Raw genomic sequence first — 69,588 nt, forward strand, 5'->3', positions numbered from 1 at the left:
AAGCAACAGCGAGGCGTCTTCCTCCTCCACCTTCTCCACGTCCCGAGAAGCAAGGGCGCCGGCAGCGCCTCATGCCGTGGAGGGCGGGCTTCAGCGAAGACCCGGCCAGACTCCGGGTCAGACCCTCAGACGCCCTGCCCGGCCCGCACTTTAAAGCTCTCCTCACGACGTCACCGCCTGCCCGCCCGACCTCCGACAGCGCCGCTCCTTAGCGGGCTTCTCGCGGCGCCTGCGCAGTGCTAGCGGCCACGAGACTCGGCGCGCTCTGAGCATGCGCGCCCGTGCAGCCCCGGTCGGCAAAGGTGCCCGCGCAAGCGCACAGGCGGCCCGCTCGCCGTCCGACGCCCCTCCCCCACCCACCGAAGACTTGGCGAGAAGAGCTCTCGAGCAGCGATTAGCCTTCACGCCGCGCCGCCTCCGGGGCCGGAGGACTCCCCCGGCTGCGCCGTGCTCGCGGGGTCAACTCTGCCGCGCTGCCGCGTCACGGCATCGTGCGGATGCCCGCAGACGCCTCAGCTTCCAGCGCACAATCCTCGGGAACCACCACAACCCAGTCCGCCCCGTGACCGCCCCCTTTGGCGCTTCCACTTTCTTAATTGGACTGCCGGCCACGCGTTGGGCAAACACAGACTGGAGTTTCCAGAGTCGGTTGGTAAATCGTGCCTGTCAATCAGCCGGTCTCCTTGGCTACTGCGTCCATCACTTAATTAGCTTCGGGCAGAAGCTCGAGGACCCCTAAAGGGTGAATAGGTGGCTAAGTCAGTGCCTGACTGGAGTTCTCAGAGGAGGAAATCTCTGTGGACTCCCGTGAAGCTTCGGAAACAGTAGGAAAGTTTTCAGATTGAGGGCTGAAGCGCATCGGAGCCAAACTCCGGAGCAAGTCAGGACAGCAGCAGAAGCCGGAGGCACGCACTCGGGGCATCCCATACTCTAGCCCCCGCCGCCATCGCTCCCGGGAGCGGACGTTCCACAAGTCACGTCCCGGGACTGCCCGCCCTGCGCGCAGCCGCGGGCACGCGCGCATGGGCGTATCTTGTCTGCTGGGGGTGGATCTATGGGGCCCTGTTTTAAGGGGCGACAAAAGGGCTCACGTCTCACGGGTGCAGGTTTACCACGGGTTAGCTCAAATTGGATATTCGCTTCAAACATTTGAACAACGGTGTATGAAGTGCGCCTGCCATCCCAGCACTGTGGAGACAGAGGTTGGAGAATAGCTCACAAGTTGGAGCTCAACCTAGGCTGTATAGCGAAGCTCTGTCACAAAAACAACCACAACAAACCCAAGCAACAAGAAAGCCTGAAGCAGAGGGCAAGGGCTGAACAAAGGTGTGGCCATGCTGGAGGCCCCTCCAGCAAATAGGTTTCTGCGCCCGACCTTCCCAAGACGATATCCAGCCGCTTTGCTTGGTTCCCAATGCCCTTTCCACGCTGAGCTGCCCCCTCTCTGGTACTCCGTCAGATTTTCAGACACCCCTGTCCCTCCTGCCTTTGCCCATGCTGTCACCTGTAATGCCTGTCCATCTACCGTGCCTTTCCTTACGTTCACCTCTTGTCTGGTGTGTAAAACCAGAAACCAGTATTCAGCTCAAAAGGTGTTTGTGAGGATGAACTGGATCAGCCGAAGGATTGCTGATGGAGGGTCTGGACCTCAGTGTCCTAATCTGTATATGGAGGGTGACAGCAGTCTCCGTAGGAAAGAGGGGACAGTGTGGTAACTTGGTAAAGCCTGTGGGGTGGGAAGCCAGGACACTGGGGATCCAAGTCACCCTCCCTCCCAAGCAGCAGGCAAATAAAGGGAAATGGGACAGGCACACTGGGGATTCCTGTAACAGCCTCATGGACCCAAGTGATGAAATGAGGGTGGAAGGGCAGCTGCAGGTGGTAAGGAGTGAACTATGGGCCAAGGGCAGCTGACCTGGACTCTAGTGGAATCCCGCCTGGGTTGCACTTCGTGAACACCTGGTGGGTCTCCCACTTGAGCAATAGGCAGTTTGGCTGGGAGGTCCGAAGCTCTTTAGAAGTCCAGTTCTCTAAGCCTTTGATCTGCCTTTTACAGCTGCATGGTGGGAGCTCTTTACCCCACACCAGAACCTCCTAACAAGTGACCCTCCACGGGTGTGGTGGTGCACACCTTTAAACCCAGCAGGGGTGGTGGCACAGGGCAGATTTCTCGGAATTCAGGGCCAGCCAGGGTTACATCGTGAACTCTGCTTCAGAAAAAGAAGGGGGGAAAATGACTCTTCTATAGGTGAACTCTCCAGTTCCAGCTAACCATAGTGTTTCCTACTTGACTGTGCTCTTAAGTCAGGCTCAGGTCCTGTGGGGAGAAGCAGGACTGGGTTGAACACTGCCAACACTCCAACAGCACCGTCTCAATTCTACCGATTCTGGGGTTGAAGTCAGGTTTATCAACTGAACACTCCTGAAACTCCTAAAATTACCTTTTAAAACAATGTAGGGCAGGAGAGATGCTCAGTCAGTAAAATACCTGCCATGTAAAACAGGAAGACAGGTTCAGATTCCCCAGCAGCCATGTGAAAAGCTAGGTAGCACATGTCTGTAAGCCCAGCAGTGAGGCGTTGATGGGAGGTTTATGGAGACAGCCAACTCCCTGGAGTTCATTAGCCAGATAGCCTACTTGAATTGGTGAGCTCCAGGTTCACAACTTTAACGTGGAGAGTAATCCAGGAAGATATCAACCTACAGCCTCAGGCTTCTGGTGTCCACACACAGGCACCTGTTTTCACAAGTGCACACAGGAGTGCAAGGAACACACACAACAACAACAGATTCCAACCCTAACCTCCATTTGTGTCCTATGCTGGGAATATTGATGAACAATTAGAATATCTTTGTTCCAAGCAAAACTCAGAGGGCAAGCAACCAGCCAGTAAAGAAGTGGATCTGAGTGTGGACCTTCAACCACCCAGAGAGCATTCCCTTAAGAGTCCTGAGCAGAAGAGAGCTAGAGGCATGTGTCAGCCTGAAATTAGGGCAAGCCCAGTCCCTTGTTCCACAGGGGGAGGAGAGGCAGCAAAGAGGTCATTTTGGTTATTTCAGTGTCCTGAATTATGATGTGCACAGCTGTGCTTGCCTGAGCACCAAGCCTCCATGAGTTTATTACTTTGATCTTCCATGCTGCCCAGATATCCCTCCTCTATTGTCCCACATTAGGCTAAAACTTTCTGTCCTGGGCCTCACCACATCAGCCTGTGCACAGTCCTAGAACCCTGGCTAGGGGTGTTAAGGGAATGAAGAAAAGACAGGCACATATACACTAAAGCTCAGGTCAGGTGGGATTACGAAGGAATATTTTTGTAATGTTAGCAAGAGAAACTATCTGATCATAAGCCTTTTATAGTTTTAGGATGAACTGACATAATTGGACCATATCCTTGCTATCATTGTGGGTCCAACACTCAGGAGGTCGGTCCTAATGCCCAGTTATATCCATTCTCATTTTAAGGAACTGTTATCACACATATGTGCTGGTAATCAATGTAACATTAAATCTGCCTACATTGAATGCCTGTAGCCCACCCCAAATAGTTGAATGAATCTTCTGGACTCCAGGTGGTTAGAGCAGTAACCCTGAAAATGAAAGGAGTCAGGTTTGGGAGAATGTGGCCAAGCCACTGGATGGAAAGGTAGTGGCCTGGGGATATAAGTCCTGTGGCTTTTCCCCTGACAGGACTTATCTGCATGGATATGGTTCCCAGACATCTCGGAAATTTTACTCATAGTTTCAGGGTTCTGACAATCAGTCATGGCAGAGGAGTCATGGCAGCAGAAGCTCTAGGATTCTGGTCCCCCACCCCACCCCACAGGGTTTCCCATTAGCTATGGAGTCAGTCTTGGAACTCATTCTGTAGACCAGGCTGGCCTCGAACTCACAGAGATCCACCTGCCTCTGCCTCCTGAGTGCTGGGATTAAAGGCATGCACCACCACTGCCCGGCTAGCAAGTGACTTGTGTCAGGTGTTTTTCCACCAGTAACAAAAGAATTAACTACTACAGCCAGACACCAGGGCTAAGGAACCCCAAGCGAGCTACCCAGAGCCATGGTCCTTATGGTAGTGCTGATGTAACTATGCCTTGCATAGTTCCTGCCCTGCTTCTAGAGAAAGCCAGCCTCAGGCAGTAGCATGAAGTGTGAGCCTTAAGGTGAGTACATCAAAGTTCTTCCTTGACCCTCTGCAACATCCTGACTTATCAAGCCATAGTGTCCTGTTGCTTAGACATCCAAAATCTCCCCCAAACAGTCAATCCTCCATCCCCCGAGGTCATGCTGGAGTTTCACAGGCTGTAGACCAAAGACAGCCTTCCCTCAGGTCTCCCAGCTCCTTGCCCCCAGTTGTGAGGGTGGCAGATCCACTACTACTGGAAAGTTCTACCTGGCCCTTGGATGAAACTCTGTGAATTCCCAAGAAGCTGGGTCCAAGCTACCCTCAAAAGGTTTTCTAATACCAGGGTCACCTGCTACTAGTAACATCATTTTAGGCCCCCAGGAGTTGGGACCTGTTCTTATCAATTGGATGGTTCCACTCCTAGGATTGGTCCTGGTTCATAGTTATCCCATAAAGTAGTTCCCAGGGCCTGGCGAGGTACTGAATGGCTGAATGAGTCTCAGGCTCTTCCTCTGGTGTCATGGATGCTGATGCCAGGCTAGTCCCTGTTCCCAAGCCTCTGTGTCTTCTACCAGTCCCCCATCACCAGCATTTCCCATCCACACTCATTCATTGTATTTATTTTTAAATTTTATTTTATTTATTTATTTATTTATTTTTTGGTTTTTCAAGACAGGGTTTCTCTGTGGTTTTGGAGCCTGTCCTGGAACTAGCTCTTGTAGACCAGGCTGGCCTCGAACTCACAGAGATCCGCCTGCCTCTGCCTCCCGAGTGCTGGGATTAAAGGCGTGCGCCACCACTGCCCGGCTTAAATTTTATTTTTTATATGTATGTGTATTTTGTCTGTACACATGTCTGTACATCATAAATGTGCCTGGTACCATGGACAACAGACCTTGTGGAACTGGAGTTACAGATGGTTGGTTGCAAGTTACCATGTGGTGGGTGCTAGGAGTCGAGCCCAGGTCCTATGGAAGAGCAGCCAATGCTTTTAACCACTGAGGCATCTCCCCAGCATCTTTTTTTTTTCCCAGACAGGGTCTCGCTAAGTAGGGCTTGGTTGACCTTGAACTCAAAGTAATCCTCCTGACTCAGCCTCTGGAGTACTGAGATTACAGTTGTGTGCCATCATACCTAGCATTTTTTAAAATTTATCCTTTCATTTATATGGCAAGTATTTTCCAAGGGCCTACTCTACATTAGCCATCAATTTAGGCTAGACCCTCCTGCAAACCCAGCAGGGAACCATGGTTTCCTCTAGAACGTCACTCCTCTCCTTTCTGTCTCTTCTTAGCAAGCTTTACTCATTCAACCATAATGTACCAATCGGAGGCTTTTTCTCAGTCTTCCTAGCCCCCACCCCCTGAGCTGGAACTTCTCTACCGCCCCACTCTTGTGCCATGGGTGGTTCATCTTGTGATGGAAGCTGGGGCTGGGGCTACCAAAAGATTGTAGAGTGGAGGCCAAGGGTCCTTGGAGGGAGGGTGGGCAGCTGTGTCTGCCGGAAATGCTGTTCACAGCAGTGAGTCTGGCACGTCTGTGTCTACCTCCTCTCTCAGACTTGCTTGCCAGCCACTGAGTGATTCCACGGAGGACACGACTGCCAAGAATACCGCTTATTTGCAAAGAAATGGCCAAGGGTCACAGGTCCAGGTTGAGGGCACCTGATAAGGACACATGGAAGGCGGAGGTATGAAGCTGGAACAGATCTCAGTAACAAGCCCCAGAGAAACTAAAGGCGGACCCCAATACATCTAGATTTCCAGTATGGGGCTTTCCTGTCAAGGGTGGTAGTCAAGGCAGTGCCTGTCACCCTCTGGAGGTCCCGTTGTCCTGCTTTCCTCCTCACTGTCCGACAGGCCAGCTTTTAAAAGTTACTTCTGCTAACGAACCCTTGGCTGCATCAGTGATTCTGTCCCAGCTGCAGACAGGTCCTCTTGGGTTCCTGAGGTTTTTTCTCCTGTCTCCTTTGGTCTTCTCCAAGGTTCTGGCCCTTGTCTGGGGTCACTGGTCCAGAGAGGCCCAGCAACTACCCTCAGGCCACAGAGCAAATCTTCTAGCGGGAAGCAGCAAGAAGATAGGCCATGTCAGAGCAGGGTGATCTCGCTGGGGGGCAGTGTAAGCCGCTCTTCCCGGGCACTGAGCATGGTCTCCACGTGGACAGCCACCACACGACACAGCTCCAGACCCTGGGCGGGGGGGGGGGGCACAGAATAGTCTCTTAACCTCCATCTCCAAAACAGAAATGTAGTTGGAAAAAGAGCAGAGGTCACATGACCTACTTGAGGATCCTTGTCCCCAGCTCCCTCTGAAAGAGCTGGTGGGCCATAGGCTGGAAGGAACAGCAAGCAGGGGACAGTGCATTGGGCATAAGCTTTGTGGCTTGTGTTATGTGCCCTAAGGTCAGTTGCTATGCTTCCTTGAGACTCGGTGGCCTTATCTGAAGGGTTTGAGTTTACCAGACCCAGTTTAGCAGGCTTGTGGAGGGCTTAGATGGAATTTTGTTATTGTTGTTATTTTGAGACAGGGTTTCAGTGTGTAACCTTGACTCACAGAGATCCTCCTGCTTCTGCTTCTCCAGGGCTGGGATTACAGAGATTATAGGCATGCACCACCATGCCCAGCAAGATATATATATATATATTTTTTTTTTTTTTTTTGGACAGGTCTCATTGTGTAGCTTTGGCTGGCTTTTGAAACTTGTAGAGATCTACCTGTCTCCACCTCCCAGTTCTAGGATGAAAGGCATGCCACCATTCCTGGCCCAAGATTTTTTTTTCCCTCTGAATTGGGGTTTTTCTGTGTAGACCAGGTTGGTCTTAAACTTAGAGAACCACCTGCCTCTGCCTTCTGAGTGCTGGGATTAAAGGTGTGCACCCCTACTACCACTTCGAATAGTAAGATTCTAATTAAGTGCTTGTCACAGCACTGCAAGGCTGGCCAACATAGCTCCTTACAGTCAATCTTTGGCCTGTTCACAGCTTATGCCCATTTTAGCAGATAGGGAAACAGGCTTAAAGGCAGCAGGAACGCTTCATAGCGCCCTTGTACAGCCCGTCAGAGACAGCAATGGCACACTTGGAAACCACCTCCTCGTGGGAGTCATCCCTAGTTGCCTATTACATAGAGCTTTCCCAGTATGGATCAGGATTAGGTAGAGGATTTTTTGTTTTGTTTTGTTTTCAGATCTGAAATTGGAGCCAGGTGGTGATGACGCATGCCATTAACCCTAGCACTCGAGGCAGGTAGATCTGTGTGAGTTTGAGGCCAGCCTGGTCTACAAAGCAAGTTCCAGGACAGCCAGAGCTGTTACATAGAGACACCCTGTCTCAAACAAAACAAAACAAACAAAACAACACCAACAAAAACAGATTTAAAACTGGAGTTCTGTGAGAGCCAGTACAGCAGGGGGTTCAGCCACGTTTATTAAAGCATGCTGTACAAGATGCTCAATGGCTATGTGCTGAATGAAGGCATGAATAAAAGACTGTGGCCTTCTATGCATACAGGACAGAGGTGGTAGCTTCTTTACAGGAGGGGGCGGCAAGGAACTGGAGAAGCCAAAAAGGCCTTTATCCATCTGTAGACCATCTACTCACTCTCCCACCCTCCTATTCATATACTTATTAATGCAGCAAGCACACACAAGCATCTACTATGCCCGGCACTGTGCTGTCGACGTGGTTCATATAAGATGGATAAGGCCGCGTCCTCACGCAGCTGATGCTCTGGTGGGGAGGCAGGCAACAGGCGAACAAATGCATAAATGCTATGCAGGGTGTGCTGAGGGCCACAGAGGCAGAGCTGGCATGTCATTAGGGAGGAGGGACAAGGAAGGCTTTTGCAAAGAGGGGCTTTTATGATGAAACCTAAGTAAAGGGAGGGAGGAAGCCCTGTGAGGAATCCAGGAAGAGGGAATGTTTCAAGTTGAGAGAATAGCCAGGGCAAAGGACCTGGAGCAGGGAGGGGCAGATGACGTCAGCACAGGGGAGCTGGAAGAGGCTAGTAAAGTGGAGAGAGAGAGAGAGAGAGAGAGAGAGAGAGAGAGAGAGAGAGAGAGGAGGTTGCAGTCGTGACGAGAGAGCAGATGGACAGAAGGACAGCAGAGTCAAGGAGCCGCGGAGGGAGCCTAGGGCTTCGGCTAGAGCAGGAAAGGGAAGTATGACACGTGCACTGCCTATTTTATGTCAGCTGGGCACGAGTCAGAGTTATATGAAAGGAGGGAACCTCAGTTGAGACAATGACTCCATAGATCCAGCTGGAAGGCATTGTCTTATTTGTGACTGAGGCCTCGGGGAGGGCCCAGCCCATTGTGGGTGGTACCATCCCTGGACTGGTGGTCCTGGGTTCTATAGAAAGCAGGCTGAGCAAACCATGAAAAGCAAGCAAGTAGGCAGCACCCCTCCATGGCCTCCGCATCAGCTCCTGCCTCCAGGTTCCTGCCCTGTTTGAGCTCCTGTCCTGACTTCCTTCAATGATGGACTACAATGTGGAAGCGTAAGCCAAATGAACCCTTTCTTCCCCAACCGCTTTTGGTCATGGTGTTTTATCATAGCAACAGAAACCCTAACCTCCATTGCAGAGATCATTTTGAAAGCCCTGGGGGCAGAGAGGTTGCAGGGAAAGAAATCATGGCTGCCAGAGGAAGCAGAATGGGGGAGGCAGGGCAAAGGGTGTGGCAGAAGGCCATCCAGAAACCTGGTCTTGCAGTACAGGTTCTCTAGGGCTCTTGCTGGTACAGCCAAAGGCCCAGTCTCACAGGGGAGGTGGTGGGCTAGAAAGGTAAAATGAGGTCATCCCAAACCCTGCCTCTGTTTCTGTCCTGATGCTAGGGACCATAAGATTTAGCCAGGAGTCTAGTTCCTAGTCTAGATGTCAGCTAGGCTAGAAGACACAAGGAAACTTATTGTACCTTGATTCCAATCCCAGGTCCCCACAATCCAGTTACTGTGTCTCAGGCCAGGACAACCTCCTTAGATTTCCTGTGCCTAACTGTCCACTCACCAACCTTCTGTTGCTCCCTAGTGACCTCAGAAAGCTTCTGATTAGTATTATTTTTTCTCCTCCTCCTCCTTCTCCTCTTCTTCTTCCTCTTCTTCTTCTTTCTTTTCTAGGCAGGGTCTCTAACCTAGGCTGGCCTTTGTAGGTAAGGATGACCTTGAACTCAGGATCCTCCTGTCTCTACCTTCTGAGGTTGCTGGGATTACAGGTATGTACCATGTATCACCATGTCCAGTTTTTGTGCAGCACCAGCAATCAAACCTATGGCCCCATACATGTTACACAAGTACTCTAGCTACTGAATTAGACCCCCATCTCGCAGAGTTCTATTTTAACATTCAAAGAGCTCTGAGGCCTCTATTTCCCTGGTGAATCTTCCTAAGTACCCTGCCAAATACATCGCTTTTCTGCAAACAACCTGGGTCTTCTCCACAGTGCCTCTTGAACTGTTTCCTGGGAAGGCCTGCATGATAACCACAGCTCTGTTGCCTGAACTGGGCTGTATGCTTCCTGGGGCATAGCCCAGACCAAAGTAGAATGAGAGGGCCAGAGCTTTAGGACAGGGTCTGGCTGGTGGGACTGGACTTACCTGCTCCAGCTGGAGCTGCATGGTACGCTGGGCTGCCACATCCCCCAGCGAGATCTCCACATAAGGGTAGCTGGAATTGGCCGTGGGCTGCTGAGTCCACGTGGACTGGATCTCCTTCAGAGGGATCTTCACAATTAGCTCCTGGGGATGAGGACAGAGGAGCCAGATGGCATGAAGGGTGAGGACAGTCTCTACTACACCAAACCTTCCCCCAAAAGTCACATCAAAAAGCAGAAGGCCCAGCCCTAGTTCCTCAGACACTCATTGACTTTGTGACTTGGAGCAGTTCACCTGACCATTCTGGATCTCAGTTTCCTCTCCAGGGGAACTGATTCAACAAATACTGATGCTTCATGCCTGAGATACAAGGGGCAGTGGGTGCTGGGGGTACTTCTGGGAACACCTGTATCCCTTTATCAAAGAGCTTGATTTCTGGTACCCATGTAGAGAAAGGCCGAGTGATGGACAGTTAGTACCTAAAGAAGATGCCTTCAATGACTGACCAATGGGGATGCAGAGTGAGGAGTCAAGGCAGCTCCTTACCCCAGGAGAAAAAAACCACACCTTAACAGGTGTGTTCTGTGTTGTCTCTCAGTGTCTCCAACCTGTACACCTGCGCCTTTCCCACCCCACTTACTTCTTCCAATGTCTCCTAGCCTCACCTCTAAGCACGCTCCTGTCCCCAAACTCACAACCCATGTTTGGTTTTAAAGAGCAGGTACTAAGAAAAGGGTGGCAAGTCCAATTCTTTAATGCTATGGAAGCTCTAATCCCCTGGAACCTGACTATATTTGGAGGTAGCACCTGTAAAGAGGGGGTTAAAGGACCAAGGATAGAATGTTTGCCCAGTATGGGGGTCCCTGGTTCTATTCTCAGTATCACAAAGTAGAAAGATACAAGGTAGGTATATGGTATATGTCTGTAATCCCATTGTTGGAAAACTGAGTCTGGAGAATCATTTAAGGCTAGCTAGGCCACAAATTTATACAGCTCCCCTGCCCAAAAGAGGTAAATCAGTTAAAATGAGGCCACTTAGGTTTGGCTCCATTCCAGCAAGACTAGTGTCTTTATAAGAAGAGGAAAGTTTGCCAAGTGGTTGTGACACAGGCCTTTAATTCCAGCACAGGGCAGAGGCAGACAAATCTCTGTAAGTTCGAGGCCAGCCTGGTCTACAGAGCAAGTTCCAGGACAGTCAAGGCAACAGAGAGAAACCTGTCTTGGAAAACAAAAACAAACAAAGAAACAAAAAGTTTACTGTCTACAAGCCAAGGAGAAACCAAAGCTCCCAAGCTGCAGAAATCTTGGAATTTCAACTTCCAAAAAAATGAAACTGACCCTTCGTTTCATAAGGCTCCCAACCTGGGATGTGCAGCTCTGACAGCAAGACAAACACTCACATGCTCTTCGTGTATTTTCATACATGTCCCCTTCACATAGCCCCAAGGGGGGCAAAATTCTATTATTCCCTTTTTCCAAATGAAGGCTCTATAGGAGAAGGGACTGGCTACAGACCATGGATGGAGGTAAATGCCAAGCTGGCAATCTTTGTCCCTAAAAGTAGGTGGGGATACCAAAGGATAGAAGGGCCAGGGCACAGGTGGGCAGGGCCTGGCAGAAGCCACTCACATGGGTCTTGGTGCTGAGAAAGTTGAGGCCATTATGGTTGACGGCGAGGATACAGGGGGCTGGTACTGTGATGTTGCTGCAGCTCTGGATGAAGAAGAAGGAGGAGCCGAACAAGGGAAAGGCACTGAGGAGGCCTGCAGTGTGGAGAGCCTGTTATCAGGAGACCTGGGCCAGGACAACGGGACAGCCACTGCTCTGAGCTGCCAGCTGCCTCAGAAGCTGCTTTCTGCTCAGGTCGGCCCAGACCTCTCTTCCTCCCCTCCTGGCCTCTCCCTGTACTACACCCCCTAGTTCCTTCGCCTTTGGCCCTATGCCCAGCATCATTTCCAGCCCAGGTGATACTTTTAGGAAAGTGGTAACAAGTCTTTTCAAAAACTGCTTTTGTGCAAAGAGAATAGCATCTCCTTGGGGCTGAAGAAATGGCTCAGTTGTTTAGGACCCAGGTTCAATTACCAGCACCCACATGGCAGCTCACAACTGTCTGCAACTCCAGGATCCAACACCCTCACACAGACATACATACAGGCAGAACACCAATAAAATAAACACAAATAAATTGAAAAAAGAAAACAGTATCTCCAACCTCCCTCTAGCCACCCTCAGTTCAGCTCCCCCGAGGTCTCCTTCCTCCCAGCTCTCACCCAGGAACTGAGCACGGGCCTGGTGGGGGCTGAGTGCCTGAGTCTGCTGCCGGTGTTGGCTAACCAGGTTGAGCCAGGTGTCACTGGTTGTGGTGTGGTAGAGCTGGCCTGGGATGTACTCTTGGACTTCACGCCTGTGTGCAGAGGGTACAGGTTTCTGAGCACCCACCCCCCTATTGATCCCCACTGTGAAGCAGGTGTGATACCAAGCAGACGTGACTGCCATACTTCCCTGGGATACTAACTGAAGGGAGAACATGGGAAGGAAATATGGGGTCCTTACTCACAACTGGGGGAGTTGAGGCTCTGAGAGGTTCACCAAGGGGTCCAAGGTCATACAGTGACAGAGAAGCAGTGTAAACAGGGTAAGGTGTGAACCCACACTGGGTTTCGTAGTTCCTGGACCCAAAGAGCTCAAGGCAAAGGGGTGAAAAGCACAAAGGCAGGGAGACTTCCAGGTGTGCAAAGCAAGAACCTGCGGGTGGAGTCCCCAGGGCCTTCATGCCCATGTCCCGGTTCCTGCTCTCACCCTCCTGTTGACATGTGCAGGCTCTCTCTGGACAGACGTCCTGCCTCTCCGGCAGGTAGAAAATAGCACTAGCAGCCCTGGTCCATCCCACCTGCCCTGGCTGCAGTTGGGGAAAGGGCTAGGAGAAGTTGAGGCAGCCCCTTCCCCTCCCAGAGTTCCCTGCCCTGATGGGGTAGGAAGTCAGAGGTAAATGTTGGGTGCCTTCCTCAACTGTTTTTCAAACTATTATTATTGTTATTATTGATGTGCATTTGATTGTTGGTTTGGAGAAAAGGTATCACTATGTAACTCACTACGTAGACCAATCTGACCTCAAACCCAGAGATTTGCTTGCCTCTGTTTCCTGAGTGCTGGGATTAAAGACATGCACCATCACACCTGGCTTCAATTCTTTTTTGAGAAAGGTCTCTCACTGAACCTGGTGTTCACTGATTAGCTAGACTGACTAGCCAGCAAGCCCCAGGGATCCTTCTGTCTTTACTTGCTGAGCAATGGGATTGCAGGCACATGCTGCCATGTGTGGCATTCTCTGTGGGTGGTGGGACTCGAACTCTGTTTCTCGTGCTGGTGCGGCAACACTTTATGGAACGAGCCATCTCCCAGCTTCTGGAATTACACATTTAAGGGTTTCTTCTTGTTTACAATCATTCCATGAAAAGTGCTTTGAGAATTTGGTGTGTTGGTTCAGGCCTGGAAATCTTAGCACTCGGGAGGTGGAGGCAGTTCAATGCTATCCCCAGCTACATACTGAGGCCAGCTTAGACTACACCAAAAAAAAAAAAAAAAAAAAAAAAGGAAAAGCACTCTCGACATGTGGTCTTGGGCAGTAGAGGCATGAGATACACATGGTAAAGTATCTTGCTGTTGTTCGCACAGAGCTTCTCAAAGTGCGGTCCAAGGGCTAGGAGGTCACAACCACTGCCACAGTGACACCAACAGCCATTTGCCTTTCCCCACTCTCATCCTCTTACAAGTGAACTGTGAAGCTTCTCAGATGCCACCGTGAGATGGTGGCAGACTGAAGTCCGATGAACAGTGGTGGTGTCCTCGCTCAGGTACCATGGTGAGTTTTCATTACATTCTACATGCGTTAACATGGAACAGCTGTGTTAGTACTGCAAATGAGTAGGCAAACTCTGTTTTGATCTGTGTTTTGAGATGAGGTTCTCACTATGTTGCTCAGTCTAGCTTTGAGTTCCTGGGTCTAGGAACTCAAATCTTTGATCCTTCTGTTTGAGCATCTCCAGGGCTGGGACTAGAGGCATAAGCCACCATACCTAGCTCAGTGAGTGTTTATGTGGCTACATCCTCATGGCTGTGTATAGTTCTGCCCTACAGGGTATGTGTGTCTTGAAAGTTTCATTAATTCTTAAATTTGTTCCAAGCTATTAACAGTATGTCGCAGGAGAAGAAAAGAGCTTCAAGGCCAGGAAAGCATCTTCCAGTCTAGTTGGTACAGAGGGGCAACTGGGGCTTGGCAGTTGTGAGAAAAGAGGGGATGGGTGGTCTGCCCCCTCCCATTGAGACAAGGGGATAGGTGCTCACACACTGGGCAGGTAGAAGTGGTCCTTGGCGCGGTGCTGCAGGGAAGCCAGCTTGGACACCTGCTGCATTTGTTGCTCACTGGGCTGGCTGGCTGGCACACTGCTGAAGAGGCCCTTCAGGTAGTCAGGCAGAACCTACAGGAAGCATTGGCATGAGGGGCTGCCAGACAGGGGCGCACTCATTCACTGTCCAGGCTGCTGGGTCAGGCAATAGCATTGACTTCAATCCTTCCCACTTCTAGGAGTTTATGGCTCATCACTTTCCTGGTTTATGGGGAATGAGGATAGATGCAGCTGGGCTCTGAGTCATGAACACTATGAGGGCATTTCCATGGTAACATGGAGAGAGTGGGCTAGGTAAAACAAAACATAAATAGTAGAGTGTGCAAGTGTTCACTAGATACATGTTTTTCAAAATTGAGACACAAGGCAGACAGCGTGTCAAGCCAGACTTCAGAGCTGCATCTAGAGTTTCTGATCCTGTATATCTGGGGCAGAATGTTAGTATCAGGCGTCTGCAGGTCCTTGAGTAGCACACTACCAGTCTATCAGAGGTAGGTCTCAACACTGTGTGACCCCAAAATGAAGTGGTTGTGGGTTTGAGAAAAGGTCTCTCTATGTAACCCCAGCTGGCTTGGAGCATGCGCTGTAGACTAGGCTGGCCTCGAACTCCCAGAGATCCGCCTGTCTCTGCCTCCTGAGCACTAGGATTAAAAGCATGCACCACCACATCTAACAACGTGGCCGTGTTTTGTATGTGGAATTGCTACAGCTTTGGCACAAGTTCCACAAAAATCTGGGTTGTGGCATGTATGTTTGTGACGTGACAAACCTCCCATCCCCACCGCCATTTTATAGGGTTCAGAACAACAACAGAGGGGTTGCATCTTTCACCTGATTGTAGTGCATGGTCACATACAGCTCATTCTCGAACTTCAGTGGCTGATCCCAAAGTACCCGCCGGAACCAGAGTGTGTAGCCACCTTCCACCTGCTCCATTTCTGAGGCCACGTCCAGGATGTAGGCCCGGCTGCTCAGTGGACACACGTGCTGGCCTACAGGGAGAAAGAGGCATGGCTGGGAGAAGCGCATCTGTGGTACGGTCGTGCATGGTACCAACCTGCCAGCTAAGAGAACTGTCACCAGCAAGGATGCACCTTTCCTTATCAAGAGAATAAGCATACAGGATGTCTGCGCACCAGCGAAGTACTGGTCATTGCAGGGGGATTTGCTCCAATCTGGAAAAACGAGTGACATTTCATTTCTCCTCAGGAATGTTCTAGAGTGTCTGCCAGGCTCTGGAAAGATCCTCAGGTTCTACAACGAGCAATCCCAGCTCCTTTCCGGAGAGGCTGGGACTATAGAGAAGCACAGTAAGTACCTCAGCCATGAGCCTTTCTGCAGGCTTCCTTCAGGAAAGCCCCCTTGCTGGACGTCTGTGGTGGGTAAGGTCGAAGGCCTGAACTTTAAGCTGGGACAGAGGTGCATACATATGCTTCTCCCTCGTACTGATGTTGCTGCTACCTTCACCCTTCTTGAGTAAAACTGCACTACAAAGGGCCGCTTGGTGTGATGAGAAAAGAGGTCCAGAATCCTAAGGCCAGATTGCCTGGGTTCTGACCTCCACTTTGCAACCTTGATTTGTGGTGTCTGAAAACAGTCCCTCTGGAGAAAGCAATGTCCTAATGCGGAGAACTTGTGACTATGTCCCCTTTATGGCAAAAGGGACATTGCCGAAGTGTTAAGGGTCTTAGATTACCGGATAGGACAAATGCAAGCACGGAAGATCCTAAAAGGGAGGCAAGAGGCTCAAGTCAGAGACGGGGTGGGGGGGCTGCGGTAGGAGAAAGACATCTGAAGGCTACACTCTCGACTTCAGAGACAGGGAAGGAGTCCCAAGTCAAGAACTGTGGGCAGCCCGGAGAAGCTGGAAAGGGCAGAAATGGCACTGCCCTTGAAGCTTCCAGAGGAAAGCGATCGCGACCATGTTTCTAGTTTAGTGTCTCTGACTCTCAGAACTGTGAGACAATTTATGTTATTGTAGTCACCGGGCTTGTGGTCATCGTTACAACAGCCACAGGAAACTAACAGAGTTTCTCTGGGCCTTGGTTTCCCCAGCTGTAAATAGCAAAGAGGAGAATCTATGCTATAGAGTTAAAAACTTTATAGCACCATGTGGTGTGGCACACGCCTTTAATCCCAGCACTCGGGAGGCAGAGACAGGCAGATCTCTGTGAGTTTGAGGCCAGTCTGGTCTACCAAGTGAGTTTCAGGACAGCCGGAACTGTTTCATAGAGAGACCCTGTTTCGAAAAACCATAAAAATGTTATAACATTAGTGTCTGGGGTGGGGGCATTTCTCAGTCATAGACAACTTGCATGAGACTCTGGGGTTGATTCCCAGTTTATCCCCCTCAAAAAACAAACAAACAACCACGGGTGTTTATACCATTAGATGCTTTGAATCATGTCTAATATATGCTCAATAAATGTTTGCTGTTCCTTGCCATCCCCTCCCCTCTGTCCTAGCTGGACCTGGGGTAGGAAGGCTGAGGCACTCATCAAGGGATAACTGGAGATGGTTGTGACTCCCAGTTGGTGGAAGGCAAAACTAACCTAAAGTGGGCACGTAGCAAACTGGAGGGGTTTGGGGTTGTATGAGGTTCCCTGTGTACCCAGAGGCCCCTGAAAGACTTTAGGAGACCTTAGGAGGGGCTTACACACTACTCGGGTGGCTGGAGAGTGGGAACAGGTGCTCCTATGTGGGCTTCAGGAGTCTGGTTTTATGGATGAAACTTTCCCCAAGTGTAAGGGACTAGAGAGCAGCTTTTTTGACTGAGGAGGCCCTGAGAGACCAAAGCAGGGTTCAGAGGCTCTCTCCTCCATGATCCCCAATCTAAAGGGGAGACAGATTTGTGCAACACATAACAAAGTGGGAGAAACAAATGGCTTGGGGAGAGAGCTCAGTGCACACAGAGGTCCTCTCTCAGGGAGGTTAAAGGTTTCAGAGAAAGTGACCTTTGGCCTGGCCATCCCCCGTGGCAAAAGGTGGGGCTAGGCCATGAAGGAGCCTAGAACGTTCAGTCCTCCTGGCTACTCACCTCGGCTGGTGACAACAAAAATGACATACTCATCGAAGGCTTCAGGACGCGTCAGGGCCATCTCGGTGCAGAGGCCCTCTATCACGTCCAGAGCCACCTGGGAAGGCCAGAGAGGAACAGCTGGTCCCCAGCCACTATCAGAGAGGCACAGAACTCTATACTCAACCTGACAGAGCACAGCTTGCAGAACTGGCCCTTGATTTGCCTTTTTACATTCTCTGTGCGACTCTGGGCTGTGTGACTCATAGTTTCTTGAAGTCTCAGTTTGCCGTTACCCACCCAGTATCTATAAGGTACCTATTGCAAGAGCCCCTGCAGGACCAAATTCCAGAGAAACCAGGCCCAATACTTAAAATTGTATAGTTATTTGTATGTGACCCATCATGTATCCTCCTTAGACTTTTGATCTCTGGCTGATGGTACCAGACGCAGTAGACTGTTGTTGGACATTGTCATATGGAATTGTTTCGAGAAAGGCAAGAAAAGAATCTGTCCCATTGTGACTTTTCCCAAATATTTCCAACTGCAGATGCTGAGCCCACAGTAGTGGAGGTGCAACTAACCTCAAGCCCTATCTCATGGGTCCGGGTGAGAGTCTCTGGACCACTGATGCTCACTTCATCTAACCCAGAGCCTGGCATCCCTACCCTTTCAGCTCCAGCTTGTTGAGATGCTCCTCACTTACAGTGCATGTTTTGATTTTCAGATGGCGTTCAAGACCTCCTGGAAGAAGAAAGAGCTGCCTCTTGGAACTCCGGCCTGCCTAGGGTAGATAAGCAGAAGAAAGTTGAAAGCCTGGACCCTATCACCCCCATGGAGGTCCCCATACCCAGAGGCATGTCTGGGCTGAGCCATTATGTACAGAGATTGACAGGAGCCATCCTCACACACCATGTAAGACATGTGCACCTAGCAAAGGGTTCTGGGCAGAGCTCGTGTCTCCCACTCATCTTGACCCCAGTCCTGCTGTAGGCTCACCAGCATAGCTCGAAGTTCCATACTACTGGGGAGCTCCAGACGGCCCCCGAAACGCAATGTCTTCTGCAGGTTCTGTTCACAGGCCTTGGCAATCCCTGTAGAGGCAGAGAGCTGAGGCCTTGCTCAAGGTTGACCAAGGATGGAAAAGGCTTCTCTTACTCAAGCCATGAGCCCCCTGAATCCCTTCAACAAGGAATAAGTCTTGTTGAGGAACATGATCTCAACATGATTCACCAAGATTAAGACCTGAAGTGTAAGAGCAAAATGCAAACCTACGTTTCATGGGGTTATAAACTTGACTTGCTCTTGGCTTTGTATAGACCTAGAGATATCTATGCTCCTTAGCTGTTGACTAGGTTGCTCATCCTCAACTGGTTCAACAGATGACATGATGGTGCCCAGTCTCTCTCAACTGGGACTTCATGTCAAGTGCCCTGCCTCACTGTGCGTCATAAGACAGATACCCCCACCTTCTGTGCTCCATGCATCGAAGCTAAGCAGTATACTTTCCCTGTCCACGGATGGAGTCAGGAATTCTTGGGCACATTCTTCAGTCATCTCCCATCTAGCCCTTCCCTAGGTATACATATCAGTTAATAATCAGAGGGAGATCAGCGGGGAGGGCTCCCTTATGTCCTCTATCGCCACAATCACTCTAATTGATTAAAAGGCTCTGGTCCCTCTAATTTTTGAAGATATGACCTCAGTTCACGTACTCATTATTTTTTGTCAACTCGACACACACTAGAGACACCAAGAATAGGAAACTTCAGCTGAGGAAGGGCTCCATCATCCTGGCCTGTGGAGATGTCTATGGGGTATTATGGAATATTTGTATAACTATGTAAAGATGTGCTGTATTTGTTTAATTATGTAAAGATGTGTTGCTGTTTTTACCTTGCCTGCCTAAGTCACCTGATTGGTCTAATAAAAAGCAGAATGGCCAATAGGGAGGGAGGAAGTATAGGCAGGACTTCTGGGCAGGGAGAGTGAGTAGGAGAAGGAATTTGGGCTCAAAGGAAAAGAAAGAAAAGGAGATGCCAGGGGCCAGCCAGCCAGTCAGGGAGAAAGCAGAAAAGCAGGACACACAGAATGAATAAAAGGTAAAAAGCTCTAAGGCAAAGCATAGAGGGATAGAAACAGGTTAAGTCAAAAGAGCTAGTGGGACAAGCCTAAGCTAAGGCCAAACATTCAAAATTAGCAATAAGTCTCTGTGTTTTTATTTGGGAGCTGCTTGGTGGCCCAAAGGAAATTCCAACTACAATGGGGCATTTTCTTGAGTAACGATTGGTGTGAGAAGGCCTTGCCCACTGCAGTTGGTCCCACCCACGGCCAAGTGGTCCTGGGAGGTATAAAAAAGGTGACTGAAAGCTGGGTAGTGGTGGCACATGCCTTTAGTTACAGCACTTCAGGAGGCAGAGGCAAGAAGGTCTCTGAATTCAAGGTCAGCCTGGTCTACAGAGGGAGTTTCAGGACAGTTGGAACTACACCAAGAAATCAAATCTTAAAAAAAAAAAAAGCCAGGCGGTGTTGGCGTATGCCTTTAATCTCAGCACTTGGGAGGTAGAGGCAGGCAGATCTCTGTGAGTTTGAGGCCAGCCTGGGCTACAAGAGCTAGTTCCAGGACAGGCTCCAAAGCTACAGAAAAACCGTGTCTCGAAAAACAAAATAAATAAACAACAAAAAACAAGCCATGGCACTACTTCAGCATCTATCTCCAGGTTCCTGCCTTGAGTTCCTGCCCTGGCTTCCCTCCATGGCATGGCGGATTGTAAGCTATAAAATGAAACAAACCCATTTGCTCCCCACAGTTGGTTTTGGTCATGGTGTTTTATCATAGCAGCAGAAATGACAGCATATATGGTATGTATCCCAAGCTGCCCTGGGACCTCTAATTTTCCTGCCTTAGTCTCCTGAGTGCTGAGACACATCACCATGCCTTGGCTATGCCTTAGAGTTGCTATGGAAACAAAGCTAGAAGCAGCCCCTTTCCCATTATGGCGGAAATAAAGCAGAGACCGTGCTATCAGCTGCAGACCACTAAAGATCCTGGAGGAGTAGAAGCAGCATCCCTCTTCGGTGTTCTAGGTTCTCGCCTACCTCCTCCATTTCTCCTATATGTCACGCTCTCCATTTCCGGGTCTTGACTTCTGCAAAGTCCACCTGGAAATTCTTTTTGCGCAATCACTACCCAGGGCAATTCCTACTCCAGGAAACCTTCCCTGGACACACCCACGTGAGATCAGAGGAGCCACTGCACCAGCCCCCCTGGGATAGCCATGCAAGTCTGCAGAACCATTTATATCCGTTCATCCTGCCTCAGCACCTGCCAAGGGCCAGGCTCTCTGGTTTGGCCAGCCCGTGGATGAATGCCCTGTCCCTACGTGTGGGTGTCCCCACTCACGCCGCCTCACCTTGGAAGGGCAGTCCTGGAGTCCGGCTCACATGTTGGAGGAATCGAATGAGGTATGGATAGAAGACCTCAGAGCAGCCGTAGTAGGCAGCCATGATGTACAGCAGCCTCCAGCCTCGCTGACAGCTGTCCCTGGAAGCACACAGGGGTTACGTCATAGGTGGCTTAGAGATGGACACAGGATCCAAGACTGGTCAGTTAGAGTTCAGATCCAAGCTGGCCAACATCTGCGTCTTGAGCCATCGGGGTTGGTTATAGCTAGATTTGGGGGTTTCTTTCAAAAAGCAGATAAATATAGCTTTTTCTTTTTCTTTTTTTCTTTTTCTTTTTTTTTTTTTTTGGTTTTTTGAGACAGGGTTCTCTGTGGCTTTGGAGCCTGTCCTGGAACTAGCTCTGTAGACCAGGCTGGTCTCGAACTCACAGAGATCCGCCTGCCTCTGCCTCCCGAGTGCTGGGATTAAAGGCGTGCGCCACCATCGCCCGGCTAAATATAGCTTTTTCAATGTGACCATATTTGAGAAGAGGACTAAAGGAGTCCTGGCATGAGGTTTGGGTTTAAATAGAAGGCCAAAGATGCAATCCTGATCAGCTGTCCCATCCATCATGATTGTCTCAGGCCCTGTCTGTCTTGCAAGGCAGCCTGACAAGGGGTTACGACCATGACATCTCCTTCTGAGAGGCACTTTGCCCCTCTGGCTGACAGCAAGCTTAGCCTGCTCTTTCTCCAGCATGAGATTCCTAGAGAAATTCCAGAGTCTTGTCCATTGTTTCAGCAGTCTGATAGATAAAGGGGAGGGATTTTATTCGCAGCGGTTATAATCCCCCAGTCTGGTCTTCTTTCTTTCTTTTGAAGTATGGAATGCTTCATATATTTGAATGTCATTCTTATGCAGAGGCTATGTTAATCTTCTCTGCATCATTCCAATTTTAGTATACACACACACACACACACATGTTGCAAAAACAAGCACTCCATTCTTTGTTTTTACATTTCATGCCCATGACTGAATTAACTGTCATAACCAGAATACAAGTAGGAACCAGGATTAGAAGATATTCAGTCAGTGTTGGGCAGCTGTGTATAAGAATCATTTCTTTCCTCTTTTTAGAGATTGTGTGTGCATGATGTGTGTGTGTGGGTACGGATATACCACCGAGAGCATATGGAGGCCATGGGACAGTGTGTGAGGTCAGTTCTCTCCTTCCACTTCTGCATGGGCTCTAGGGAATGAACTCAGGTTGTCAGGCTTGCAAAACAAGCAAGCAAGGACTTCACGAGTCCTTCACTCGCTGAGCCATCTTGCTTGCCCCATCAGGACCATTCCTCAGGCTGGGAAGATGATAGGTGGCAAAGAGCTTGTTCTGCAAGCATCAGAACCTGAGTCTGCATCCCCAGCACCGAGGTAAAGCTGGGCATGGCAGCATGGGCCAGCAACCATGTGTGGAGCCCTACCCCTGGGTTCCAACTCTTGCCCACCTCTGCCACAAACCCCACTTCTGGACCTTTAGTCCTGAGCATCAGGAAATGAAACCCCCTCCCTGCACTCACCCCCAGGGTAATCCCTGCTCCAGGAAGCCTAACCCTGGCCACTATCTGGGGGATGGATGCAGGTAGATGTTCCTGGAGCTTACTGGCTAAAACAGTGAGAACTTAGTTTAGTGTGAGGATGGAAGAAAGGATGGGAGGAAGGAAGGAAGGAAGGAAGGAAGGAAGGAAGGAAGGAAGGAAGACAGATGAAGAACAATAGAGGATTCTACTTCAGCTTCCGATGTGCTGGGATTACAGGCAAGGGCCACTGTGTCCAGTGTGGCTTTATCTCAACCCCTCCAGCCACCCCGATCTGAACAACATTCTCATCTCATTAACCCTCTGGTGGTTTGACCTCAACTGTCCCTTATTGTGGGAATGACTGAGCTCTGTCTCAGTGGTTCTGATCAGACCCCTCATTCGGGGGCATGGCAAATGACAAATGTCAAGGAGTTAGTGCCAATCAGACCCTGGAACTAGTGGCTTTGGAGCCTGTCCTGGAACTAGCTCTGTAGACCAGGCTGGTCTTGAACTTACAGAGATCCGCCTGCCTCTGCCTCCCGAATTTTAAGCAGCTAAGAAACATAAAAAGGCTGGACAGTGGTACTCCCAGCACTCAGGAGGCAGAGGCAGGCAGATCTCTGAGTTCGAGGCCAGCCTAGTCTACACAGCGAGTTCCAGGATAGCCAGGGCTACACAGGGAAACCCTTGTCTTGGGGAAAAAAAGATATAACAAGAGTAGCTCTTAGGCCAGGTGTAGCTGGAGTCCATTGCCCGTCCTGTGATTATCAGTGCCTCAAAAGTGCTGTGTGCGTTCTTTTATATTCACTCACGCAAGTGTGCGCATGCCCTTGTACACATATGAAGGGCAGAGGACAACTTGCAGGAGTCAGTTCTTCCTTCTACTGTGTGGGTTCCAGGGATTAGAGCCAGGCTGCCAGGTTTGGGGCAAACATCTTTGCCATCTGAGTCATCTTACTGCCCCCCACTCCGCTTTGTTCTGAGACAGTCTCAGGTAACCCAGGCTGGCTTTGAACTCAGTCCATAGACAAGGATGACCGTGAACTCCCGCTTCTCCCACTCGCACTCCTGAGCACTGGGATAACTGACAGGCCACCACACCCAGGTTCTTTTTTGTCAGAAGTTGTGTACTTCAGAGGCTGGAGAGATGCTTTCTAGGGTGAAGGCACTTCTACCAAGCGCGGCGACCTGAGAGTGGCGACCTGAGATCAGTCCTGGGGACTCCCGTGGTAGAATGGACACCCAACTCTCACAGGTTTTTCTCTAACCACTGCACATAGACTGTTGTACGCATGCTCCATCATGGCTACCACCCTACCACTATATGTGTTTGTCTTTCCAAGTTGGACTTCAAGAGTGAAGTTTCTTTAAAATCCAAAATGAAGTTCACTTATTGCTCTGCCTTACCAAATAGAGCTAAAAGGCAACCGAAGTGGAAGATTAGAAAAGCCCTGGAACATAGGAATTCCAGGAGTTGTGTGGGACTATCTGGTCTTTCCTCTCCTGTCCAGGGTCCACTTGCTTGAGTGGCTGACTTGGCAAAATTGCCACTGGAGTCGCCCACTCTCAGCAGACCATCCGAACAAGTAATGGGGAAATCAGAAAAGAGGAATCTTAGTCAGGGTGGCCACACTGGCAAGAGAACCCCCACAAGTGCCTCTTCTTAGATTTGAGAATTCTTGTAGCAAATCGAGTCTGGTTTTCTAGTGATTTCTGAGCTAAAAACATGTTCCCCAAAACTGTCACTTTGCTAACTGTGAGAGAGACTGTATGGGAACGCTATCGGTCTAGAAGAAAAGTAGGGCCAGAGGATGGGGAAGCTTGCCGTGTTCCTAAATGTTTGTAACTATTATTCTTTGTATGTGGGCATGACTCTGTGTGGGTGTGTGCAGGTGAATGCAGGGTGCTAGCAGAGACCAGAAGATAGAGCTGGATCTCCTGGAACTGGAGTCACAGGCATGCTGAACTTAATTCCTCTGGGAAGGCAGCAAGCATTCTTTTTTTGTTTGCTTGTTTGTTTGTTTGGTTGGTTGGTTGGTTGGTCAGTTTTCAAGACAGGGTTTCTCTGTGTAACAGTCCGAGCTGTTCTAGAACTAGCTCTTGTAGACCAGACTAGCCTCAAATTCACAGAGATCCAGCTTCCTCTGGCTCGTGAGTGCTGGGATTAAAGGTGTGCACTACCATTGCCTGGCAAGCATTCTTAACCTCTTGGCCACACCCCCATCCCTGAAAGCTTGTTTCCTAATGGTATCTGGACCCAACTGTGCCGGAGAGCACACCCTGACTAAATTTCAGCCACTTGAATCAGCAGGGTTTCACTTTTGCTCAAACTACCCTAAGCTGGATTTCTGTAACATGCAGCCAAGAATCTGAACATAAACATTATCGTTGCCTCTTTCATAGAGGAAGAAAGGGCAGAACGGCATGCTCCAGACCAAGCAATTCCCAAAACATAAAACAGGGACAAAGGTGAGTGGTGTGAGGCTGGGGAGGGAGAAGTCCTGGGACAGGGGAGTGTGGGGACAGTGGGTCAGGAGGTGACTTACTGCTTGGAGCTGGTGTTGTCTGTGATCTGCTTCACAATCTGGCAATAGCATTCGTCTCGCATGACCTCATGATCTCCGCAAAACTGTGAAAAGGCAGGCCAGATCATTGCCAGGTCGGGAAGTTCTCAGCCCTCTGAGCACCAGCAGGATGAATTCATTCCTCTCTGGGCAGCATGAGAGGTTTCCCACTGCACTATAACCGGCAGATGAGGAAACCAAGGCACAGAGCAAGAAGGCAGCAGGAGGCTCATGCTTCAGGACTGACCTTCAGGAGCATGCAGAGCACATCCAGTTCATTCTGGCCCTTCAGTGGGGCATCTCCCATGAACCTCATCACAGCTGTAGGAGAGACCCATCCTGCTCAGGACCACCATGCCCCCACTGCCCATCCCAAGAGGCCCAGAGGTCCATTTCCTCTCTGAGAGGCTGAAGCTGAGACAGCTGGAGGCTTCCGTTTTCTTCAAAGTGTCTCAGATTTGGGGAAAAAAAACCCCAGAACCAGAGAAGAGCAGTAACGAACACGGGTTACACAGTGCTGCATCTCACACACCTAGGAACATGTCAACCGCCATCTTGTTGAGATTGTTGTCACTGAGTTCAATGAGGGATTCCTGGATTGGGGCCTGTGAGGAGACCAAGGGGTTGTATTACGATGGAGCTGGGACTCGGCAGAACAGAAGAGGACGGCACTGTGCTTTCGGGCTATATTATGACAGGGGGGCCCCCGTCACAAAATAGGGACAGACACTGTGCTGCAGGGGCCCTGGCTCTGTATGCTGAGAACCAGAGGCTTTCAATAGGCACAAACATTTGCTCCAGGGGACAGAAAGAGGATTTCTGCATCACCACTTTACAAAACAGGAAACTGAGGCACAGTCATGCACCTTAGTGAAGCAAAGCATGTCCTCCAGAGTTTTGGATTCCTGGTCCTCCTTAGGCTTCAGCTTGAGGCCGTCCCTGCAACAGATGGGCGCCACTACCCAGTCCTGCCTTCCAGCCTTTGGCCACATCTTTGCCCCTTTCAGTTGTTCCACCGGCAGGAAGGCACCCAGAGGCTGGGATTAAGGGGTCTCCGGATCCACCCACCAGAAGTGAGGCTGGGAGCCCTACAGACCGAATTCAAGGCAACACGGAGATGGGGAGGAGGAAGATGGATCACTACCCACCGGGGACGCCTCCGAGGGTCTCGAAAATACTTCTGGGCAAATTCTAGCAATGTGCTCGATGGGAGCATCACGGCGTCCTCTCCACTGTCAGCGGAACGCGTCCTGACTGGAGGACCCTGCGGGACAGGTGCAGTTGCCAAAGGCCCAACACCCAGCCCGATCCTCCGGTGAAAGCTTACCTCCCAGTCACATGTCTGGACCCTTCAAGTCTGCCCCATTCACCACTTGTGTTGACAGACACCGCCCTCCAGGCCAGTCCCTTGCATGGGATTGGCTGCATCTTACAGATGGCCCGCCCTTAGAGTCTCTGCCCTGCCCCTCACCTCTCTCCGGCGCCCCACCTCCCGTGCCGCTGCTGCCGAGGCCACTGCAGCCGCCACCGCTGCAGCCCGGCCCCGGCCCGGCTCAGCCGGGAGCTGCAGGAAATCTGGCGCAGCGGCGGGCTGCACGAGCTCGGAAGGAAAGCGACCCACGCGCCCGTGGACGGCCCCGAACCGCCAGCCTAGGGACAAGTAGAGGAAAACAGGAAGGTCTTGTCTTGGGACCGAATGAGTCCTTTGAGGAGGCTTGTGCGCCCCCTTGAGCCATTCCTAGTACTATTTTTTTTTTTTTTTGTGGTACTGCGGATGAATGCCAGGAACCACAGGAGATAGTATAGGGCCACAGGCATGGAGACACACCTCAGCCATATATGTAGGCAAAGCTTGGGTTGAAGAGCTGCTGGCCGGCAATGTCAGGTTACCTTAGGAGACCAAGGGGTCACCAATAGACTCTTATCATGAGTCTGCAGTGTGTTTGGAACCCCGACTAGCACCTCTGTCTGGTGCTCCAGGTTTGGGGCATCCACAAACTCCTACCAAAGTCAGGGCCTCTCCGCCGCAGCTCTTCCAGGTACACCAATTTCTTGCGGACCACACACCCGGCGCTGTAGCCTGCGGAAGGAGCTTGCATCAGCTTGAACCAGGGACGCCATTTGCTCAGCTGCCCCTCTCTTGGGCACGTCCACCCAGCCATGGAGCTGACCCACTCTAGGTGGTTCCAGTTGCTGCAGGTGGATGATGTCACCCTTGTGGAAGGATAACAGCTCCGGGTCTTCAGACAGGAAGTTCCTCACTGCCACCACGTAGTCCGAATCCTAGAAAACACCAGGAATAGAGAGTGCTTTGTACTGCCTCCATCCCAGGGGCTTCCCTCTGCTGCTTCTTCCATTCTCCCAAGCCATCAGAGAAGGCTCATCCCTTAGGTGGCAGGAGGAAGTGTTCCCTAGATGGGCAGAGGGTAGGCCATTGGGCAGAATGGGAGCCTGGAATTGTTGAGCACATTCTTGTGCCTTAGCCACTGATCCCTCCCAAAACTGTCCTCTGGATCCCCCTAGAATGGGTGCCGGGCCTGGGATAGATCCTGCCGAAGCGCAGGGGTAAACAGAGGAGGAGGTTCGGAGGACAAGGAATGCAGTTTTGTAGAGACAGGAGGTGCATCCCACAATGCTGAGGGCAGGTGTGAAGAAGATGCAAGAGAGAAGAGGCGTGGTGAGAGGAAGAGCTCATTGGCAGAGAGGTCTGTGTGTGTGGTGGGGGACACAGCTCATTGGCAGAGAGGCGTGTGTGTCTGTGTGTGTGTGTGTGTGTGTGTGTGTGTGTGTGTGTGTGTGTAGTGTATTCTCACTCTCTGGGCGGGAGGGCTGGAGCGGAGTGGCAGGCCACATCTGTGGAGCTGTCCTAACCTTCTTCAGCTCCAGAATGAAGTTGTCTACTAGGGTCTTGACCTGAGGAGCTCGGGCCGAGAAGAGGATGATCTTCTCATTGGTCAGGTTGAACTCTAGCATGTTCTGTGATGGCATGGTCACAAATAGGATGTCTGCAAAGCTGGGGAGAGAAGGTGGTGTGAGGGTGAACCTTGTAGCCAAAGAGATGCCCTTCTACAGGCTTTTTTGTTCCTGTTTCCCCTCTCTGACCCATCTGTGTATTTTAAAGCCCGTTGTGCCATAGTCCAGCCCCTCAGTTCAACCACAAAGCTGGGCTTGGCCCACACAGTATCTTTGTCTCGTCAATTGGCCCAGTTTTTTCCCACCCAGCCAGTGATCAGAGCTCTCTCTTAACCTCATGTTGAAACCGACAAAGGGACTCCAGTGGGGAGTCTGGCCACTCAGCCGGGTTTCGGGGGCCAGATGTCCGGGGACTAGGCTGATCTTAGCAGTTACCCCCTCTGTAGAGTGAGCTCTGGAGACAGGGCTGGCTAGAGGGAGAGCAGGGTAGTGGGCTCCCAGCTCAACCACTTCCTACCTGTGTGACCAGAGACCATCAGCTTCTCTCTCTGTGCCTCACTTTCCAAATCTTTAACACAGACTTAAGTAAAAGGCTCAGCAGAGTCAGCACATCACAGGTGGCTGGATGTTTGTTTAATTTCATGTGCATTGGTGTTTTGCATGTATATCTGTGTGAGGGTGTCAGATCCCCTGAAACTGGAGTTATAGACAGGAATGAGCTGCCATGTGGGTGCTGAGGATTGAACCTGGGTCCTCTGGAAGAGCAGCCAGTGCTATTAACCACTAAGCCATCTCCATAGCCCCACATCACAGGTGCTTAATAACAGCTCTGTCCAGACAGCCCACTCCCACCTGCTTGCCACTCACCTGTATGCACACAGGACCCGAAGCTGTCTGCTGGCCTCTCTGCTGCCTTTGTCCATCTTCAGGAGCTTGATGCCCGTGTGGGATACAGCTAGGATCTGCACACCAGTGCCCACACTGCCCTAGGAAGGGTGAGCCTGGTGAGTTCTTCCATCATTATCCCTGGCTGCTCTGGGCAGGCAGAAGGGGTGAGAAGGGACTCTTACCATTGCTGGGAAGAGGCGGGAGAAGTAGACCTCCCAGCTGTCTCGGGCCATGCTGACCGCAGCCCGCTTCACGCTTTCCGTTACCAGAGGTCGCTGTGTGTCCAGCTGGTTCTGGGCTAAGGGAGACCGGTTCTGGTCAAAACCCTCTTCGCCTCCTATCCAGCTCACATCTCAGGGAGTCGGGTGTGAGAGGCTGGTACCAGCAATAAGCTGTCCAACCAATGTCTGTGTGGGGGACTAGAAGCCACGGATAGAAGAAAGGGCCATATTGCGTGTTACACGTAGCTGACTCGAAACATGCAGCCTGGTGAGGCTGAATAAAAATGGACATGTGTGGAAGCAAGAGGGCAGGGCGTGTCCTTAGACTGCTTCCAGGCAAGGGCTGTCCCCAGATCTGGTTGACTGCCCATCAGCAACCTCCCCTTCCCCAAGGTACCAAACAGGGCCTTCATCTGCAGCCGTTCATCCTCAGAGATGCGCAGGCAGGCCTCAGAGAAGGTATCATGAAGGATCTGCCGAAACAAGTGTGCCCCTGCTGGAAGCTGAGGTCTATGGCTTAGGTTCGCCGGAGGGGGTTCCTGTTCTGTAGCACGGGGTCATCTGTAAACTGGGTCACTTTTGTTATCTTATCCTTCATATGGTCACCTTAATCCTTTCTGCTTTCCCCAGGCCTTGGTTTCCATATGTATCCAGAGAGACCGAGATTTGGCCTCTAGGCCCTGTGAACTTAGAGTAACTGTTTTGTTTGTTTTGTTTTGTTTTGTTTTGTTTTGTTTTGTTTTTGTATAGGGCCTTGTATCAAAACTCCTGATCCTCCTTCCTCCACCCTCTGGGGTTACAGGCATGCATAGATGCCCAGAACCTTGACTCATCAGACGCATGTGTAGCCCTGTTAACCTTGTGTATGGAGGAGGGGAAATCAGCATAGCAGTTCTCAAACCCGCAGACCCCAGAAGGAAAGACCCTGCAGGTGGGAGGAAAGGAGAAGACCTCACCTGCCGGAACAGGAGATCCAGCTGCACAGGGTGGCTGTAGCTGTCCTTAGGGTAAAACACCTGTGTGGGTAGGGCCTTAGTTACCCACGGGTTACCCTCTTTTCTAGGCTGGACCCCAGTCCCAAATGCAGCCGCTGGCCGATCCCATCCCTAGCTCTAACCTCACTCCCATTTTTCCATGGTTCCCCTGACCTAGCTTCCTGGATAACCCTGCCCATATTTAACCCATCCTCTGGCCTGCTTCTGGGACCTCTTTGCGCAGGAAGATCTGCCAGGGGGTGTCCTGGTAGCCGTAGAAGTTGGGGTTGACTAGGCGGTGCAGCTGTGTCTGCACAGGATCCTCTGGAGGCTCCAGTGCCCTTGAAGGCTGCACTGTAGAGGGCAGGGGCAGAGAGTATAAGGGGGCTTCTCGAGACCCAGCAGGACCAGGAAGGGCTTTATGGGGCTTATGGTGGCAGGAGGTGTCATGAAAGTACAGCAGGGTGATTCAGCAGGACTGGGCAAACCTCTCTGATGTGACATTTGAGCAGACACCTGATTGATGAACAAGAAGGAGCCAGACACCCAAAGCCTGTGAGGAAGAGCATTACTCTTGGAGGAGACAGCCCGTGCAAAGGTTTTGAGGTGGGAGCAGGCTTGGTGTCTTAGTTATAGGAACTGAATGTGTCAAGAGGAAGGAGGGGAGAGGGAAGGCTGATAGATGATGGATCACACAGGCCGGTCAAGATCACAGTGAAGAGTTTGGTATTCATGATAGGAGCTTTTGTCAGAGATGCGTTGTGACCTGACTCATATTTTACGGTCACTGCCTAATTAGGGCTTCCCTTTTGGGGCAAGAGGGCTGGATTTATAGCTCTGGTTGAATATTTCCAAGCTGTGTGGCCTTGGGAAGCAGCTTAACATCTCTGTGCTTCTGTTTTCCCACCTTTAACAGGTAGGAACAAATAGTACTGTTTGATGAGCTTCAGTAGGATTCAATGAAGGTGGGGCTGACCAGAAACCAGTGATTTAAGGGGTGATGTTATAATGGCACCAATGTCCACACAGTATGTACATGTTGACTTAGGGACAGACACAGCTCCCCCAAACACCCCTGTACTCACAGGCTCGCTCACTCACTTGGACACTTGCACATCTTCCCCTTGAGGTCCTCACCTGGAGTGGGCCCCATGCATGGCCTTGGGGCACTGGTCACTGGCTTCACTAGGGCCACAGCCTCTCTGGACACCTGTCCCACCACAAACAGAGCGCTCAGGGGGCAGAAAGCAAACCGTGGAGGGGAGGCATGGGGCCATGCTGAGAGGGCAACTGACTTCTGAGGCTTCAATCCCTCTGGGGTACCCAACCCCACTCCTCACCTGAGTGCTAGGCGCTACTGCAAGGTGAGCCTTCTGTCCCTTCAGGATCATTAGGGCTTCCTCATGAGGGTCAGGTGGCCTCCTGAACACCTTCCCACCATCCGTTCTGGCAGGTGACCCATGGCAGGTTAGACACTAGGTATTCCCTTTCCCATAATCCCCAAGAGAAGGGACCCCTCCCTCTCCCACATCATTACAAAAAAAGCACCAAAGGGGAAATCAAGGCTGACCAGCACAGTGGAGACCATGGCAGCCTGAGCCTCCCTTTGCCCTGGAGCCCATCTTGAATGGTGACGAGCCCGGTATAGAGAGGGGAAGCTGAGGGCTAGTGTCTGGACCCACCTGCGGGTCTCAGGGCGCGCTGCCCAGGGCGGCTGCTTGCACTGCTTGATGATGCTTTTGATCTGCTGTGTGGGTTGTGGGAAGTGCTCTGAGTTGAGCGTGGAGTACCGAACCAGTTCCGGGGAGGCTGAAACCGTGAGGGCAGGTGGCCAGGTGAGGCCGTGGGGCCCGGTGGCCCTGGCCTATCTGGGCAGCCTCAGGACTTGGATGGACACTCACTGGATTCTGGAGCAGTCCAATCCTGAGCTAGGATGGGGGCAGCCACAGGCTTGCTAGGGATCTTTGGGGCCTTTGCCACAGAGCATGGGGCCAGCGACTGTGGAGTGGGGCGCACGAGCACAGGCTTGGCTGGGGGGCCGGTGCCTACAGTCTTCGGCCGTGCCTCTGGAGCTAGTGGTCTCTGTGGAGAGCGAATCATGAAGAAGCCGTCCAGGACATACCTGGGAGCTTACCCCCAGGCACCCCATCTCTGCCCAAAGGATTCCTGGTCTCAGACATGAACAGAAAGCCTGGATAGCACAATATTCCTGTTTACCCTGGGCAGCTCGACTCACCTCTGGGGGCTGGGGTCTTGGGGCTGCACTCAGAGGCTGCTGCTGGAGCGCCAAAGCCTGTAGGGTCATCTCCCGGGCCTGGGAAGAAGTGGCCAGGTGACCTGTGTATGCATGCATGCACGCACGCATGCACGCGCGCGCGCACGCACACGTGCGCACACACACACACACACACACACACACACACACACACACACACTTTGTGCCCTGCCCCCACTCACCAGTAACACAGCCTGCCTGTGGATGAAGGCTTGCTGCAGAGCCAGTGTAGAGGCATCCAGGCCTGGGACTGGGGAACCGGGCAGAGGGCACAGGTGGGCACAGGTGTTGGGGAAGCAGGAGCTCCCCTATGCACCACCGGCCCCTAATCTGGAAGTATATTTAGGAAGTACTGACTGGGCTTGACTTTGGGGTCTGGAGGTCTCCGGGGGGTATCTTCAGAAGCACCACTGCCACTTCCACCCGGCTGGCCCCCACCTTTCATGCGGTAGGCGATGGCTGTCGGCTTCTCCAGGTCCTGGGACAGCAGTGGCCGCCTCACTGCTGTGATCCCCAGGATCCATGGCAACAGGCACCTGACACCAGCCCAAGCTCCCAACCTACCCCCTCCACAGGAATGAATTGTGGGAGCCAGTGTCTGTACTGGGGTTTCTGTACTAGGGCAACAGGTGATCCAACAATCCATTCTGTGAGCGTGCCTTCTGTCAGATGTGACAGCTGCGGTTCTGACTTAGCTGTGGGTCCTGCCAGGGCAGCCAGGGGCATCTCCAGCTGCCAGGTAACCTGAAGATTTCCCTGCTCCCAGCACAGACCCAGACTGGACCCCCTGCCCCAGGGCCCTTGTGTAAGGTTCAGATATCACCCTAAGACGTGGGCTATGTCTCTGGTACACACACACTGAGCCCGTCACCTGCATCCCCCTGCATCCCTCTGCATCCCTACCGCATCCCCACAGGCCAGCACAGGATCGAAGAGGCTGTCCAAGTAGCCATCCAGCTCCCTGGGGGGTACAGTGGTCTCTCTGGTGCTGTCCACAGCTGGTGAGGATACAAAGGGGCCAAGTTTACTTCTCCTCTGGGTCTCCACACCCTCTGGGTTTTTCCCCCTTTAATGCAATGGCCATTGCTGGTTGACCTTGGCGGGTTGCTGTCCATCTCTGGGCCTCAGTTTCCCCATTTGGACCCTCCTCATTGTGGCTGCAGTACCCATCGAAGTCAGGCATTTTGGGCATGTGGTCCTGGGGCTGGGGCCTTGTGGGCGTGTCCTCATCTGAATCCCAGCAGTTCCCAAACACCCTGTGGATGAAAGGGGAGGCATAGGACAGCTGACCCCCAAAGAGATTCTGTGACCTGCCTGTGTGTCCTGGGTCAGGTGGCTTCTCCAGTTGAGAAAAATTACTAGGCATGGCAGTACACACCTACAACTCCAGACTCCCGAAGCTAAGGTAGGAGGATGGCTTGAACCCAGAAGCTTGAGGTTCAAATGATCAAACATAATAACAACCCACCCCCAGAGCACAGCCTTTCCCTACAGCTGGTGGGTAGCGGCCTGGGGGCGGGGGACGGTCTGGGCAAGTAGCTACATACCCTTTGGCATCTCCTCTGCCAGCCGAAGGCCCTTCTGCACCCACGATGAAGTAGGATTTCTGTCGAGGAAAGTCCCTGAGCAGTTCCAGGTCTGACACCAGATCCAGCACATAGTCATGTCCAGCCAGCTCTGCCCACTGGACTCCATTCTTCATGGCCACTGTCCAGCCCCTCCAACCGTCAGCCAGACCCCTGGTCAGTGTGCAGAAGAATGGAAACGGTGAAACTGTCAGCCATTGCCTGGAGACCCCAGGGTATGAATCAGACCCCAGGCATGGCCAGAGTGGCCTCCTGGATGCCCCAGGGATGGTGCCTTCTACCCACTCCCTTTCTCCCAAATCATGGGGTGCCAATTGGGGCATTCTAGGAGCCAACCTGTGCTTTAGAATGTCTCCAGCAACAGCTTCCCCCGTACTCCAGGCGTGTACCGGACAGGAGAACTGGTCACCTGGCACAGCCAGTTGCTGTACTCAGTCTGGGGTATCTCCAGGCCAGCCTCACTGGCTCCCATGTCCCTATCCCAGATCTCAACCCCCCACTTCCCTGCACCGCCACACAGGCACGAGCCCCTCCCTGGCTTCAGACCCCTTAGTGACCACTGCTCACTTCAGAGAAGCAGCCTGAGGGATGAGCCTACATACCATTGAAGCAGCTCACATCTAGCGCCATACTGGCCTTCTCCTGAATGGCAGTCCACTCAAGCTGTGTAGGGGGAAAGGTGCGAGCTGTCCCTGAGCCCATGGCCTGCAGGAGGCGATGCTGGCACACAGCCTGGAAGCCATTCTGCCCATAATCAGACACAAATCTGGAGGAGGAATAGGGAGTTGGAGCCTGCTGTAGGCTCAGGCTAGCCCTTAGCTCTAAGGTGAAGTGGAAAGGCCTCAGGCTAACTCACAAATAGGATAGGTTGGCGAGCACACTAACAGGCTCCCATAGCCTAGAGTGCTAAGGCTGGCCCAAGAAACAAATCCCAGGTTAGCCCAGAAGTCTGAGGATGGGGTAGCATGTCATTGTTCAGGTGGGGTCCAGAATCCGGACTCTGGAGGGCTTTGCCCCACCCCTTCACTCAGTAGTCTGGGTGACCACCCGCTCTTAGCCTGGCCTCCTAGTTTTCACCCGTGTAAGAGACGGCTGTGAGGGTCCAGCTCAGCTCAGAGTCAGTGAGCTGTTCCCACCAGCACGTCCTCCTCATGCCCCTACCCATTCTGCCTTGAGAGGAGCAAGGGCTGTGCTTTCAGGAAGGCAGCACACAGGTACCCAGTGACCCTATTCTGCTAGAACCACCATAACCACAGTACCGACTGAGGAATGGCTGCCTTCTGCATGCCGGCCAGGTGAAGGTGCACACAATCTGATGCTCATTGCTCTCCTGCTGGGTGGATCCTGTTCCCACCCCCTACTTATGGCAGAGAAAAGAGGGGTATTGGCCCCAGGTCATGCGGTAGGATTGTGCACCATCCCCCACAGGCCCAGCACCTCACCTGCATCAGGGATACATTGTCAACGTGGTCATGCCCACATGGCACTGGTACATGCCATCTCTGTTCTGCACACATAACATATACTATAGAGTAGTTGCTGTTGTCACCCCGTTTTATAGCGGACAAGCCCAAGGCCTGGAGAGGTTAAGTGACTTGTCCAAAATCACAGAGTTGGTTTGGGATTTTAGTCCAGACTGTCTGAACCCAGTTGTGCTCCTAACCCCTGTCCATCACACAACCTAAGAGATTTAAGAGCTAAGAACTCTTTTCCCAATTCTCCACACCTGGGAGATGGGGTTTTGCCCCACCCTGGGTTTTGTCATCTTCATCCATTGCGACCCAATTCCTCCCCTCTGTAGTAAAGCAAAGCCTGTCTTTCTCCTGGGTCTGGACTCATGTGATTGTAGCGCTGGCTGCCATTCATGCTGGTCTTTGGCAACACAGAGGTACCCACTGGCCTGACCTCTGAGTTCCTGCCTCCGGCCACCTCTTGCCCCCAGTTGCACTCACTTGAGGAGGAACTTGTCAAGGTGTGAGGAAGGTGCGAAGCCACCGAGGCAGGCAGCCAGCAGCAACCAGCCACGCTTGGCATTGTAGGCATTGTGATTCCGCCACACCTGGTTGGCCAGCTGGGCTAGGATCTCATCCCGCAGACCTGGCTCCACCAGCCCCTGGTGCACTATGTAGTTCCCCAAGATCATCTCCTGGGTGCCGTGCAGGTGGGGGTCTCCCATGAAACGCAGGATCTAGGGCACAGACAGATTCTCGTGGGCATCTGCTCACATTTTTCTCACAGTCTCCTGCCCATAAAATGTCCCTTGTATTTTAATATCACCCTACTATTCAATGTCAAACAACTAGCAGGAAAGTTAGGACCCAAAGTACACACTGCCATCCTGTCCTGCTCAAGAGCCTCCGGAGGCTCCCATTCATTGCCAGCATCCTTTGGTACCCTCGGCCTCAGCTGGCTCCACTTGATCTCTAGTTCTCTAGCGTTCAGACCTGACCACATCACTCCCAGGAAACACCTTTCAGGGCTCCCCAACTCTCTGGTGAAATGGGACCCGGAGGCCTGCAATCTAAGCCTCACTGGTCACTCTCCTTTTCTTGCCATCTCTCCTGTCCTGTTCCCAAAGAGTTCCTCCTTCCCCTAATAGGTAAACTCTTCTCATCTCCAAAGCCACCCCCTCCAGGCTGCCTCCTGTGGCTTGCCTGGCTGGACCTGGGGCCTCATTTGTGTTCCCAGCCTTTGAACCTCCCTCTGGACATGTTGGTAGTCCTGGGTCAGAACAGGGACCGGCCCCCTCTGCCTGGGGAGTCCTTAGGCAGGAATGACTGGGAGAGACTCTCAGAAAGAGGCCAGATATTTACACTGACATACAGCTTCAAGAAGAGGTGTGGGACTCATAAACTGGGCTTGAAGGTCAAAGAGGATGTCCAGGGAATAAAGGGAGGAAGCTTGTAACCTCCTCTCAGGTAAGGGGGCAAGGGCGCTCGTGGCCTGGCATTGTGTTGTAGGCTATGCACTTGAAGTTGGACTGGGGCAGATCCCATACTAGCTTAAAGACACTTATGGCTTCTGTATGGTGCTCCACAGGTAGCCGTGTGAGAGGCATCTTCAGGGGCACTGTCAGCATCCCAAAGGAGGGCTCCTGGGGACACAAGGAGGGCATGGGAGGTAACACTGGGACAACAGACGTATCCGTGTCTACCCCACCTCACGTTGGGCAAGAGACCATGGGGTGGGCTCCCCACTCCATTGCCTAGATGAAGTAGCTGAGGCCTGCTGAGAACAGACTATGACCCCCAAAGAGCAACTGGGGGAGGCCAAGCAATGCCGCTGGGCCCTTCTGGAGGACAGGACATGGAGACAAGTGCTGTGCCACCTCCTAGTCAGGTTCTAGCAACCCTAGGCTGGTTGGTGAGCTATAGAGTTGGAGTCCAAAAGGGTCTCACTTCTGTTAGGGACCTGGGGCTCCCAATGGGCTCATGCCCATACCTCAGAAGCCTTCAGGGAGGCTGTGTTAGCTCTGAGTTTCAGTGCCCAGTAGTCAGGCTGCCCAGCACTTACCTTGAAGTGGCATCGGATGAACTTGGCCATGGGGTAGTTGTTGATGTCAAGGGGAAGCGTGACACAGGGCTCAGCCTGGAGCCTAGGAGTCCGGACAATGGCTACTCGGGGCACACTGGACAGCTTGAGGCCTGCAGACAGTGGAAGCATGTAGTGACTGCACCCTTCTCCCCAACCCTTCCCTGCTGCTGTTAGAGCCAACACACCTGTTGCTGCTGCTTGCAGGAGCCCGGCCACCTCAGCTGGCACCTCCAGGTGCCTCACTGGCACTACTTCCCGCTTGCCGAGCTCCTGGAGGAATGGGCGAGGGGTAAGGGGACCACCACCACACTTCACCTGCTGGTCTCCCTCCCTGTCCCTCTGCTGCGGCTCGGACCCTGCACCCACCTCCTGCTCACGCAGCCATGCCTCCTGTGCCCGGCGCCTCCGCTCTGCCCTCAGCTGCAGGAGAGCAAATGGTCAGGGCACAGGTGGCAGAGACCATGGCCAGGTAGCCTGGGCAGGCGCGAGCAGTAGGGAAGGGCCTGTGGCCTGGAGGCTCCTGGTGGCACTGATGGGACCTCCCGCAAGGGAGGCAAAGGTATAGCCAGAGATGGGAGGGGATACATTGGCAGGACTCCAGGAAGCCTTGCTTCACAGAAGGCCTTGCATTGGAATGGAACGACATTTATCACTGGCAGTTGGTTTATGTGACAGAGGACAAGACTGGCAGTGAGCTAAGTACCAGATCACACTAAGGAGATTCAAGTCACCCAGTGCCAATCAATCGTGCCTGCAGCTCACTATGAGCCCAGTGCTAGCTACATCTCTCCAAATAGCATTTCCTTCCACCCTGCTCTGTGCCCAAGGGACATGCCAGGAAACGGGCCTCAGAGGAGCCACAGCCACCTGGCTCAGGAGGAGGGCATGGCAGGGACTTGCACTGGGGATGGGTTCCTCTTGGGCTAAATGCCCGCCCCCAAACGCAGGCAGGCCTGTACCTTGAGGTAGCGGCGGCGGTTCACGTAGGTGTGCACCAGGGAACGGAATTTCACCAGACTCTGCCTCATCTGCTGGTAGCGTTGTCTGAGGAGTCAAAGATGAAGCCACAGGGTGACAAAGGGTCAGAGATACCTCTGCCACTGCCCATACTTCGCTCTGGGATCCTTTGTCTCAAAAGGATCCCAGTGTGGGACAGAGACAGCCACACCCACACAGCAAATCTGGTGGCAGAGCCCAGACTGATCCTCACAGTGGTCACGTACTACCCCACCATGAGTTAGTCCCAGAGCTCCTGATGTGCAGGTAACAGGGAAACCTCTCAGCTGGACCCACAGTCCGAGAGCAGTGACCTGGAGAATCAGGTCATTCTTCAGGCAGAAGCCTCCCTCAGCTTGCATGCCTCCAGAGATGGGAAGCTGACTGTTTGAGCTTAGGCTCCTCTGAGACTGGAGGACCCAAGAGACTTCCCCTTCTGTGGGCATCACCTGGCCAGGAAGCCACGGGCCCTGCTTTGCAATAGGATGATCTTCCGCCGGAGGGAGCGGAAGTGCCGCTGGATGAAGAAGCCTCGCAGATAGCGCTGCAGGGTGAGGGCAGCGCGATGCTGGACTCGCTCCCGCATGCTCTCCAGTAGCTGGTGCAGGTGCTCCTTCAGGAAGAGCTGGGAGTGGGAGGTAGCAATAGATACCCCTATTGAAGAGCCCACAAAAAGGGAGAAGACAGGACTGCCTCTCGCAGCTTGACTGGGAGTTTGGAGCAGCAAAAGCTAGGGTACTGGGGCACCAGACATCGGAACAGAGCTGAGGTGGATAAACATCCCAAGTTTTGGCATCTGGATGAGTCTGAGGTACCACTTGGATACCACTGAATGTGGGGCTCTCCAGAGCTCACCTTGCTAACCCCAACACGGTACATGTCTGGGGTGACTGTGCATAGCCGGCTCAGCAACGACACACACATGTCCCCATCCGCTGGCACGTTGAGCTTGAGGGTCACCAGGCAGCGGTACCTGGGGGAACAAACCCAGCCTGAGGGCCCGATGTTACCCCATCTCTGTGTCTGGGGGGGCTGTGGTCCATTAGGGACTTGCTCACAGCACTGTCCCCAAAACTAGCTCAAGGTGTCAGAACTAATACACTATTTCAGCAGAACAAAAGGCTTTTCTGACACCTGCTGGAGATTGTCCTAAAGGCGACTAAAATCACATGAGATGGGTTTCATACGTAAAGAAACTATGAAAACAAAGGTTTCTGTCCCCAAGCCTGACGGCCTGAGTTAGTCTCTGGGGAATTCATCTCTTCCACATGATGGAAAGAGAGAACTGATTCCTGAAAACTGTCCTGTAACCTGTAATCACACACATTGATTCATTTGAGCCACCAACTAGTAAGTGAATACATGCCATCACACACACACACACACACACACACACGCGCGTCAACAATTATATTTCCCATGTTGAATCTAACATGCTTTGTACGGTGTATAGTCTGAACAACAGTGCACGAGGAGAGAAGTCCGTGCGGCTAGGAACTACCCAACGGAAGTACCTGTCGATGAACACCTGGAAGGGTAGTCGCACCGGAAAGCCTTCCTTGCGGATCCGCACAGTCTCCAGAACCCCTGAATAGCGTAACTGCGCCATCATCACGTCTGGCTCAAAGAGACCCGGTTCCTAGAAGGACGCCCAGAAGCACATCTGCATTTCATCCACTCAGGTACAAAGGTGGGGGTGTGCAGTCCCGCAGTGGGCAGGGAGGGGTTCAGAGAGGCCAAGCCTTGCCCAGTGTCACACTTCACAGGGCGGAGGACTTGACTTCGCCAGGGGCCTCACCTTCTTATGGTTGGGTTTCAGGCAACGCACGAACAAGGGGTTACACCTGGGCGGAGGTGGGAGAGGAGGTGTGAGACCCCAGAGGGAGCGAGTGGGTGCTCACCCACTCTGCCCTGCCACCCAACCCACCTCTCCATTTTTTCCACCAGGTCCAGGAGTGACTGCTGAAACTTGGCAGCCACAGTGTGAGCTTTGTAGAGTCGGGTAATGGAGCTGCTCTTGCCCAAGCGTGGAGGGCCGGTCTGTGCAGCATGGCTGGAGAAGAGGTGTGCCACCACCTGGAGGGGCCGAGGTATTGGACAGGGCAAACAGATGCAGCAGGTTGAAGGCAGGACGGGACAGAACAATAGGAGTCAGGTCTCTGAACTGAAAGGGTCTGAAAAACAACTTGATTCCAGCTGTCCCTGCCATCCTAACTTGCATATGGGCTCAACACCTCCTGAGTGACCCAGCCCACAGCATGACTGCTTTTCCCTTTCTTTTCGGGGAGTGCACAGTACTGGCTGTGAGTTTGGCCCTGGTCAGGAACTTTGGCTGGTTTGACAGAAGAGGAAAAGGGAAGACCATAGGGAAAGGGTGAAATCAGTCCTTCTGCCGTAGGTCCACCTGCTGATGAGCAGTGGGGCTGGCTTTCCAAGGAACCCAAATTTGGCCCCATGTATCCCCCAAAATGAGAACTTCAAACATAAGTGAAGAATCTAGAACTTAGTTTCAGTGGTAAACTGGTTATCCCTGAACCAGGTTGGAAGGGTCCTCATAGGGACTAAGGTGGGGACCATGGCAGGTGACTGAGGCAGGGATGAGTTAAGGAGAAAGACCAGGTCAAGGGGCTTCCCTTTCCTGGACTGGGGACAGCCTGGGGTAGAGCTAGTGGAGGCTGGATCAGGTGCCACCAGGAATGTGGGCAGGGCCACTGGGGTGGGGCAGGGCCACCGGGGTGGGGCAGGCGAGAGCCCAGGCTGGCTTACCCTCGTGCGGCTGCGCACAAACAAGTCCAGCACATCTTGGCGCACTTGGTCATGGTTTTTGTCCAGGAACTTGTGCACCTAAAAAAGGGAATTGGTGGGTCTGTGTCTGTGGCTGGGCTCACTCACCCCATCCCGAATGCAGCCAGGATGCATCAAAGGCTTATTCCCAGTCCTCCGCATTCCTTCATCTTCTACCAGACTTCCGTCTGCCATCTTTCCTAGGAGGGAATGGACCCTCCCCTCTGTCTCCCCATCTGCTCCATCCTGCTCACGCTTTCAGGGGGTGGGGTAGACCCAGACTGGGCCATACTTCCTTCTACCCATTCTGCAGATGAAGACAGTAAGGTCCACATGGAGACAGAAGTGTGAGAATCTGCTGTGACTTGGATTATAATGACCACATGACACCATTACCAGTAACAGGCACTCTTAGGGTCAAATCTACCCTGTCTCACCTCTGCCTCAGAAAACTGGCATTCTTAGCCCCATTTCTCAGGTGAGGAAACAGACTCAGAGAACTCAAGCAATTTTCCAAGGCCACACAGCTGAGGGGCCACAGCGTCAGAACTAGAATCGTGGCGAGGCCCACACTGTGGTTCTGTCTCCAGCCTGCAGGATGGAGGACCCGAGGCCACGCTGGCTGCCTCCACTCTCACCTGATAGGTGACCTTGCCTGCATAGTGCTTGATGGTGAACTCTGGCAGTGGCATCTTGGGCTTAGAGTAGAGTGGGTTGGCGCCATGGTGGTAGTGGCACTTCTGCAGGAATGTGTGGTCTGTGGCCTGCGAGGGAGGGAGGTGGGGGTAGGGGTCAGGGGGCTGGGCACATGTTCCTGGCCCTGAGTGCTCTGCTCCCCAGGGTGCTGGAGAAGAATGGCTCACAGTTGGGAGGCTGACCGAGTCCGGGGAGCAAGGCCCACAACTGTGGCTGAATCCGGGGATTTCCAGTTGCCTACACGCTCTCACTGACATTAAATCCCCAGTTTCAGTCAGAGTATGCGGCCCAAACCCAGGCCGCCTCACTTGGAACTTCCAATCTTAGTCAATCTAGGTGACTATAGATCAGCGGTTCTCAACCCATGGGTCTCGACCTTTTGCGGCGGGGGGGGGGGGGGGGAGCGGGGGGGGCGGGGGCGGGGGGGCTCTCGACCTTTTGCAGGGGAGGGGGTGGTGAGTGACCCTTTCACAGGGTTGCCTAAGACCATTGGAAAACACAGCTTATTTACATTATGTTCCGTGACAGTAGCAAAATTACAGTGTGACGTAGCAACGAAATAACTGTATGGTTGAGGGTCAGCACAGCCTGAGGAACTGTATTAAAGAGTCTCAGAATTGGAAAGGTTGCGAACCACTGCTGTAGGTGATGTCCTAACACCACATTTCCCGCCCCAGGCCTGAGCGCAGAAGGGTGGCCTCAGGCCTCAGTCCCTGTCCAGCGGTCTGGGATGCCAAGCACAGGAGCACCTGCGGTTTACCTGCGGGAAGCAGCACTGATCGTCCAGGATACGCAGGATGCCGTAGGGTTTCAGGGAGATGAGGTTGATGCAGGGCTGGTTGTCAGCAAAGGCGATCTCTCGCCAGTCCATCTGCTCTCGAATGTACTCCTCCTGTGAATAGCGTAAGTTCCACCACCTCTGCCCAGGCTAACCTATCTCTGCGTCCTGCCTTCTGTAACATGGAGCTAGAATCCTACCAGGGCAACACGGACCCTCAGAGCCTCCCTTTCCCTCTTCCTGGGTCAGAAGAGCCTGAGAAAGGTCCCGAAAGAACTCCTCTCTAGACTCAGCAACCCAGGACCTTTCCCTCCATAGCACAGGCCTCAGGCATGCTGCTCCTGCTCGCTCCTCTCTCCATGTTTCCCGACACTCTTTGTGTCTTCAGGAAGGCCCTTGACCAGCAAGGCCGGACAAGAGGGAGTGTGGGGGCTGCACACCTGTTCCTCCTGGAAGACGATCTTGTTGAACAGGTACTGAAGGTTCTCGTTGGCATAGTTGATGCATAGTTGTTCAAAGCTGTTGAAGCTCAGGTCCTGCCAGGCAGGTGGGAGGTTAGATCTGCTTCCTCCTTGGTCAGCACCCATCTGTTCCCATCATGGACCCTGTGTACCTTCTCCAGGTCCAAGCCCAGGCTACTCCCTACTTTTCATGGCTGCAAAAAGTTGGACCCTGACCACAGACCCTGTAGGGCCCTCTGCATGCCAGATGGAGCCTATCGAAGAGCCAAAAGCTCAGGGCACTATGCCTTCTACCTGGGTTCCAGTCCTGGCTCTGCCATGTTCTGGTTGTTTGTAAAATGGGGATTTTGGCAATACCTGTCTTACATGGCTTTTGGATGGAATGGCTTTGTAAACAGTGCCTGGGCACACAACAGTGCGTTGTAAGTGTCTGTGTGGCTTTTGACTTGGAAGTTTTACTCAGCTTTTCCACATCATCATCATTAAGTATGACAGTCTCCCCCACAGCGATACTGGCTCCCCAGACAAGGTACCCCATGCTCCTGACCTCTACAGATAGTGTTCCTTCACCTAGGGATGTTGCTTTCTTTCAGAAAGTTCTCTGTGACCCCTGACTAGCTGAGGCAAGGGCTTAAGGGCTCCCCAGTGCTAGCTACGTGTCAGAGGTGTGGTCACATAAGCCCGTTACACACTGTTCCCAACCAGCCTCGCCGAGTAGCTTCCTAAGAGCTCTCTTAGCCCTACCTCAAAGCCATAGATGTCCAGGATGGCGATGGACAATGTATCATGTTTTGGAGACACCAGAGCGTTGACCCTGGTGATGAGCCAGCCAAACAGCAGTGCATATAAGACCTTGGCAATGGCATCCCTGGAACAGAGGAGGTGAGTGGGCTCAGGGCAGAGGCACTGGGGGTCTGGGATTCGGACAAGAAGGGGTACAGTCTCACCTGGCATCTACGGCACTCTCCACAGTTAGGGGTGTGAAGATCTTCTCTCGAATTGTCTCCTGAGAAGAACATGACCTTTGAGTGACAGCTGACTGCCAAGTACCTCAGGAAGTTCCTGGAGGGCTGGGGGTCTAGGAGCATGGGAAAGGCACACTGGCGATTTGGGATAATTGGTCTCAAGCTCACTGCTGGCCAAAGCAGGCCAAAATGCTTTCTCTGAACCTGGCTGTTCAAGCAGGAAAGGGACTGCTGGTGTAATGGGGAGACAGGCCTAAGAAGACATCAGTCATGGGATCAGCCTGGAAGAGGAAGGACTGATGGATGCTTTAGAGGAAGTTCTGACCCAGCCAGGTTCGGAGAAGGCTTGCTGGAGGCAAGCGTGCCATGTGTGACCGTGTACACCCTCCATTCCAGCCACACTGGCAGGACTGAAAGAAGAAGAGAATCAAAGCTGCGAAAAGCCCATGTGGAGGCCTGAAGTGAGGCTCCACCTCTCCAGTTTGACTGAGAGGTGACAGGGAGCAGGAGAGGGAGCTGAGGCCCCAGAAGAATAGGCCCTTGTCAGGATGCAGGGTCCTCAGACTCACGGTCACTTTGAAGGTAATGGCCTTCTGCAGGCCCTCAGGGGAGACCTGAAGCAGCTCAGCCACAGCCTGGATCTCCCGGGCACTCACCACAGAGGCCACCTCCTGGGCATCAGTCTATGGAAAACACCATGGTAGTGAGCCTGAGCTAAACAGTTTGGGCTGAGTTTAGAGTTCTGATAAAAACAAGCTGGGTGGTGGTGGTGCACACATTTAATCCCAGCACTTGGGAGGCATAGGCAAGTGGATCTCTGTGAGTTTGAGGCCAGCCTGGCCTACAAGAGCTAGTTCCAGGACAGGCTCCAAAGCTACAGAGAAGCCCTGCCTTGGAAAAACAAAATAAAACAAAACAGAAAACAGAAACAAGCTAGAATGCCAAAGAAAGTCTGGAAAAAAAGAGAAGGAAGCTTTCCTAGGTAGGAGAAACAGACTACAGACATTCATACAGCCTGGCGTGGGGGTGTGCCTAGCATGTGTGGGGTCGTAGGCTCCATCCTCAACACCAAAATATACAAAGCAAAACAGATGGGCCGGAAGCACAGTGTGTACAGATAGACGGTGCACATGAGAAGATCTGGAACTGGGGAGGTGGCTCAGTGGATAAAGCACTTGCTGCAGGCATGTGAGGACCTGAGTTCAGATCCCAGCAGTCAGTAAAGGCCAGGCATGGTGCTTCTCTGTGACCTCAGCACTGAAGGGACTGATCAGTTCCAGGGCTCAGTGACCAGTCACAAGCTACAGGTTCAGTGACATGGGTTTGCGTGGAGGGGGGCACACACGTGTGCAGGTGCACACACAGGGTGGGAGAGAGGATGGGGAGATGCTTGGCAGTTAAGAGAACTTGCTGCTCTTCCAGAGGACCTGAGTTCGGCTGCCAGCAGCACATCAAGCAGCTCCCAACCATCTGTAACTGCCTCTGAGAGAGACAATACCCTCTCCTGGCCTCTTTGAGCACTTGCACACACATGACACATACACATACAGACAGACAGACAGTTTAAAAGGCAAGACCTTGTTTCAGACAAAACAAAACAAAAATCCAAACCTAGCAACAACAAAATGCTAAAGTCTAGAATCAGACATACCTGGCAATTGTATATACAATAAGTACCTGATTTTCAAATCAGGATAAGGACAGTTACAAAACCATCTGGAAATTAAACAAACTGGATTCTGATCTCGTACTTTACTACACTGAATTATTATTTTAAGATTTATTTTATTTTTTAATTGTGTGTGTGTGTGGTGTGCATGCACAGGTGTATACATGTTGGTGCAGATACCTACAGAGTCCAGAACAAAGGTGTCATATGCCGGGAGATGAAGTGACAGATTAGTGGGAACTGCCTGACGTGGGTGCTAGGTACCAAACTCAGGTCCTTTACAAGAGCAGTAAATGTTCTTAACCACTTGAGCCGTTTTTAAAATAAAATGAGCTTTTAAAGCTCATTTTTTAATTCTTTTGAGCACAGTTTTAAAGTTTTTTAGCCCTGTGTAGTGGTGTATGCCCTTAATCTCAGCACTCACGAGGTAGAGGTAGACAGATCTCCAAATTTGAGGCCAGTCTGATCTACAAAGTGAGTTCCAGGACAGCCAGGGCCACACAAATAAACCCTATATCAAAACAAAACAAAACAAAACAAAAAAACCCGAAACATTTATTTCTCTGCTGTGTTTTTATGTGTGGTGGACATACTCTGGCATGCACAGAGGTCAGAGGGCAACTCAGGGGTAGGTCTCTCCTTCCACAAAGTGAGCCCCAAAGTGCTTTTGCCCATGAAGCCGTCTTGCTATCTTTTTTTTTTTTTTTTTTTTTGAGACAGAGTCTCACGAAGCCCCAGCTACCCTCAAGCTCAACGTGTAGCTCGAGGATGAACTTGAACTTCTGGTCCACCTGCCTCCCTCCACCTTCCAGTGTGCAGCACCCCCTGGATTATGAGAGGGCACAGATCAAGTTCAGGACTTCTTGCCTACTACACAGCACTGCATCAATCAAACTACATCCCTAGCCTAGAGAGAGAAGTCATTCTCAAAATGACCAAAAAAATCTACAAATCCTACAATGTATAAGGAAAGATTGATAAGCTGCCTACAAGTAACTTTGAAATAATCTACATGGCAATATCCCCGAAGAAAAATACCAAACTTATAATAAACAAAATCATAGCAGGTAGGATACTTGTCAGTCATCTAAAGATAATTACCTGACTTTTCTAACACATATAGAATTCTCACATATGAGAAAAGAATATGCCACACAGGGGAAAAAAATTGTGTGCATTGTGTAACCGGAGAGGAAACTCACAGGCCTGGGTGTGGCCTTGCAGGTTGAGCACCTCTTACCTCATGCTTCTCAAAATAGACATTGCCCAGGTGTAAGATGGAGGCCAGGATGCGGAAGATGCTGTCCTGGTCCTCACTGCTGAAGCCGAGCACTTCCATGGCAGCCAGCAGGCGGCGGAAATCATCTGCATCACTTTTACCAGTGATCTCACAGTTTCCACCCTGGTTGGGGGCAGGGGACAGTCAGTGTCCAGTGCTCAAGCTGAGGACCCTTCAGGTCCTGCTTTCCAGAAGTTCTGAGGGGACCCAGGACAGCTCCACAGATTGTGTGAGGAGGCAGAGTTTGTCCCCCACCTCCCACAGTCAGCATTAATGGAGGATGGACTATCGGCCAGCACCAAGTCAAGCATTCCTCACCCACACCTCTCTAGAGTGGTGCTTTATTGCTCCCATTTCCCAGAAGAGGAAACCGAGTCCCAGAGAAGGGGCGCTCAGTACCATCACCTTGGCTAGTTCTGTTTTAGGCTCTGAAGAAAAGATAGATCAGGTGGGCTCCTCTCTCTACTGAGGCCCAAGGTTCCTGTCCTCACTGCCAGAAGCTGTGGGGTTTTGGGTATCTGGGTAGCCCTTTGTGCATGCTCACCTGGTTCAGATAGTAGTAGGTCTCAGCCTCCTGCAGGCTGAAGGCCTGCCGCAGTTGGGCTGGGAGGCCGGCCAGCAGCTCATAGAAAATATGATAATTTCTCTCGTTTTTGGCCTGCAGGGGAGGCAAGAGGCAAGGTGGGCGCATAAAAGAGTGGTTCCCTCAGTCACTCAGCCAGGCTCAGCTGTGCACATAGAAACATGTCCATACACAGGGACCTGCAAGTTGGCTGGCATCTCTGGGGGTGAGATCTGAGAGCATCTTGGTGTGATGGGGTGCTGGCCTTATTTGGCTTGGAGAAATAGCCCACATTTTTCTCTTATGTAAACCAGCCCTGCACACCTGGAGACATGCATCTCCATGACCCAAATGTGTATACACAGGCCTTCAGATGGTTCACTTGGCCCATTTGGCTGAGGTCTTCTTAAGCCCCAATCCCATGGGACACCATGGGGACAGATCTCATAGAATCCATCTACTATCTTGAGACATAGTTCCTTAAAAGGTAATATGTTTCAGGGCTGGAGAGACCGCTCTGCGGTTAAGAGAACTGGCTGTTCTTCCAGATGTCCTGAGTTCAATTTCCAGCAGCCACATGGCAGCTCACAACCATCTGTAATGAGATCTGGTGCCCTCTTCTGGCCTGCAGACAGAACACTGTAATGTATCTCACAGATAGGAAGTGAAGCATTTAAGGGTGGGGATGTGAAAGAGTACAAGGAAATGCTCAGAATAACGTGGCTTTCTTGAGTAAGGGACATGGCAGTCTGACTTGGAGGAAGCATGACTTGGAGGAGGCAAACCGTTGAGCCACACAGGTACCCTTGTATCTGCAGGCTGCTGTTGGGGTAGAAAGAAGGGAGGTACACACACACACACACACACACACACACACACACACACACACACACGAGTGAGAGAGAGAGAACCATAGAATAAGGTAGCGGCTTGGACACGGCAGCAAGACTTGCAGGGTTGGGCCACACATGCATCCTTGTGTTCCTGGGGTGAAGAACAGACTGTTGATCTTTTGGGTAGGAATGAATCAACTAGGCTGTTGGGGTAGAAGAAGAGAGGGCACAGATCTCAAACACACACACACACACACATCTTCACATGTATATACATATTTGCTCATAATCCACTACCCCCAGCCCGAGCTGGGCTCTGGGTGTCAATACTACCCAGGCCTGTGGCCTGCCTACCTGGAACACGATCCTTGACTTCTCCAGCAGGTACTGAGAGGTTATGGCACCAGAGATCACACCCCTAGGGAAGCACAGTCAATTCTTGGGGACTGAGGTGGCCCACTTAGCCTCTGGTGCTGCTGTGGGCCATGAAGGGTTCCACAAGGCCTCTGAGCATCTACCACGGTCCTACTCACCCTTCTAGAAAGATTTCCACAAACTTGCCAAAGCGGCTAGAGTTGTCATTCCTGACGGTTTTGGCATTACCAAAGGCCTCCAGGAGAGGTGTTGCCTCCAGGATCTGGACCAGGAAGGAAAGGTTGTGGGAGAGATGGGCACTGGGGTCAGGGTATTACCCAAACATACCAAACAGGGTCCCAGGGAACCGTCCCTTTGGAGGGGTGGCCTGAAGCAGTCTCCTTATGGAACCCTAGAGTCTCTTCTCCGCCCCTGGAAGCCCCATCCTCATGCTTGGCTCTACACCCCGTGTTCCCACTGTACACACATACACACAGCCTGTATACCTTTATCTTCATGGGTGTTGGTGAAGCCAGAGCAGAAACAAAATGAGAGACGAAAAGAGAGGTTCATTAACAAGACCAGCCACCTCTCCCTCCAGGAGGCTAGGAGCCTTAGTCTGTGGAAACACTGGTGGTCTCTTTTAGGTCCCTGTTGCAAGTCCCACAAACCTCCATGACCCTCGGTCAAGGGACTGAAGCATGGCCTCAGGATATGGCATGCAGCCAGTGTGTCTGCAGCAAGGCGCAGGGAAGCCCCATCTTTTTGTCCACACCCCACTCCTACCATCCTTCTTCCAGGCTCCTCTCTGACATTCCCTGGCTCTTACCTCTTGGGTTAGACTCAGCACAGTTACCAAGGTGTTCTTTGGGGCTCATCCCATCCCTGCGGCACCCACCTTATCACTGTCCTGCTCTGACCTCCAAGTCCAGCCCTGTCTCATAGCGTCCTGCCTCCCCTCCTTCCATCTGTCCCTCCCACTTCACCAGGCCCCTCCATCCAGACCCATCCCTGCCTCAGGACATCTGCACCCGCTGATCCTTGTTCCTGGAAGAACACTCATGCGTCTCCCTTCTCCTTCATGGAGCCTCCCCAGACTTCTGTTCCTCAAGGTGCTCAGCGCCTCAACAAATGTATTTTCCTGGCTACTCTCTGTGTCCCTATAGAAAGTCAGCCCTGTGGGTGAGAAGGTATCCGTCTCCTTGCACACTTGGGTCCCAATCTCTGTACAGGGCTAACGGATGCACAGCAGGCTCTCACAAATTCTCTCAGTGGATAAAAACAAGGAGTTTAGAGAATCATGAGCAGAGTCACCCAGGGTGATCATAGCCAACTGTGGCACCCACCTGCAAGTACAAACTGTATGTCAGACATTTTGACTTGACAATTATTCTGCCTTTTTTTCCTCCAGCTCTAGGTATAGAATGTAAGACCTCACACATGCCAGGGAAATGTTTTACCGCTGAGACATACCCACAGCCTTTTATTTGTTTTTCATTTTGAAACAAGATCTCACTATGTAGCCCAGAAAGGTCTTGGGTACATGAGCCAGCTCTCTCAGCCTCCTCAGTACCTGGGATAGTGGGTCTGTACCACCACAGCCTAAGTTTTGTTCATGTCAGTATCTGATACATAGGTGCTAACATCACTGCTGTCCCGCAGACTCAGAAACTGGGATGTAGAGAGGTGCTACAGCAAGCCTAGGGTCTCTGCGTGCACAGAGTGGGTCCCTAGAAGTGCCTGGTGAACTTACACTAAGTATGCACAGGGCATTGTCTCTGCTTAAGCCGTGTCCTCAGGAGGAAGTTTTGGGGATAGGAAGGGGGCCCAGTTCTCCCAGACACGACACCTGTAACATCAGGGTGCTGGCAATGCTCCTCTGCCCACATCCACACTCAGCCTGGTGCCTGCCGAGCTCCCGATAAGAGCAGCAGAGGGTGGGATTGCCGGCGGCTGCTCAGTAATCAAGTTCAGTAGGGCATTGTTCTATACTGTCCCTCAGTTTGGGAGTCCCTTGAAAATTCCAGGGTGTGTGTGGCCCCTTCTCTGCTCCTGGTACCCAGCATAAGACAGGAAATGAAGTTAGAAAACTCATGGGCTAGGGTGTATAAACATTTGAGGGAGAAGGGCCCTGCTGTGTGATTGGTTCTGGTGAGGATACGTGACCAAAGCTATTGAACGAGACAGACTCCTCTGTAATGAAGGAGCTACCACATCATCATCTTGCTGACCAGAGTGTATGGTGGTGGGTCACGACATGCCCATTGGGTTAAGACCCTGGATTCAGCCATACCTTAAATTGACCCTAGACCTGCCCTGCCCAGTGTCCTCATGGTGTGTGCCTGACGGATAATCTCTCAGACCCAGTATGTCACACATCCATCCTCTAGCCATGGAATGTAAATTTCTGCCCTGTCACCTCGGTCACTTGTCTTCCTAGGCATCAGGTTCTCAATCAGCAAGCGATCACAGACCCCCTTTCAAGAGGGGGGGCATGAGGCTCTCTGAGGGCATTTGGAAGACACCTGGTCCAAGGAGGAACTTGTGGAGCCCACTTCTCTGCCCGCCTACCTCATGGGCTCTCCCAGACATGTAGAAACTGAAAACCTCCTAGAGCACAGAGGGCATGAGTCAGCCTCCAAGGGGCCCTGCCAAGATGGCCACTAGTTACAGCATTAGAGCCATTTGCCTGCTGGGAATTCTGAGAGCCCATGGTTCTGGACACTGAGCCCTGGATTCCCATCATCTCTGAGTGACACCTGATCGGTACCTCTTCTCAGCTGTTCCTCTACATCAGCGCTGTCCGTGGTCACTCTTGGTTTAGCCCTCTTCACACTGACTGGACCCTTCAGCCAAGTCCCTGGCTGGCTTTGCCCTGCACCTAAATGCATCCTTATATACAGAGTGCCACAGTCATGGGCACCTGGACCCTCTGATCCTGACTCCATATGGCTATTCTGATGTCCCATGGGCTTGCACCTTTGCACAGGATCTTTCCTTGGCCTCCTCACTCTTCTGAGACTTGCCCTGGGGCCTCGTTGTGCTTATAGTGATACTCCCTAGCTCTCTCTTTCTGCCCCTGCTCCTCCTTTTTTTTCTCCTCAAAACTAATACCTACTCTTTCCAGTAGACATAATTACATAATTTACTTAACAGTTACTTATATTTTCCTCTTCTCTACCTCCTGCCCTGGAACATAACTCCTGCACAGTTGTAAACATTGTCTTAAGATTTTCTGTTCTTTGTTGAGCCCAGAAGACAGTAATGAGGGAAACCTTTACTGAAGGAATGGATGAGCTTCCAAGATTGGTATTGGGTTGCAGGATTTAGTGTGCTCATGTCTGCTCTGCAAGCTTGAAGTCTGCTACAGCCTCTGCCTCATGCTATAGCCACACTTGAACCTGTTCAGCATCTGGGTATGAGACTATGGTGGTTCTGGCCATAACCAGAAAGACACGGTCAGGCTGGAGACACTAGAGAGTAAGAATGACTTCCTGCCTATTCCCTGGAGCTTCCCTGGGGAAGATGGAAGACAGAGAAGCCCTGCACTGAGCCACCCCTGCTGGCTGATTTGGAATTCAGTCTCCCTCCGTCAAGGGCACATTCAAGAACCTGGTACTGCCGGGCGGTGGTGGCGCACGCCTTTAATCCCAGCACTCGGGAGGCAGAGGCAGGTGGATCTCTGTGAGTTCGAGACCAGCCTGGTCTACAAGAGCTAGTTCTAGGACAGGCTCCAAAGCCACAGAGAAACCCTGTCTCGAAAAACCAAAAAAAAAAAAAAAAAAAAAAGAACCTGGTACTGCTGGGCTGGGGATCCGAAGCAGACGGCAGACAGGGAGCCACGTGATAGCTTGATAATAGTTCTCACCTGCTGCATGACGTCCCGTCTCTGGTTCATGGCAGCCAGGCAGCGCAGAATCAGCTTCGTGGCCTCAGTCTTTCCGGAGCCACTCTCCCCACTGGCCGAACACAGGGCCAGAGCGTCAGCTCTCCTTTGCCTCTCCACGTCCACTTCCACCCATGAGCCACGTGGTGGCCCAGAGGTGCCCTTCCTGTGGCTCATAGTAGGCTCTCTTCTCATTATCTAGAAGTCTGGATGTAAACCCGCTACCCAAGGTGCCTCGATCTGTCCCCCCTACACACACCTGAGCACAGCTTGGCTCACCTGATGATGACACACTGGTTTTGTTTGGCATCAAGCATTTTGGCGAAGGCGAGATTAGCAATTGCAAAGAGGTGCCTGGTGAGACAGGGCACAAGATACTACTGTCTCCAACAATCAGTTTCCACAGTCCCAAGACTACTGGGGGTTGGAGGATAGGAATATCTGCTCAGCCAAGCAGCCAGCACTGCCCACCTCTCACCCCCAAGGGAGAGCTATAGTGATGGCCTCTAGAGGAGACCATGCTCTGCCTGGGGAGAGATTGCACTGAGTTGTGGGTCGTCTACTCCCCACTCATGGCTGGAAGGCATCCAGGGGCTCCCCAGGCTCAGAGATGGCAACCCCTCCGCACCCCACAGATACTCACGGGGGATTCTCTCCTAGGGCACGACCGCTGTACTGCTGCACCTGCTCTGGCCCGTAAATCGAGAACATTTGGTATGGGTTCACTGACACCAGAATGCTGCCGATATAGGTCTGTTGGTAAACCGGGACTTTAGCACCATGGTTGCCATGGCCACTTGTGGCTCCCTCTTCTTGCTTTGGGATATGTGTTCCAATGGGCCATATGTTTGCCTGCCGGGCCTCATCCTACCATCCCTCCACAGCCCAAGAGGCCCCGTGCTCTAGCGGAGTCTTAGGCTCCGCACAGGCTGAAGTTGTGAATGTGAGGTGAACCAGGCTCCATGGCCTTAGGCCAAGATGGCATGTGATCTCTGCCCACCTTACTCATTCACGGTCAGGCCCAGGCTGCAGGCAGTTCTGCCCCATGACAAGGTCAACCTCCACTGTCTAGAGCAGAGAAGCAGGGAGCACATGTATCCTGAAGTCAACAAAACCCTTACAGATATACATGACTCAGAAGTGGCTCCAGGCCTCAGGTCTCAGGCCCTTTGTCCCACAGCTCTGGGGTCTCAGGTTCCCTTCCACCCTTCTGGCCACCTCCAGTCTAGAATCCAAGCATGTCCTCGGGCTGGCCAGCCCCAGACTTACATAGATGAGGTTTCGTTCAAATCTGGTCTTTAGGTTTGACAGCACAGTGGTCTCTTGGAGGTCTCTGGAAGGACATGAGGTACTGTGAGGGTCCCAGTTCTGGCACAGGCTCCACCATACTTGGCACCATGTCCTTGTCAGGTATGTTTGAGATTAAGCCCCTTTCTGCCACTGACCAGCTATGAGACTTGGGCAAGATAGTTCATCTTGTTATGCCTCAGTTTCTTCATCTGTTCAACGGGATGGCAAACATCATACCCACTTGGTGGACACTGAGGCAGAAGGCCTGAGGCTGAATTGTTCTGGTTGGAGAGCTTTAGGGATTGACAACATTTGCCAGAATTTTCCCAGCAACTTCCCATACCTATCTTGTGGAAGAGAAACTGAGGCACACTGTGGGGAAATGATAGGTCCATGACTGCCTAGCTGGTAAACGGTATGGCTGGGATCTGAACCACGGACCATCTAACTCACAGAGCTCTGACTTGCACACATTTGACTTTTGTTCTACTTCATGACACTATCTGCAAACGAGGCTCTGGAGGTGTCCATAGGGGTAGACAGCCCAGCAGTGAGGACAAGAGCTAGGAATCCGACTAGGACTCCTCCCTCACCCCAGCCACTTACTCCAGCTGTGTCATGTCCTCCACGCCATCTTCCCTGTGCTGCTCACGGGACCGCACAGAAGGCAGGTTGCGTATAGAGTGCATCTATGAGAGATGGGGACAAGCTGGAGGCCCGGGCGGAGCCTGGCTTGGATATACTGGGCACCTGCTCCTATGGTCTAAGAGGAACTCAGGCTGAGATCCTGGGGTCTTCCAGCCTCTTTGTCTCGGAGTGCAGTGGCCCCTAAAGACTGTGTACAAAGTATTTGTACGTGAGTCTGTGTGTAAAGTATTTGGGGGGCATGCCTATGCGGCACCGGTGTCCTGCTCAGGGAGTGACCACACACAGATATATCCACAACCACAAACACAAGTGTCTGTCCCCTCCCCACCTCTGTCCTCTCAGTGTCCCTACCCTGCTCCCCATAGATCCCCTGTGTTGGCTTGCGTGACAGCTTGATGTCATAACACGCGGCCTCGGGAAAGACAAAGATGGAGGTTGTTCCAGGATGGAACCGTCTCCTGCCTAGGGTAAGTGTGTAAATACTGCATGTGGACCTTCTGGAGTGGCACTGCAGTTCTTGCAGCTCCTGTGCATGTCTGCAGTCTTCCAGCATGCTGTGGCCATGCACAGGCCCACGTGTTTGATTGAGGCACACTCTCATAGAGGTATTCTCAACATCCACTTGGAATGCACCTGTGGGCAGCAGCTAGGGTCCTCGACCTTCAGGATCTCGAGAGTGGGAGTCCTGATGTCAGCTTGGGGCTGAAGGATCTCCACAGTGCCCATCCACATGTACACATGTATGCACACACTCAAAGGGTGGGCTGAGAGCCCACATCTCCACGGACGCCATGTCTGCTCAGACTTGACACACACCACCTCTCCTTGCTTGTCCCTGGTATTCACTCATCCACATTCAGGCACGTGGACCTGCAAGGTTCTGTGTCACTGTGAGTATCCACATATGCAACCTTGACCCTTTCCCATCCCAGCTGCACCCTCCCTAGGCAAGGAAAGCAGATAGGGGAGGGCCTGCATGCTGCTGGCCCTCACTCGGCTGTTAAGTAGGGCGCGACAAGTATCAACCCTCCCGCCCTGGCCTCCAGCCCACCCATCTGCTCACGTGCTTGCCAGCGGCCACAGACCCTGAATAATTCAGCCACTCACGTATTCCAGAGTGAGGAGGGCCCAGGCATCCTTGCCCCTCACCCCTGGGCACCCTGTGCCCCGCTCCCGCAATGCTGCAGCCCACACAGCACGGGGCACCCGTCGTCGGGGCCAGGGTCCCCCTAGCAGCCAGGCTGCCCCGGTGGTCATGGCTAGGCCAGCTTGCTGCCTGCCTGTGGGCACGTCTGCAGAGGTGAAGAAGTACCGCCTATCACTTCTTGCCCCACCCTTCCTGGGTGTCCCCAGGGAGGCTTGAGTGATCACCTACCTCCTCCAAGGGCCACCTAGCATCCAGATCACCTTCCACCATGTATGTGGCAGCCAGTCATGAACTAGGGCTCCCTGGGACAGGCTGCCTGCCTATACCCCACAGACTCCTGGCTTCTGGGACAGTTTCCCTACTCTGCAATGGGACAGTCAGAAAGTAGGATCCTGTACCTCTACCCTCATTTAGTCCTTTCACCCAGGACCTGCCTATGCTGGGCACTCCTTTATCCAACCCCCAGATGCCCTGCAAGGTCTAGGCAGTTCTCCCCACCTTCAGAAGGGAGACACAGGTCCAGTCACTTGCCAGCACTGCCCACAACTCCTCAGGCTACCTCCTGTCCTGGTTCCTAGCCAGAACTCTCAATCCCACCCTCACTGACTTGTGCCTCCATACCTTGTTCTGCCAGCTTTGGGGGCCAGCCTTTTTCCAGGGGCCACTGTGGGACAGGAAGTCACCTCTATGGCCCAGAAGGTGGGATTGAAAAGAGTGGGTCTGAACTTGTGGCCAGGGATAGCGAGCATCTGTTGGTGACCAGAGGCAGGACCAGCGTAGACTACAGGCTTTGGGTGCTGGGCCATGCTCTGGGTCTTGGTCTGGATGCTCTGGAGGCTGCAGGGGAGCAGACCCTTTTCGCTGGAAGGAGTTCAGCCCTCGCACTTGAGGCATGACGACAGCGAACCGCCCAGGCTCAGCCTGGGGCTTCTCTCCTGCCTTGAGCAAGGGCCCTGGGGCTCTGGTGGGGGCCAAGGGAGCAGGGGTTCTGGACAGCGTCTTCCAGCGGCGCCATAATGGCCATGTAGCCCTTGCCTGCTTATCTGGGACCAGTGGGTATGAGCGGCTAAGGCGTAAATCCTTCCTCTCTGAGCAAACATTTTTGATGGGAGGTGTTGGGTTCAGGGTCTCAGGCTCAGCTGGTGGCTGAGGATCCCCTGGGGTGACGGTTTCTTCAGGATCCTCTAAGATTGGGCTGGCTGACTCCGTGAGCTGCCCAGGCCCAGGATCACGGTGTTGGCCCAGGAAGATACCAGTTAAATTGGAGGCTTGGTTCTCAGGCTGTGGTTCACAGGCAGGGCTCATGTGCTCATGCAAGGTTTCCGGGACGGGAGAAGCCCTGGAGAAGCCTCTAAGACTGCCTACACCTTCTGGCCATGGAGAAGGTGGGCGCTGTGTAGAAGGCATGTCTACATCCCAGCTGGGGGCCAACGGGGGCACTGTCCAGGGTGTCTCTGAGTCCTCTGGTTCATGCTGGTTCTCTTGGTGCTCCAAAGATCCTGTGGCCCAGGGTACGGCACTGGGTGGTGGGTGGTAAGGTCTGTGTACCCATGGCTTCACAGCTCGGGTAGGTGGCTCGCTGAGGCGCCGCCAGGTCCGCGGAAGGCGTGAGGGCAGGTTGAGGGATCGGTGCCGGGGGCCGTGGTTCATGAGTGGGGGAGGTGAGGGTGGTCGGGGAGAACCTAGGACTGGTGAGCAGGGTGGGCGTAGGCGCCCAGAAGCTCGGTGCAGTGAGAAGTTCTCCCGAAGTGACTGTGGCCTTCGTGGAGGGGGTGGGAAGGGTGGCCGGAAGGGGCCCCTTCGGAGGGATAACTGAGGAGACAAGGGCCCCAAAGGTGAGTGGTAGCCCTGGCCTGGCAGGCTCCTCAAAGAGGGTTGGGGTGAGGGCAAATTGGGCCTTCTCCTTGACCCTATAAGGGAAGACCTGGGGAAGCCAAAAGCTGCCCCTCGACTGCGGGAAGCTCGGAAAGTGGGCCGGGGTACAGGAAAGGCCAGAAGGTCAGGGGCACTCTCTGGACTTAAAGGAGGGGGCTCAGCAAAGCCCCACCAGTTTGCCTGGGGTGTAAAGGGCACATGAGCTGGGGCAGCCCAGGGTGGTGGATGCTGGCGGAGGGAGCCATAGGGTGAGCTGTAGGGTGAAGCTAGTCTTGAAGGCCTAGACAGGGTTGGAGAGAAGGGTGGAGCAGGTGGTAGACCAGGGCTCGGAGATGGCCCAGGTACTGGAGGGGAGATGAGGGCACTCCAATGGGTGAGGTTCCGTGGTGTGGGCCTGGGTGAGGGTGGGCCGTGGGAGTTGTTGTTGTTTCGAGCTTGTGGCTGACTCCGTCTCAGCACAATGGGTGTGTTGGGCCGATCAGGGTCCATGCCTGCCAGCTTGTAGCCGAAGCGTTTGTAGGCTGCCTCTCTGACTGCAGGCCGCCCCCCTCGGGCCTTCTGGCTGCCCCTGAGCCGTGGGATGGGCTTCTTTTCTGACAGTGTCTTTTTGAGGAATCGTGCCAGTGAGGTGGCTGGGCGTGGTGTTGGATGGCCAAACTCAGGGGCAAAGCCTAGGCCTTGGCGGGCACGGAAGGCTGAGAGGGCACGCTGCAGGTTTCGCTGGCGGGGTGTGAGGAAGCTCCAGTAAGGATGGGTGTAGGGCATCGTGGGCACTGGAGGCATCTCCTCCTCTTCTTCCTCCCCCTCTGCATCCCCTAAAGGCAAAGGGATGTCTAGAGAGGGTGGCAGGGGCACCTCTAGCTTCTCCTTCCCAAACAGCTTCACTTGAGGGCGGGGGAAGAGGCGGAACTTCCGGATGAGGGACAGCTTGGATCTGGCTGGCTTATCCATTCCTTGCTGCTCAAAGAAGGCGGAGCTGGGAAGGCGGAAGGAGGTGCTCTGCCGTTCTCCACCCACTTCTTCAGGCTCCTCCAGCTCTGCAATGTCATCCATAGGGTGGGCATATGGGTTGTGGGGCGACAATATGGGTGGTGGCACCCAGGGGTACATAAGAGTTGGCTCTTCTGGATATACATAGGGCGCCCCAGGGGGGTAGATGGCCTCAGCCCCACCACCATAGATGCCTTCAGCATAGGGAACCCCATAGGGATCAAAGTAGGGTATGTCATAAGGCGTGTCATATGGAAAGTCATAGGGTGGATATATCATGTGGGGAGGCGCATAGGGATCCAGGTAGTAGCTGTACGGGTAACCGCCATCTTCAAAGCTGTCATGGTAGCTGTAAGGAGATGAATACCCTGATGGGGGCGCATATGGGGGCTCAAAATCATCATAGCCATAGCCATATCCATAGCCGGGGTAGAGGGTGTCACCATAGTAGTCTGGATGATAGTAGTTGTACTGATCTCCGGGTGGGTACCCGTAGTCGTCATAGGGTGGCCAGGCTGGGCTATATGCACCGAATCCAGACAAATAGGGCTCCTGTTCCTCGTAGTGGTGTAGCGACCGCTGGTCGTAGTAGTCGTCGCCCTCACGGTGGTAGTCATAATATTCACCCAGGTCCTGGAAGCCCTCGAGCCCATACAATGACTTGCGGGAGCCTGCATGCCGGAATGGGGCTTCGTCCTCAAAGGGCAGGAAGCCCACAGGCTCCCCGGAGGAGTAGATGCTGTGGCTGCGGGGGAACCTGCGGAGCCGGCCTCCATGCCGCAGGATCTCAGCACCAGACGGGAAGGGCAGCTTACGCGAGCCCACTCGAGAGCTTGAGCGCTGGAGCCAGGCGTCCAGTGTGGCCTGCTCACTGCCTGACTCCTCCGCCTTCTTGAGGAGGAACTTCTTGGTCAGCCAATTAATAGCTGTGGACGCCTTGCTGAGCGACTGAGCACGAGGCTTCAGACGGCCATAGCCACGCCGTCCGGGGAAGCGGATCACCATGAACGAGGGCTTCTTTCCCTTCATCGCCCGCTTCTTCTTGCCCACACGCATCTGTGTCATGAGCTTGGATGTTGACTTGAGTACAGTACGGGCTTTCTTCTTGCGTTTGGTCTTCTGCGGGCCAGTGTGGAGGCCCCAGAAGAAGGCCGATGCACTCCGGAATTGACCCTTTTTGGAGATCTTGGGTGTGCGGTCTCGGAAGCCCATGAAGAGCCGAGATGTGCCCTTCAGGCTCCGTTTGGGTTTCTCTGGCTCTGGGGCCTTCTTGCCCTTCTTTCCTTTCTTGGCTTTCTTCTCTTCATCTTCCTCTTTCGCCATTGTGTCTGATGGGCTTGGGGTAGGCGTCACAAATTCAGGAACTTGGAGGCACTGCTTGGAGACCAGCTAGGTCTTCTTGCTTGTGACTGGACCTGAGTCTCCTCAGCATCTGAGCAGCTGGGACTGGCTGGGTGGCACTGAGAGGGAGGATCCATAATTCATCCTCTAGACTAGCCTTGGGTTTCACCTTTGAGAGGAGGTGGAAAGTGCCTGGGTGTTGTTTTCTAGTGGGGGCAGACTGGGAGGCCTGTACTGGGGCCTGGCTTTACAGTCACCATGACAACAACTTGCTGACTCTGTCCAAGCCCTCGTGTGTCCTAGCTGGCTAAACTCCAAAGAGAATGGCTGTTTAACAGAGGGGGACATTAATCTCCAGAGGGGACATTATTTGCCCTAGAGCCCCTGCATGGGCTCAAAGTGGAAAGAGGTCTCCTGAGGCCAGGATAGGATACTCACAACCCACCACATCACCTTGGAGGGGAACTGGAAGTAAGAGGCAGGTGTCCAGGGCTGTGGCTGGTGTAACGGGAGCTGGCCAACTCCGGGGAGCTGAATAATGCATGGGGGTGGGGGAAGGGCCTGGCTGCAGCCTCATAAAGCAGAGCTTGGGGGAGCATCTCTGCAGGTCACGGGGAGGGGCAGGGCACTGAGGAACAAACATGAAGCATGGCCCAGCTCTCCAACACTGCCATCGACTATGTAGCCTCGGGAAAGCCCCTTGCCCTCTCTGGTGTGACTTCCTTTTCTGTAGAATGTGAGTGACAGGTTATGCCCTACTTCTGTCACCAGGAAGAAGTAAAGACCTAACAGTACTGCTGGGTGGTTTAAGAGGCAGGAGGTGCCTCTTGGTGGTTCCTTATCACTGAGATCCATGCTATAGGTGATGTGGATCAAGAGGCTCATCCCTGCCCTGGATCTGATCCACAGGGATTCACAAAGTCTGGAGGAGAAGGAAGGAGGGGACGAGGAGGACATGGAGGGTGAATGTCGGGTAGCTAGTTAGACTCAGGAGGCTTGGGGACCGTAAGAATGGAATCCCACCCCCCCCCACACACACACACCAGTTTTGAACCCTATGTCCTATTTCCCCAAGTCATTTTTAGGAGGTACAATATCACAATTGTCTTTATTAGAACTTAAAATGCTGTGTAAATGGAGGGGGGAGGCGTCACAACTCCCCTTCTTAGGAGTTAAAGCACCGTACGAAAGAGAGACAGGTACGATAGTCAGCCTTTGTTGAGGCCCATTGAGGGAAAGCTATTTCTCCCTGATAAAACATGACTAGTGCCAGGCATGGTGGTGGGTCATGTATGTAATTCTGGCTATCCTGGAACTCTCTGTAGATCAGACTGGCCTTGAACTTACTGCAATCCTCCTGTCTCTGGCTGCTGAGTGCTGGGATGATTTACTTACTTTTGAGACAAACTTTCTAGCCTAGACTTTGAATTCCCTATGTAGCCCTGAACTTCTGATTCTTTTGCGTCCACTTCCAACCGAGTTACATTTCCAGTGCCTAGATTTAAAATATTTATTTATTTATTTATTATTGACTTAGTTTTTTTGAGGCAAGGCCTTTCTATGTAGACAAGGGTAGCCTCGAACACAAAGATCCACCCACCTCTGCCTCCTGAATGCTGGGATTAAAGGTGTGTGCCAGCATGCCCTGCCCAAAATTTTAATTCTTTTTTTAAAAAATTTGACTGTTGAAATCTCAAGGTCCAAATCAGAAGCAGAAGGAGAGAGAGCATGAGCAAGGAACTCAGGACTGCGAGGGGTGCACACACACACTGAGACAATGGGGATGTTCTATTGGGAACTCAGTAAGGCCAGCTGGCCTGGGTCTGAAAAAGCATGGGATAAAACCGGACTCGCTGAACATAGAGGACAATGAGGACTACTGAGAACTCAAGAACAATGGCAATGGGTTTTTGATCCTACTGCACGTACTGGCTTTGTGGGAGCCTAGGCGGTTTGGATGCTCACCTTACTAGACCTGGATGGAGGTGGGTGGTCCTTGGACTTCCCACAGGGCAGGGAACTCTGATTGCTTTTCGGCTGAAGAGGTAGGGGGACTTGATTGGGGGAGGGGGAGGGAAATGGGAGGCGGTGGCGGGGAGGAGGCAGAAATCTTTAATAAATAAATAAATAATAAAAAATAATAATTTAAGTATTTGCCCTGCAACAAATGAAGCTACAATTTGTGTTTGACAGCATGACTAATCTTGTGAATTTTTGAAGTTTAGATAATATATCTGACTTCTTAGAAATGAAATATTCTCTTCTGGGGTGTTGCTGACAGTATATTTACATTTTTCATGAATTTCTAAAACTTTTTATAGATAATGACTTCCAAAGCAGATGTGTATGCCCATGGGAAGGATTATTATAAATGAGTGATTAATGATCTTTTGCAAGATTAAAAACGAATATATGAAAAAAATTGACTGTTAGGGAGTTGGAGAGATGGCTCAGAAGTTAAGAGCATTTGTTACTCTTGCAGAGGACCCCAGGTTCTCAGCACCCACAAGGCTGTCATCCTTAGCTGCAGTTTCAGGGGATCCAACCCCTCTCCTAACCACAGTGGGCACCAGGGACTCATGTGCTATACACATACATGCAGGCAAAATAGCCACACACATAAAATAAAATAGCATTATTTATGATCAAAAGAGTTATATTTGTGGCCTGGGTACAGTCTGGTTCCTTGAGTGACTGTCGTTGTGTGTATAGTCCTGAGCTGTGACCCCATCACTGTATAGAATCAGGGATGGTACATGGGTAGTCTCAGTGAGATGTGGCAGGACAGCAGAGAAGAGGGGAAACCTAGCATATTAAAGAAACCAAGGTTCAGCTCATCAGGGGAACTGAGTTCTTTGTACACGTGTCGGGTAACTCACAATGACTTGTAACTCAAGTTCTAGGGAGCCGGATGTCCAATCCTGACCCCTTTAGACACATGCATGCTTACACACAGACACATAAAGAAAAAATAAATTTTATTTTGAGTCAGAGTCTCACTGTGTAGTCCCGGTTAGCCTGAACTTGCTATGTAGACCAGGCTGGCCCTGCACTACAGTAATCCACCTGCCTCTGCAACAGCAACAGAAAATAAACCTTAGCAACAATAACAAACCAGGCTGAAAATTCCTTACTGTCAAGATTGCACATGCACGGAAACAGTCAAGCACCATACAGAGGCCTTAGGGGCAGCATGCCGTCGAGTTTTAACCTTCCTGATGCTGGCCCACTTCCTCTCTTGGGAGTATTTTCTTTCCTACTAAACTGTCTTTTCACCCATTATTATCCATGTGTCCCGGTCCAATTTGTTAATTTTTTATATGTCTGTGTGATGTGGTGGGGTGGGGAATGGGGGCTGAAGAGATGGTGGTTAAGGACTTACTACTGCCCTATCAGAGCATGGCAGTTCAGATCCAAGAATACACATCAGGCAGCTCACAAACACATAACTCCAGCTGCAAGGGAGCCGATGCTCCTCCCTCTTTTCTGGTCTTCATGGGCTCCCCCTGACTGCGAGATAAAGTTTAAAAATTGTTGGGTGTTGTGTGAATGCCTTTAGTCTCACCACTTGGGAGGTAGAGGCAGCAGGATCTCTGTGAGTTTGAGGCCAGGATGGTCTACAGAGAGAGTCCCAGAACAGCCAGGGGTTCAGACCCTGTTTCAAAATAAATTGTGTATGTGCGGACATGTCATAGCATGTCATAGCATGTGTGTGGAAGTTGAGAGTAGTGGAGCCGATTCCCTCCTTCCACGTTTATGTGGGTTCCAGGTCATTGGGCTTGGGTGGGAAGGACTTCTACTTGTTGGGCCATTTTATTCTTTTTTTTAACTATTTATTTATTACGTATACAGTATTCTGTCTGTGTGTATGCCTGCAGACCAGCAGAGGGCACCAGACCCCATTACAGATGGTTGTGAGCCACCATGATGTTGCTGGGAATTGAACTCAGGACCTTTGGAAGAGCAGGCAATGCTCTTAACCTCTGAGCCATCTCTCCAGCCCCCTTGTTGGGCCATTTTGATGGCTGCTCTCTCTGTCATGTTTCTCATCCCAGGACACAAGAGCCTGGACTATCAGTGGATGCCCACTGGGCCCTGGCACTCACCTATGGCCGTTAGTGAGGCACCAGCCAGAAGGTAAGATTTATCTTTCTTTCCACCTCCCTTCTTTTTTCCCTCGCATGGTTTTTGTTTCTGATATAGGGTCTCATGTAGCCCAGGCTGGCCTCGAATTATATAACCAAGGATGACTTTGAACTTCTGATCCTCTTCTACCTCTCAGGTGATAGGAGTACAGGCAAATGTGGCCCCGCACCCAGCTCTTGTGCGGTGCTGGGGATTGAACTTGACTTCAGTGAAGTCATGTCCCCCACCCAGGGCTTATGATTTTAGCTCTACTTTTAAAGATTTACTTATTGGGGGCTGGAAAGATGGCTCAGAGGTTAAGAGCATTGCCTGCTCTTCCAAAGGTCCCGAGTTCAATTCCCAGCAACCACATCGTGGCTCACAATCATCTGTAATGGGGTCTGGTGTCCTCTTCTGGCCTGCAGGCATACACACAGACAGAATATTGTATACATAATAAATACATATTTTTTAAAAAAGATTATTTACTTTAATTTTATATGTGTGGGTGTTTTGCCTGCATGTGTGTATGCACACTATATGGGTGTCTGGTGTCTACTGTAGAGGCCAGAAGAGGGCATTAGATCCCCTGGAACTAGAATTACAGACAGTTGTGAGCTGCCATGTAGATTCGGAGAATTGAACTCAGGTCCTCTGAAAGAGCAGACAGTGCTCTTTACTGCAAAACCATCTATTCATCCTGTTCCTAATTTTTAAAAACTTGCGTACTGGGGTGACCGAGGAGGGAGTCACATCCCACCCGACACATGAGCTGTGGCAGGAGCTTTAGTGGCACTGGAGCCAAACTGTTTCTCTTCTCCTTTCCTTGTCATCTTTCTTTTTCTTTTTAAAGAGTCTTTTTATATGTATGAATGTTTTGCCAACTTACCATGGTCATGCCAGGGAGGCCAGAAGAGGACCATGGCTCCCAGAGGATGGTTATGGCAGGAAAATAGGGCAAAGCATAAAGTAAAAGAAAAAATCCACATTAAGACACCAGCCTGGAAACACTCCCTGTCAAGGCCAACCTGTATCACAAGTGCAGTGAGCATACCTTACAAAGGACCTGTAAGTCCCAGTCTGTGCGGCGCAGGCTCCACTGAGCTGCTGACCCCTCCACCCTCTCTAGCCCACTCCTTCCCTGGCAAGTGCTTTACTGAAGAACCATTTCTTCTTCTACCACTCTCCTCATGTCCCCATCCACACTGTTATAGGACACGAGAATCTGGAAACCCCAGCAGTCACCCAGTGGAGCTCAGTATCGCAGGAGGACCAGATGTTTAAGGTCACCCTTAGCTACACAGTAAAAATGGGCCGTATAAGACTTTCTCCCTCTGCCTTCCCTTCAAAACACCCACAGCAGTCTAAACTGCTCTCCAAACCTACTGTTGATCCCTCCCTGAAGAGTCAACCCAGCCAGGCAATGGTGGAGCATTTTTAATCCCAGCTCTGGGAAGGCAGATCTCTGTGCGTTCAAGGCCAGCCTGGTCTTGTAGAGTGAGTTCCAGGACAGGCTCCAGGGCTACAGAGACAGAGAAACCCTGTCTCGAAAACAAAACAACAGAGTCAATCCAAAGGAGGCTGTCAATCATTGGACAGGAAACCATCCCTCAGGAAAGGTGATCTTCCTGCAGACATGGGATAATGATTATCTCTTAGTGCATAGATAGCCCAGAAGCCCTTCTGTGATGGGATTGGTGACAGAATTGTTTCAAACTTTTTTTTTTTTATTTATTGTGTGTGCGTGTGGAGGTCAGAAGACAGCTTCAACTAAAGTCGGTTTTCTCCTTCCACCGTGTGGGACCCGAGGCTAGAACGTAGGCTATCAGGCTTGGCAATGGACACTATACCTGCTGAGCCATCTTGCTGGCCCCGGATCCTTACTACTAAGGCTGCCTGATCAACTTAGGGCTGGAGAGATGGCTCAGTGGTTAAAAGTGCATACTGCTCTTGAAGAGGACCCAGCCCCCACATGACAGCTCACAGCTGCTGTAACTCAAGCACCAGGAGGAATGTGACACCTTCAGCTTCTGTGGGCACCTTCACTCATGTACACATAATTAAAAATACAATTTTTTTTGAGACAGGGTTTCTCTGTGTAGCCTTGGTTGTTCTGGAACTTACTCTAGACCAGGCTATCCTTGAACTTGGATATGACTGCTTCTGTCTCCCTAGTGCTGTAGTGCTGGGATTAAAGACCTGTGCCACCACTGCCTGGTTAAATTTTTTTTTTAAGTGTTTTCAGTGGATAAATGGTTGCTCTGCAACCATAAGGACCTAAGTTGGGGATCTTCAGCACCCACATGGAGGCAGGGCACAGTGGCATATGTCTTTAAACCAAGTTGTAGGGTTTGGGGAGCAGAAACAGGTGGGTCATTCCTGCAGCTTGCTGGCCAGTCATTCTAAACGAAACAGTGAGCTCCAGGTTCAGTAGAGGGCCATGTCTCAAGAAATAAGGTGGAGATAGAAGAAGACTCCAATCAGCCTGTGATCTACACGCATGGGTGCAAGCAAATGCAAAAATACTGCGTGCACACAGACACAGAAAATGTAGCTTTTTCTTTTATCTGTTTGGGTGCCAGCCAAACTCCTAAGCCTGCTTGACCATCCATTCATGCAGCTGCTTACAGACTTTTGCCGTACAGCACACCTGCTTTAGTTGTAACTCAAACCATGACTTTGTTTTTCCCCTCAGCACTTGCAGGGTCCCAGCTGCATGCTCTCAAACTCTAGTCAAATGATCCTCAACTTTCTCCCAAGTCTTTTTTCTTTTTGAGACAGGGTTTCTCTGTGTAGCCCTGGCTGTCCTGGAATTGGCTCTGTAGATCAAGCTGACCTTGAACTCAGAGATCTGCCAGAGTGCTGGGATTAAAGGCGTGTGCCACCACCACCTGGCATGCTTTAAATTATTTTTATTTGTGAGATTGCAGTCCTGATTCCCTGAGAACAATGAGGGAGAAAAGACAGGAGAGGAGACAGAGCTGCAGCCAGCTGTGTGGAGCCTGGATTGAGTTCCTTTCACAACATATGGTACCAGGAGCTATTTGGTGGAGACACTGCTGGGTGAGGGAACTGCCTGGGAAAGTCACAGAAGGGAGGTGGACAAAAGGAAACAAAGCTTGGGCACTTAACCTTCTGGGTGAAGGGACACAGGGTAAAGGACACTTGGGAGCACAGCAAGCAGGAGCCCTTGGAAGCTAGGAGAAGCCCGAGCAAAGCAGCCCCACTTACTCTGACCTGGGCCTTGGGTCTCGAGGATTTTGAGAGAACTTTCGCAGTGGCATTTTGTTATAGTAACCCTAGCTAAGACATTAGCTAATCGACTGTATAGATCCAGGATCTATCTATCTATCTATCTATCTATCTATCTATCTATCTATCTATCTATCTATCTATCCATCCATCCATCCATCCATCCATCCATCCATCCATCCATCCACCCACCCACCCACCCACCCACCCACCCACCCATCATTTGTGAGCCCTGACCACAGGCTCCTCTACCCTGGAGGGGGGTGCAGGTGGATGTAGGGTATCAGGGAGGTATTTCCATTGGGACTGCAAGGCAAGAGAGACAAGGAGGGAGGCACCCGGGCAGTGAGGGGACACATCATTCCCTAGGAGGCCTGATGAGCCGGCTTTCTGTTGAAGGATGGTCGAATGACAGGTAGAGGAAGGGATCAGGGTAGTCAACATTCCCTGGTGACATAGGTCAGTAACCTTGGGGACGCTTGGGGGGGGGGTCCCGTTCAAAAGGCTGTCATGTCACCCTATTCTAGGTGTACATAGGTGGGTATTTCTTTCGCTTCCAGAATGGCTAGAGCCACCCAGCCCAGGACAGGGCAGATGGGAACACCTGACATATAAACATATAGCTGGTCCAGGAATCAAGCCAGAATCAAGCCAGAACTGTCCCCAACCCAGCTTCCTACCTTTCCCACCCACCCTGGAAGAACAGAGCAGGCCAGATTTGGTTGCTGCCCAGCGAGCTCATGGCCTGAGCATCTTCTCCATGACTGAGGCTTTCCCACAGTTCGGTAGGGAACACCTCTGCCCTGGACTCCTTCCCTTGGGCCCTTAGGGGAAGGAGCCGGAGCAAACAGCCACATCTTTACCTGTCCTGTGTGCTGCTGTTGCCAAGGAGTCACACGGGCACCATGCCCATCTCACCGAAGACAGTGAAGCTCAGAAGGGTACCCAGGGAGTCACGGCCATGGCAACCCTTCTGCCACCCCTTCTCTACAATGTCAGGGGCCAGTGGCAGAACCCCAAGGGCCCAGAGTCCCTTACCTGGGTCCAGTGGTTGGCTCCCAACCTGCATGCTGTTTATTGGGGGTCCTGTGTCTGCCTCCACAGAGCTGGACAGAGGCTCAGGCTGCCACACAGACTGCCTGGGGCCCAATGTATATTTAATGACGTCTATTATTCCTGTTTTGTCTCTGGAAAGCATGAGCAGCTGACATGGGAGCAAGAAACAGCCTGGAGAGCAGCAGGCTGGGCTGCAGGCCGGCTCCACACGCTAGTCTGGCTCCAGCCGTCGAGCTTCCTGGAAACTGCACAGAAATTGTGCAGTGCACCCTAAAGCCCTACTTCTTAGGCAGCCAAGAGCACTGTACACCGTCCACGAAGAGGCACAGGACCCAGCCAGCACCAGTGGACCCTCCATCCTGACGTGAGTATCAGCCACCCCACACTCAGAGAAGCCTTTTTACTATTCCAGCAGTCTCAAGAGCTTCCTAAGGATGCTATCTAGTCTGACGGCTGAGCATGGCCTCTAGAGGAGCCAGGGGGACACCCGCAGTCTCTGGGCAGTCTTCCTGGGCTGGGGGGAGTCTACCTTCTCTTGGTCTACCAGGTCCAGGTCAGTCTCTTACAGACCCAATCTACACCCACTTCCCACTCACGGTCAGTTCACTGCTGCCCCGCCCCGACTGGGCCAAGCGACAGAAATACAAGTTGCCCTGGTCTGGGCAGGAATCACGTCCCATTCTTTTATTTCAGAAAGGAGGGCAGAGATAGGAGCTCAGAAGGAAACAGAGCCAGACTCACAGGTCCCACCCAGGCAGGTAGGGCTGCTCTGGGAGGGGTTCCCAGGGGGAGGCACTTTAGGACACTTTGGCTGGGCCCTGGCTTCCACGAGGGACAGCCCTGTGTTGGGAGGACCTGTGGGAGGTTTCAGCCTGAGCCCGCTAAGTGCTAGAGTTGCTGTCACAAATCTCAGCCCCAGGGACCCAGGAGGGCCTACCCTAAGCCTGGGTCCGCTTGAGGTCTGGCTGTGAAGATGTGGGTAACTAGCTCCTGAGTGCCCAGATGGGCACAGGACATGGACACAGGCTGCAGGCTCCCTAGGAAGCCTAGCACAAGAACAGACTTATAGAAAACGTCCTCAGCAAAGCCCTGGTCCCCAGCCTCGCCTGTCCAATACTGCTTACTGAAGAAGCTTATGAAACAGCTGACTCAAGAGTCCCTTCCTGGGCAGTCCCAGGGGCTCCGAGTCCCCAGGAGCCAAGCCGGCAGGCTGGTGGGGTGACTACTTCTTCACAATCTGGATGACGTCCTCATGCTCCATGGTGTGAGTCAGGCCTACCCGCTGCGGGCTGTACTTGGTGCTGGTACCCTGACGGAAGGGTGCAGAGGGCACATGTCAGTCTCGGGATGGCCAAAGAAGCAGGAAGACAGAAGGGTGTAGGGGGAGGAGGTAAAAGTCAGAGAAAGTAGGGGCCTCTTGCAGCTCAGACTCTGTGGGTCTGAACAGTGAAGTATCCCACGTAGTCTTGGAGGTGGAGAGACCTACTTCCAGCTCAGGTTATTCATGGCGTACGGCAGTCAGACATGAGGGTCCCCATGCATAACGGCA

At 52.1% G+C, this 69,588-nt stretch overlaps 2 protein-coding genes and 1 non-coding gene across 4 annotated transcripts in view; all 3 read right to left on the minus strand.

The window, feature by feature from the left end:
• Window positions 1-4,935: 4,935 nt before the first annotated feature.
• Myo15a (myosin XVA) lies at window positions 4,936-59,588 on the minus strand. Its single transcript, XM_075992321.1, has 65 exons — window positions 56,022-59,588; window positions 54,212-54,294; window positions 53,585-53,648; window positions 52,959-53,068; window positions 52,595-52,669; window positions 52,298-52,388; window positions 48,936-48,941; window positions 48,609-48,712; window positions 48,430-48,493; window positions 47,225-47,338; window positions 46,642-46,803; window positions 44,302-44,415; window positions 43,715-43,773; window positions 43,512-43,635; window positions 42,747-42,842; window positions 42,289-42,420; window positions 41,471-41,596; window positions 40,815-40,892; window positions 39,976-40,124; window positions 39,847-39,892; window positions 39,563-39,687; window positions 38,904-39,021; window positions 38,498-38,673; window positions 38,012-38,096; window positions 37,419-37,472; window positions 37,238-37,322; window positions 37,032-37,162; window positions 36,517-36,612; window positions 35,471-35,706; window positions 34,121-34,284; window positions 33,855-33,927; window positions 33,480-33,671; window positions 33,028-33,188; window positions 32,836-32,930; window positions 32,290-32,410; window positions 32,115-32,182; window positions 31,894-31,971; window positions 31,553-31,739; window positions 31,340-31,466; window positions 30,998-31,103; window positions 30,795-30,867; window positions 29,890-30,011; window positions 29,640-29,699; window positions 29,081-29,156; window positions 28,645-28,760; window positions 28,442-28,560; window positions 27,533-27,674; window positions 26,833-26,944; window positions 26,667-26,741; window positions 26,133-26,311; window positions 25,810-25,925; window positions 25,528-25,600; window positions 25,194-25,266; window positions 24,909-24,982; window positions 24,644-24,726; window positions 20,550-20,680; window positions 18,136-18,230; window positions 17,843-17,920; window positions 17,158-17,254; window positions 14,952-15,112; window positions 14,059-14,192; window positions 11,985-12,118; window positions 11,344-11,477; window positions 9,718-9,858; window positions 4,936-6,316 (listed from the first exon to the last, which is right to left on the minus strand). Exons 1-65 carry the CDS (start codon window positions 59,586-59,588, stop codon window positions 6,215-6,217), a joined length of 10,542 nt encoding a protein of 3,513 aa, XP_075848436.1. The 3' UTR covers window positions 4,936-6,214.
• LOC142832008 (U6 spliceosomal RNA) lies at window positions 21,397-21,504 on the minus strand. Its single transcript, XR_012907107.1, has one exon. It is a non-coding gene; the product is annotated as a U6 spliceosomal RNA (small nuclear RNA).
• Window positions 59,589-68,708: 9,120 nt separating the features above from the next.
• The window catches only part of Drg2 (developmentally regulated GTP binding protein 2), a 13,127-nt gene continuing 12,247 nt past the window's right edge, over window positions 68,709-69,588 (minus strand). Inside the window, exon 13 of one of the 2 annotated variants that reach the window (XM_075992322.1) lies at window positions 68,709-69,348. In XM_075992322.1, coding sequence (XP_075848437.1) covers window positions 69,262-69,348 — 87 coding nt within the window. In that variant the 3' untranslated portion in view covers window positions 68,709-69,261. The remainder of the gene's footprint in view (window positions 69,349-69,588) is intronic. The other variant, XR_012912387.1, reaches the window with a different exon arrangement.

This window comes from Microtus pennsylvanicus, chromosome 11, assembly GCF_037038515.1.
Source record: "Microtus pennsylvanicus isolate mMicPen1 chromosome 11, mMicPen1.hap1, whole genome shotgun sequence".
In the NCBI taxonomy this organism is placed as follows: domain Eukaryota; kingdom Metazoa; phylum Chordata; class Mammalia; order Rodentia; family Cricetidae; genus Microtus; species Microtus pennsylvanicus.

What these genes read in the sequence shown, in the direction of transcription:
- Myo15a (XM_075992321.1), bottom strand. Translation starts at nt 59,588, where the DNA reads ATGGCGAAAGAGGAAGATGAAGAGAAGAAAGCCAAGAAAGGAAAGAAG. An exon ending in CAGTAGCGCCTAGCACTCAG is followed by an intron (nt 30,868 to 30,997) that starts GTGAGGAGTGGG and finishes GTGGTGGGACAG; the next exon opens with GTGTCCAGAGAGGCTGTGGC. An exon ending in GGCGGTTGACATGTTCCTAG is followed by an intron (nt 24,983 to 25,193) that starts GTGTGTGAGATG and finishes TCTCTCCTACAG; the next exon opens with CTGTGATGAGGTTCATGGGA.